The 72,089-nt window shown below is 35.5% G+C and overlaps 2 long non-coding RNA genes across 2 annotated transcripts in view; both read right to left on the reverse strand.

Annotated features, from left to right (window-relative positions):
- Positions 1-5,680: 5,680 nt before the first annotated feature.
- On the reverse strand, positions 5,681-51,587 carry LOC129050823 (uncharacterized). Its single transcript, XR_008514649.1, has 3 exons — positions 51,357-51,587; positions 22,415-22,542; positions 5,681-5,900 (listed from the first exon to the last, which is right to left on the reverse strand). It is a non-coding gene; the product is annotated as an uncharacterized LOC129050823 (long non-coding RNA).
- Positions 51,588-68,331: 16,744 nt separating this feature from the next.
- The window catches only part of LOC129050824 (uncharacterized), an 8,904-nt gene continuing 5,146 nt past the window's right edge, over positions 68,332-72,089 (reverse strand). The window contains exon 3 of the long non-coding RNA XR_008514650.1: positions 68,332-69,967. This is a non-coding gene — a long non-coding RNA (uncharacterized LOC129050824). The remainder of the gene's footprint in view (positions 69,968-72,089) is intronic.

A 72,089-nucleotide genomic window follows, 5' to 3' on the forward strand; every position in this document is an offset into this window, starting at 1 on the left:
TTTGGTACAGGCCCAAGACTTGAGTGAGGGGATGGAGAGTTGAGGTAGAAAGTACTGTATCTTTCTATGTTTTAATATCTGAGCAGTCTTTGTTGCATAAACCATCGTGCCCCTTCTCCATATTCTATCAATAGGTGCCTTTTAAAAATTCATTCTGGAATGTAGTTATGTATTTGTCAATCTTAGTTTATTGTTGTGGTGTGATTTTTATTATTTTTCCATGTCTTCGTAGACATTTTTTAAGGGACACTGTAAAAGGCTACATCAAAACCTGATGGAGATGTGAAATCTCAGTCCTCAAACCTGGTCATTTCTCAGCCCGTCATCACTTTCACAATACTCAATTCCTTTTAGAGGAAAAGAATCTATATGGTTTTAGAGATTAGGTTTCTGGCCTGGAATGCCTGCTAGTTTCCTACTTACTATGCTAAACGTCCAAAATGCTTGTTCATTCATGCATTTAAGTGAAAAAACTGCTCAGTAGCTTTAGGGTGGTGTTCTAGTCTCTCTTGTTTTCTGAAATACAAACAGTAAGTTACAGAGCTATCTTATAAACCACCCTTTGCTTGCCTTGAGGCATTTATTGAGTCAATGAATATTTTCCCGTGCCATGTGAGCACGAGGCATTTTGCTGGGCACCAAGGATACAAGACTGAGTAAAGAGGACATAGCCTCTGCCCTAATACAGACTAAAGAGTAAACAACTCAGCTAGGAAATAAATATGTTTTTCTGCTCTTGTCTGTACTAACCAACAATGGTAAGTACTCTAAAAGGAAAGAACTGTGCTCAGAATTATAGAAAGACAAGGATATGTATCCATTAGTCAAGTTCTCATGGGAAGCAAATGACACACTCAATTGGAATCAATACAAGGGAATGTAAAAGGGAATTAAGAAGACCATTTCCAAAGATGTGGGCAGGGTGGAGGAAACCACAGAGGACCATGCAGAATCCTGAAATCAGGAACAACTGCAGGCCTGGAAGGGTGAGGGAAGGAATGGTTTTCAAGACCCAGTGACAGAGAAGCCCGGGTGAAAGGGCCACCTGAAAGAACACAGCTACCCTCCAGTACATGGGAAAGCCCAGACCATAAAATCCATGCCTTCCCTTGCATCTTTCTCTCTGCTCTTCTTCTGGTGCTCATAATGGACTGGATTCATTAGGAAGCACAGGGCCAGAGTGTCTTTGCCTATCACACACTCTTGTCAGCTCCCTTTGGAATGGAGCAGGGTGTGAAAGGGTGGGGAGTGGATCTGGAAGAAGAATGGAAAGATCCAAAACATAAGGAAGTGACCTAATCTGAGGACTAAGAGAAGCTTGTAAAGTGAGAAAGTGCTTGATGAGAATGCAGAACTGATGGTGACACTGATACTCAGTGACAGCATTGCCTTGAGGAAGTCACTTATTCTTCCCCTAACCCAATGCCATATCAGAAAGTTAATAATGATAATATGTACTGTTTGGGCTTACTATGAGGATGAAAAGAAAAAAAATGATGTAAAGCCCTTTGAGTTGTACCTGGTCCATATAAAAAGCTACATGCTAAATGTTATGTGAATATTATTTTCTGTTATAATTGTTCATAGTAGTCAGAAATGTCTCTGCATTTTCCTGGACAGAAGAGTAGTAAGTCAAACTGGCACATTTGAAATTAATTGGATGAAAGAAGTAGATGCTGCTGCTAAAAGAGAAGTAAACCATATTGCATTTTTGTAAATTAGTAGTTCTGCCAATGCCTGGCCAAGAGAATTGTGAAGTTCTAAAGAGATAATTCATTATTTAAAACAGAGCAAATATAGCTACAACCTAAAAGCAGTTGCAGGTTGACCTAGAAGGAAGGATTTCTGGAAGACAGCTGAAATATTTGGGGTTTTCACTATATCCGGGCTCTTATGATGCATACTTTAATTTTCACAACACAAAAGAATCATGCAAGATGTATATTTATGTATGCATGTATCTGTATATATGCACAAAAACACACATAATATACAAGGCACAATCAACTTTTCTTGCCACTATCCTACCCCCTCAATCTTCCAGAGACTTAGGAGACCAAAAAGGGGAGGCTCTCTAGGCGGAGAAGAGTGTTAACACTTAGCTATGCATTTGGTATGGCTTGATGCTTTTTAAACTCTAAACGGTAGATGATTGGAGTTTCCTCTAAAATCACTTTTGGCTTCAAAGATGATTACTTGTATAAATTATTTTTTGATGGAAGAGGGTGGGAAGAGTGGATGGGGATAACTAATGCAGGCTTCTTTTCATACCAATTTTCTATCTCAAAGTAAAATTTAATTTAAGTTCTTGAGGCCTTCAGTGTTAATGAGTATTTATTCCTCTTTTTCTTATTAAAAAAAAGATGAGCCTTTTTAGCATGATTAAAGTTGATGACAATCTCATTTCCATAATTACAATGTATAGCTTTATAAAAATGTAACCAAAATAATGTTCTTTGTGTGTGTGGAGTGTGTGCATTTTCTTTTTCAGGAGAAAAGTGGAGAAAAGAAATGGAGATTTGTTTGAAAGGGAGAGGTTTTCATTTCCCGATATTTTCCCGTTGGAGATTAGGTGTTGGTAGATGGTTCACGTGAGTGACATTCTGTCTTCTAACCCTAAGCATCCTCATGTCCTGTGCAGAGATGATCATACCTAGGTTGCAAGGTTGTTATGAGGACCCAATAAGATAATGAGAGGAAAGAGGAATTTTAACAGGAACAGAATCAGAGTAATATTTAGTATGATATTTATAATTCTCAAAAAATGATGCAGTGGTTGAGTTCAGGTACTGAGAAAGGGCTTAGGTTTGAATCTGAACTCTGGCTCCATTAGCTCATTAGTTTCAGAGCAAGGTGCACAACCTCTGTAACCATTTATTCCTTAGTCTGTAAAATAGGGTAACAGTGGATCCTAACTCAGGATATTGCAGTGGGTCAATGTAGTAAAATGCATCAATCACAGTGCCTGACACATCATAAGGACCCAATAAATGTGTGTATTGTTATTGATAATATCGTAGTTGCTGTTATTATTGAATAAGGCAATTTAAGAGAGAAATATTTGAATCTATGTTCTTTTTGTTGTTGTTGTTCTTTCAGTCTTAATTTTCTGGAACACTAAGTTTCCACTGAGGACAGCACCTAAGTGAAGTGAAAAAGGCAGCTAGGTTAGATCTTGCCATATTATTCTTTCCAGTACCTTCAATGACTGGGTTTAAAATTGTGACATAAATGTAACAAAAAAAGTTACTAAGCATGACATCCAATATAAAATGTAGCCCATTAGAATAAGCATATGGATAAAGTATTTCCTGTGGGTAATCTGGTTTTACCATCAGCTTTGCCAATGTGTGCCACATAGTTCCTCACTAAAATAGGTCTGAATGAAACATTTGGGTCCCTCTGGCAAAGTTGTAGCTTTTGTATCTTAAATATTAGATAATCAAATTCAAAATTATCTCTAGCATCCTGTTTCAATTCCACAAACATGGTAAAATATACAGTGTAGCATCAAGTGACACAGACTGCATCTCAGCCCATACCTCTCTGATTCAAATACCTTCACATTTTCACTTGAAAATTCAGGTCTCCTGACTTCCAAGGCTGCATAGCGTAATGGATATAAGCATGAGCTTTCCAGTCATATAAATGTGGGCTTGAGTCTCTTCTTTCTCGTCTACTGGCTGTGTGACCTTGAATTAGTTATTTAACCTGATTGTCTTCATCTGTAAGGCTAGGATAATGGCTCCAATATCACAGTCTGTTGAAAGGATTAAATTCAATCATGAGTGTCAAGTCTTTTCCACATAATAAGTATCAATAAATGGTGTTTTTTATCTTTTCTAAGCCTTGGCTATGCTAAGTTCAAATATGGTGTGGTGGTGAGTGATTAAACTTCACTCAGAATTTTCCATCACTGACATTCTAAAAGTCAATTTGTTTTATATATATATATATATGTGCTGAAAGCATGTTCTATGCCAGCTTTATTATTATTATTTACCCACGTGTGAGTCAGCTTTTGAATCAAGTGGTTAATAATTTGAATGGAGTTAGTGGAATCCTGATATTGATTACTCAATGTTACATTTGTATCATTTCTGACAAATGGGAATTTTTAAGATAACCTTGGTAATTTATCTTTTAAAATTTGACATACAGTCCCTTGAGACAAATTCATTCCATTTACACAAGCCTATTGGAAGAGCTAAGCATTTGCTGTCATTTTTCTTAATGAAAAATCAAACTGCAAACCATCAAAGTTACCAGGAAAACATGATTTTATAAATGAAGGATTTTCAATTCCCTAATATCCTGAAGGTGATTTTGTAATGGCTGCATTGTTCTGGAAATCTTTGTTTTCTTGCATGTTGTATTTAATTTTTCCAATCAAAATTACCACCTCTGATCATATGAGTATATATGAAGGGCCTATGGCTGTTGATATGACATAAAAGCTTTAGTTCATTTAGTTATATAAAGTCATCATGTCATTAAACACATATTTCACATATGGAAGTCATTCTGTTGCCACAACTCTCAAAGTTAAAATTTTAGCATAAACTCGTGGAATATTGCATTTTCAAAAGCATATTATATAGCATCTTTAGTAACTTGCAAAGATTTTTTTTTCCACATACATTCACTGCCTTAGTCTATTTGGGCTGCTATAATAAAATACCATAAATTGATTAGCTTATACATGACAGAGATTTATTTCTTATAGTTCTGGAAGTGAGAAACTCCAAGATCAAGAAACTAGCAGATTCGGTATGTGGTGAGGGGTGTTTCCTGCCTCATAGAGGGTGTCTTCTAGCTGTGTCCTCACGTGATGCAAATCACAAGGCAATTTTCTAAGACGTCTTTTATAAGGACAGTAATGCCGTTCATGACCCACACTTATGATCAAATCACCTGCCTAAGGCTTCACCTTCTAAGGCCATTACACTGGGGATTAGCTTTTGAACATATAAATTTTGGGGAGACACAGCCATTCAGACCACAGCATTTACCATGTTTTTTCTCCCAAAATTTCTACAGGAAAGATAAGGCAGTTATTTCCATTTAATCAGTGGGAAAAATTGTAACTGATGCAAAGCCACATGGTTAATAAAGAGTAGAGCACAGTCTATAGCCCAAGTTTTTTGGTGTATTTTGTTCAGTGTCATTTCCACCTAAATTACAAATAACTCCTTCTGAGTTCATTCCTTTATCTTTGCATATTTGTTCAGATGTAACAGTGGATCCAATGCAAAATGAATTAACCATATAAGAAAAAAATACGATCATATCTTATAACAAGAAGTCCTAACATAAGTAAGCTAGTTAGAGGTTTGATAACCTAGTTAGAGGTTTGATGTTGACATGAAGAATCTGTCTCCATCTTCTGCCCTGCTGTGCTCTAGCAACGAATATGTTCCTCAGGCTAGTCCCCCTAATGGTCAAAAGATGGCTAGCAGAGATGTAAGGAAAAACTTGCTTCATTGAAAGGAATGGCTGAATTTGAAAGCAAATTACACAGAGAGATTATTGTAAATAGCATCAATACAATCCAGTCAACACTGAAAGCTTAAATTCAGCCATTATTGGGATGATTTAATTAAGTAAAGTTCCTTGTGCAGGCAGATTTTAAAATGACATAACCTGATTTCTGAAACCCATAAAAATCTAAGAAGCCAAAGACAATTATTTTTTCATTTATTCACATTGTAAAAACAGATGCAATAAATGGTTGGGGCCATCTGAAGATATTTTACAAGCTGTTCCATCTGCTTGCTGGCATTCCACCCAAGCAGTGTGGGTGGTTCTGAGCTCTGAGTCATCTCTGTCAAACAGTTGCATAACTTGGCAGTAGATGGAACCATTTTCTTTCCTTTCTTTCTTCCCTTATTTTTTATGTCCTGGAGTGGATAGAAGCAGGTCATTTATTTTGTTTTGTTCCACTTCTAAGACAAGGGGGAAAAAAGTTCTTTTTTTTATGTACTGTACTTGTTCAATGTTTCAGAGTGACTTGACTGGTAATTTCCTAGAAGGGTGGTTTTAGGTGTCCCTTGAGGGTGAGATAGAAGCTGTCATCTATTGCTTGCTTGCCAGCATAAATCTTTTCACTGTCTATGCCCATCTACTTATAAACATCTTCCACTTGCTCTGCCCCTGGTGTATTAGAAGTAAAATATGTGCTGAAATTCACCAACATAAAAAAATACCTAAGTTCTTATCTGATATTTACATTCTTCCTGTTTAAAAAAAAAACTTCATACATCAAATTTCACCCAGATAGTGGCTTGCAACACTATATACTATGAGGACATGAAAAACAGGCAAGAATTCAGGCTTAGGCAAAAGTAGGAGCTTATGTGAATCCTTTTTTAGGTGGTCTTACACAATAATTTTTAATTGCTTCATTCATTTCATTTTCCTCTCATCAAGACGTGAAGGAGTAAGTTAGAGAAGATTTTACTCTTTCTACATGGCATGTAGATATGCGGATGCCTAGAACATTAAGTGATGTGTCCAAGATAATAAATATTTGAATTGCAAATGGATTCTGATTTTGAATGTATCCATAAAACACTCAGTATTGGTCAGAGAAAGTATGAATGAAGAATCTCACTGGAGAGTCTAGTCTAGAATCTCACATTGTTGTGATGTATGTGCAGATCCTTTTTCCGGGCTGAAACACACATTCTCCCAACTACCTGGAGTGTTGTCAGCTGATAGCTGAAATTTTCTCTGAGAATTTGTCCTCAGACAAAAAAAAAAAAAGCCCCCTCTTCCATAGTCATGCCCTTTCCTTTGGGACATTTCTCATCCACTGATTGTTCAATATGGGGGTGAAAATGCCTAGCTTCTTAACCTCAAGTCATGACAACTTTAATGAAAGTTAATCCCAACCCAAAGCTCCCCATGGAATCAGCTGATAGCTTTGTTGTCGATGCATTGAAATTAAATTGCTCCAGACCTCTGTCTGATCACACTTCCATCGCTTTCTAATAATCTTTCTACATGCAAATCTTTTTAGAATTTGTCTCCTGGGGGATCTAGCCTAAGGCAAGTGGTGTCAACAAGAATGAAGATCTGACAAAGGATTTTGGTGTTAGACTAAATGGAGTATGCCCTATTGGCATACTATGGTGGTGCAATTTTAAAATTTTTCAGTTGTGGCAAAATGAATAAGGTATTGGTGAAAGAAAATGTGCTGGCAAGGGTAACGTCTCCAGTATATGATAAATTTTAGAGGAGGTAGTAAATTATTGGACAATGGAATTAGATGAATAACAGCTAAGTATAAAGTCAGCAGGCACTGTTAATGTCATATGGAGAAACTCTTATCTCATGCAATCAAAAGGCAGAAAATAAGTCAGGTCTGGCCGAGGACTTAATGAATGGCAGAATATTAGAACAGGTTGAATTCTTCATCTTAGAAAATAGATTTTTCCAAAATCAGACTCTTGATTTGGAAAGACTAGGATCTTCTGAAAATATGAAATGAAATATCTTGGTGGTTGTATCCAAATGTCTTGAATCTCCAAATGCCTTACTATGCTCTGGGCTTACAGAAGTGGGCCACTGTGACCTGTTAAGGAAAGTATTCCAGTCTTCCTTGACAAAAATATAGAGAACTTTGCCTGCAGGACCACAAAAAGAATACATCTTGGAATATACCTCCAATTCCATTTTGACCACCAGACCAATGAGTCAGGTCAAGTCATAATACAATTTGGCAAGGGAAGTGCTGGGCATGAAAGGAGAAAAAAGAACACACCCAAAGAGGGGTGCAGGACCTAGCCAAAATGTACCCGAGGAAAACCAGATTTTGTATAGAAGGATCTTGATGATGCTGCAATTGAGGGGGTCATAAAGTTGTGTAAGAGAAGGTTTAGTATCCCATGATACATACTTTAACATCCAGGCAAGGACTCTGAGGGCCAGTGATAGTATACCTTTAGGTTGGTTCTTGGAAACTTGGATAAAAGACTGCCTCATGCTAAATGACATAAAAATGCCAGGATTTCCATGTTAGACAATGGAAGAAGGGACCAAACGGCTCAGTGAGGTGGGCATGATAGAGTTGACATACTAGGTAAGCTAGTGGTGTCCATAAGAAGTCTGTGTGCCCTAGGAGCTTAGCAGTAAGGGATGTAATAGTGAGAGAGCATTGGCATTGTTGTGAAAGTCAAAGATGGTTGTGTTTTATAGACCAAAACCAATGGTAGGATATGTTTTTAGGGAATTGGGCTAATTGATAGCAATGCAGTGATAGGATCTTAAAATAACAGTGACAAGGTCGTAGTGTTTAACTGTCAGATAAATGGCAAGGTCAAAGTGACAGTCAGGAGGAGTTACTTGAGGAGATCAGTGGAGTTGGTTAATAGAAAATAATATTCTTAAGGGCAAGATAGATGGGCAGCTAACAAGGCTATACCTTGAATAATATAATGGAAAGAAATTATTAAAAAATGGTTGATTAAGAGGCAAAGTGCAACTATACAAATTAAAAAAGCGTTATCCCTTGACTAGTTTCTGATCCTGAGCCAGTGCTTAGGCCTAGAACCCACTGATCAGAAAAAGAGGTTGAATGTACAGGACTATGGAAATTGCATTCAGTAATAATCTTTATCCTTCCACAACAAAACCTAAAGCCCTTTTCTAGAATTATTATAAATTTGGTAAAAGAAAATGCCCAAACATTTCAAAAACTGATGGATACAGGGTCTAAAATTCTCTCTATCATGACTGCAGTGGAAGATGCATGATTCTGTACTTGTCAAAAACCATAGAATTATGTCTTACAAGGAAATGAATTTTACTGTATGCAAATAAAAACAAATCAACAAGGATATGGGGGGAAGGGTATTTCAATTGGATACTGTAAGGCTAAAGACAAACTGTACATAAACACTGCCCTATAGTTAGTAAAGTTATTTCTCTCAAGGGTATGGGCTAGCAATTTTAACTATTTTATGTATATTTAAATGTTGAACAAATAATTAAATATATTATTTATAATGAGAACCAAGTTTCTCATGTTGATAAAGAAGTTACAAATAAAGAAAAAAAATGGCTGAAATAAAGCGTATTGGATTGAAATTGAAAGTATCAGTATGAACTTATGGTTTCAGAAATATATAGAGAATAGGAGAATGATTACCAGAGTCTGGGAAGAGTGGTGGTTGGGGGAGTGCTGTGGGGGAAGGTGGAGATGGTTAATGAGTGCAAATATAGTTAGAAAAAATAAGACCTAGTATTTTATAGCACAACAGGGGATTATATTCAATAATAATTTAATTGTACATTTAAAAATAACTAACAGAGTATAATCAGCTTGTTTGTAACACAAAGGATACATGCTTGAGGGGATGGATACCTAATTTTCCATAATATGATTATTACACATTGCATGCCTGTACCAAAATATCTCATGTCCTCCATAAATACATACACCACAATGTACCCACAAAATAAAAAATAAAAAAAGAAAGAAAGAAATACAGATAAAAATGTTGATGTTGCATTTGCTGTCTGTGCAGAAACTATTTAATTTGATGTAGTCCTTCTTGTTTATTTTTGCTTTTGTTGTCATTGCTTTTGGTGTCATATCCAAAAAAATCATTGCAAAGACCAATGTTAAGGAACAAAAGCTCCCTATGTTTTCTTCTATGAGTTTTAAAGTTCCAAGTCTTACATTTAAATCTTTAGTACATTTCTAGTTAATGTTTGTCCATAGGTATAAGGTAGGTTTCAATTTCATGCATTTGCATATGTGTGTGTGTGTGTGTGTGTGTGTGTGTGTGTGTATATATATATATATATATATATATCCACTTTTGCCAACACCATTTGTTGAAGAGAACTTTCTTTTTCCGTTGTGTATTATTTGTGCCCTATCAAAAATTAGTTGACTGTGTATGCATGGATTTATTTCTGGGCTCTCTATTCTGCTTCATTCATCTATGTGTCTAATTTTATGCCAATACCATACTGTTTAGATTACCATAGCTTTGAAATATATTTGAAATCAGGAAGTGGGATGCCCCCAACTTTGTCCTTCTTTCTCAAGATTACTTTGATGATTTGGGGTTATTTCTAGTTCTATATGAATTTCAGTACTTTTTTTATTTCTGTGAAAAATGCCATTGGAATACTTATAAGGATTATGTTGAATCTTTAGATCACTTTGGATACTGTGATGGTTAATATTGACTGTCAACATGATTGGATTGAAGGATGCAGAGTACTGTTCCTGAGTGTGTCTGTGAGGGTATTGCCAAAGGAAATTAACATTTGAATCAGTGGACTGGGAGCGGCAGATGCACCCTCAATCTGGCTGGACACCATCTAATCAGCTGCCAGTGCAGCTAGAATAAAGCAGGCAGAAGAAGGTGGAAAAGAGCAGACTTGCTGGGTCTTCTGGCCTTCATCTTTCTCCTGTGCTGGATGCTTCCGGCCTTCAAACATCTTCAACTCTTAGACTCTTGAACTTACCCCAGTGGTTTGCCAGGGTCTCTCGGGCCTTTGGCCACAGACTGATGCTGCTCTGTCGGCTTCTCTATTTTTGAGGTTTTGGGACTCAGGCTGGCTTCCTTGCTTCTCAACGTAGATGACCTGTTCTGGGACTTCACCTTGTGATCATGTGAGTCAATACTCCTTAACAAAGTCCTCTTCATACATGCATCTATCCTATTAGTTCCATCCCTCTAGAGAACCCTGACTAATACAGATAGTTTGAACATTTAAAACATTATTTTTTTCAATCCATGACACATGATATTTTTCCATTTATTTGTGTCTTCTTCCATTTCTTTATAGTTTTTGCTTTATAGTTTTAGTGTACAGATCTTTTACCTCCTTTGTTAAATTTCTAATTATTTTATTGTTTTGATGATTTTTAAATGGAATTGACTTTTTATTTCTTTTTCAAGTATTTCATTGTTTATATGAAGAGGAATTACTGATATTTGTGTATTGGTTTTGTACTCTGGAACTTTGCTGAACTTATTTTTTAATTTGAATCAATTTTTATGAAGTCTTAGTGGTTTCTACATATAGAAATATGTAATCTGCAACTGGAGGTAATTTTAATTTTTTCCTTCTGGTTTATATATCTTTTATTTTTTTTCTTGTCTAATTGCTCTGGCTAGGATGAGTACACCGTTTAATAAAAGTGACAAGAACGGGCTTTCTAGTATTGTACTGAAGCATACAAGACAAACTTTCAGTTTTACTCCATTGATTATGATATGACGGCCTTCAGTGTGTTGAGATAAGTTTCTTCTCTACCTATTTTGTTGAAAGTTTTTATTTTGAATAGATGTTGAATTTTATCAAATACTGTTTCTGCAACTATTGAGATGGTCATGTAATTTGTATCTTTCATTCTGTTAATACGGTGTGTTACACTGATTAATTTGAATATGTTGAAACAATCTTGCATCCCAGGGATAAATATTACTTGGTCATGGTGCATAAGCTTTTCTGTTGTGCTGTTGAATTCAGTTTCCTCATACTTTATTGTGGATGTTTACGTTTTTTGTGGTGTCTTTGTTCAGCATTGTTATTAGGGTGATGTTGGCTTCAAAAAATGGCTTTGAAAATGTTCTCTTTTTTTCTGTTTTTTGGAAGAGTTTAACAAGAATTGCTATTCATTCTTCGAGTATTTAGTAGAATTCACCTATGAAAGTATCTGGCCTTGGGCTTCTCTTTGTTGGAAAGGTTCTGATTCCTGCTTCCTTATTGGTTTTGGTCGGCTCAGGCTTTCTGTTTCTTCTTGATTCACTCTTGGTAGTTTGCATATTTCTAAGAATGTATTCATTTTTCACAGGTTATCCAATTTGTTGGCATATAATTTGTTGTAATAATCTCATGATCTTTTTCATTTCTGAGGCATCTATTGTATTGCATCTTCTTTCATTTCTCATTTTATTTGAGTCTTTTCTCTCTTTTTTCAGTCAAGCTAAAAGGGTCCCTCAATTTTAGAGACAGGATCTTGCTGTGTTGCCCAGGCTGGGGTGCAGTGGCATGATCATAGAACGTAGTTTACTACAACTTAGAACTGCTGGGTTCAAACAATGTTCCTGCCTCAGTCTCCCAAAGCATTGTGACTACAGGCATGAACCACCATGCCTGGCCTCTATTTCCTTTCTATTCTCTATATGGTTTACTTCTGCTCTGATCTTTATTATTTACTTTTTCTTTGGACTAACTTCAGCTTTAATCTGTTCCTCTTTTTCTTTTTCTTTTCTTTTTTTTTTTTTTCTGCAGAGCCTCGCTCTGTTACCTGGGCTGGAGTGCAGTAACAGATCTAGGCTCACTGCAACGTCCGCCTCCAGGGTTCAAGTGATTCTCCTGCATCAGCCTCCAGAGTGGCTGGGACTACAGGCGTGCACCACCACGCCTGGCTAATTTTTTTTCATATTTTTAGTAGAGATGGGGTTTCACCGTGTTAGCCAGAATGGTCTCAATCTCCTGACCTTGTGATCCACCCACCTCGGCCTCCCAAAGTGCTGGAATAACAGGCGTGAGCCACCGCACCCGGCCCTGTTCCTCTTTTTCTGGTTCCTATAAGTATAAAGTTGAATTGCTCATCTGAGATTTTTCTTTTCTTTCTTTCTTTCTCTCCCTTTCTTTCTTTTTCTTTCTTTCTTTCTTTCTTTCTTTCTTTCTTTCTTTCTTTCTTTCTTTCTTTCTTTTTCTTTCTCTTTCTTTCTTTCTTTCTCTCTTTCTTTCTTTCTCTCTCTCCTTTCTTTCTTTCTTTCTTTCTTTCTTCTTCTTTCCCTCCCTTCCTTCCTTCCTTCCTTCCTTCCTTCCTTCCTTTCCTTCTTTCTTTCTTTCTTTCTTTCTTTCTTTCTTTCTTTCTTTCTTTCTTTCTTTCCTTCCCTCCTTCTTTCTTTTTGGAGTTTCGCTCTTGTTGCCCAGGCTGGAGTGCAATGACGTGATCTCGGCTCACCGCAACCTCTGCCTCCCAGGTTCAAGCGATTCTTCTGCCTCAGCCTCCCGAGTAGTTGGCATTACAGGCATGTGCCACCACGCCCAGCTAATTTTGTCTTTTTAGTAGAGACGGGGTTCCTCCATGTTGGTCAGACTGGTCTCGAACTCCCGATCTCAGATGATCCACCTGCCTCGGCCTCCCAAAGTGATGGGATTACAGGCATGAGCCACCGCACCCAGCCGATTTCTTCTTTTTTAATGTCAGTGTTCATCATTGTAAACCTTCCTCTTAATACTGGTTTTGCTGCATCTAATGTTTTTATTGTTGTGTTTTCATTTTGTCTTATTTTTAAAATTTCCTTTTGATTTATTATTTGACCCAATGGCTGTTCAAGAGTGTGTTGTTTAGTTTCCAAAAATTTGTAAATTTGATTTCTTGCTGTTATTGATTACTAATTTCATTCCATCGTGGTCAGAAAAGATACTTGGCATATTTTGACCTTCTTATATATAAGAATGTATAAAGTGAACATGGAGCATTCTCAGAATATATCACATTAGGTCTCTTGGGTGGAAATTTCTATATATGTCTACAAGTTCCATTTGGTCTAATATGTAGCTCCCAACCAATGTTTTCTTATTAGTTTTCCTACTATTATTATTTGAACATACTGTTAGCTGTTAAATCTATGAAGAACAATGGAAATAAAATATTTTATTTTGATTTAATTTATTCCTTTTCTAATGTTCTTTTTTTGTTTATATAGATCTGAGTTTCTGACCTATATTATTTTTCTTCTTTCTGAAGAATTTCTTGTCACATTTTTTGCAAGGTAGGTCTACTGGTGACAAATTCTGTCAGTGTTTGTTTGTGTGAGAAAGTCTTTATGGCTCTTTCACTTTTGAAGAATGACTTCTCTTGATAACGAATTAGAAATTTGTTACGGGGAGGGGGCGGTGTGTATCAACATTTCACTTCACTCTTTCCTTGCTTCCATGGTTTCTGAGAAGTCTCATCGAATTCTTACCTTTGCTCCTCTATAGGTAAGGTTTGCTTTTCTTCTGGCTTCTTTAATGATTTGCTCTTGGTCTTTGATTTTCTGAAGTTTGAGTATATGTCTAGGTTTAGTTTCTGTGGAGTTTGCTCTCTTTCTCTTACTATCGTTATTTTATTGTAATTTATTCTTCTTGGTATCCTCTGAACTTCTTGAATCTGTGGTTTGGTGTCTAATTGTAATGTAATTTTTCTACATTTCTTGATCATTTGTTTCTGTCTTTTACATTCTTTTTTTCTCTTTGCATTATTGTTTAAGAAATTTTTCTTGCTATTCCTTCAAGCTCCCTGATTCTTTCCTACCCTGTGTCCAGTCTATTTAGCTCAGCAAAGGTATTTTTTCTTTCTGTTACAATGATTTTGATTTCTAGTATTTCTTTTTATTCTTTTGTAGAGTTTCCATCTCTCTGTTTACATCACCCATCTTTTTTTTTGCAAGCCATACTCATTTTTTATTAGAACCCTTAGCCTATTAGTCATAGTAGTTTTAAATTACCACTGTGAAGATCTAACATCTCTGTCATATCTGGTGCTAATTCTTGCTGTGTCTCTTCCAACTGTGGGGTGTTGGGCTTTTGGTGTTTTTCTTTTTTTGGCCTTTGATTATACTTTGCAAATTTTTGTTGAAAGAAGTACATGATGTGCTGGGCAAAAAAGGAACTGAGGTAAATAGGTGTTTAGTGAGATTTTCTGTTTATATGGATAGGAGTTTGATTGTGTTTACTATTTGCTTTAGCTGCAGGTGTCAGAAGCCTAAATTTCCTCTGGTGTTCTTCACTTTCTCTCCCCTATTTTATGGGAGTCTTATGTTAATGTATATGTGTGTGGAGACATTCTATAATCCTATGATCAGGTTTCAGTCCTTTAATGAGCCTCTGTCCCTCACAAGTGCTCCTCATAATTTTTGCCCCCTTGGCTGTGACAGGAAGGCTAAAGCTTACTGGAGTTGGTTATTTCCCTTCTGGTTGTTTGGGTTCTGACAAAATCCATCAGTTAGGTTATGGTAAAATAGATTTTCCTCAAGGCAGACCTTTTTGCTGTTCTGGAAGTATTCAGAATGGCTACTTGTCCCCTCACTCTGCAGATTTTCACTGTGAGAACCTGGTAGGGCTCCTGGAAGTAAAACTTACAAAAGTAGCTGTCCTAAGACTGAGCCTCCCTGGTGTTTTTAACACTTACACTTGCCTACACTGGGCCTCCAGGAATTTGGCAATTACAATTTAGGTATTCTTACCCTAGAACTTGTTTCTATGGGGGTTTCTATTATAGGGCTTCTGCTCTTGTATGTTGGTATTCACTTTAACTACCTGTATGTACCTCCAATTTGAGGGGCAGTAGTTTCCCCTGTGACCTTCATTGTTTGCCAGATTTAGGAAGAGTTGTTGATTTTCAACTCGTTCAGCATTTTTGTTTTGTTTTGTTTTTTGGTTAGGTGAGTGATGACTTCCAAACTCTTTGCATGCCAGACTGGAAACTGGAAGTCCTCTTCAGATTTAACTGCTAAGAATAATGACGAGTTGGTGGGTGCAGCGCACCAGCATGGCACATATATACATATGTAACTTACCTGCACATTGTGCACATGTACCATAAAACCTAAAGTATAATAATAATAATAATAATAATAAAAGAAAAAAAAAAAAAAAAGAAATTTAGTATTTCCTTCAATAAAGTCTTTGGTGTTTATTTTTAAAAGAGTAGGGTGTTCTCAGCTAAACTTTTTTTTTTAACCAACTGAATAACAAAGCCAAATTTTTGTTGATTGAACAACTGGATTCCTCTTTTTGAAAAACCTGTTGCACAGTAACACTCTACCTGCTTTATCCAATTTTACTTTGTCTTTTTAAATTTTTTTTTTTAATAAAGATATGGTCTCACTCTGTCACCCAGGCTGGAGTGCAGTGGCATAATCATAGCCCACTGCAGCCTCAAACTCCTGGTTTCAAGCAATCCTCCCACCTCAGCCTCTCAAGAAGCTGGGACTGGCCGGGTACTGTGGCTCACGCCTGTAATCCCAGCATTTTGGGAGGCCAAAACAGGTGGATCACTTGAGGTCAGGAGTTAGAGACCAGCCTGGCCAACATAGTGAAACCCCATCTCTACTAAAAAATAGAAAAAATTAGCCAGGTGTGGTGGCGGGTGCCTGTGATCCCAGCTACTCGGGAGGCTGAGGCATGAGAATTCCTTGAACCCGCAAAGCAGAGGTTGCAATGAGCTGAGATTGCGCGATTGCATTCCAGCCTGGGCAACAAGAGCAAAACTCCATCAAAAAAAAGAAGAAGCTGGGACTACTCAGACACATGCCACCATAAAAATTTTATATTTATTACAAGATTTATATTTAGTTTATATTGATGTATACATTTGTGCAAGCTGCCTCAATTTCAAAAATTAAAATTATAGGTTTATACATTATATTTTGTTACTAGTTAACAGAAAGGGCTGAATTCTATGCAAGGAGAAAAACGAAGGAAAAACAGTGTATTTTTCCCTTGAGGGTCTCAGTTTTAATCTTAGGTTTGTTCATCTAACTGACATCACCCAGTTCAAATCACTTCTCCACAACTCAGTTTCTTCACCTACAAAATGAGAAATTAAAGTTGGAAAGGACCTTATAAATATTTTCTGGAATTCTCTCACCTTCATGTAAATGGATGTTTCACAAAAGACAAAGAAACAAGGAAAAATCACCAAACTTCCACTATATGTGTGATTTCTACCACACTACAACATTGCTTATGGGAAAAATTGTACCTATTAACTCTTAATTCAAGCCTATACTCAAGGAATGTAACTTTCATTACAGAAACTCAGATTATACGTTCTACCTTTTTTAAAAAAAATGGGATAACATATACAACAAATTTTTTGTGTTCTTTTATCACCTCAGATTTTCTCTGCAGTTCTAAATAGAAAATTCAATTGTATACCTTAAATTGTTGGGAATGAATGAATATAATCATTAAACTAGGATTATTAAGGATTGAACATGGGGTATGTGTGTGGAGGAAGTTGTGGAGGCAAGAAAAAATATATTTCACCCAATTAGTACCTTAAACTTTATAAATATTAGTGCATTTGATTAATACAAGTAATGTATGGAATAGCCATTCTGTGTTGTATTCAGTATGGAAATATTTGAAAGCAGCCTCTGTTTTTGTTTTTCCACGTTGTTCCTTTTCTCACCTGAGAAATTTCTGGGTCACTAAGGAAAAAGCACTTGGGTCTAATTCAATTTCTAGATAGTTAAACAATATCAGAAATGCCAAACTGTTGAACCTCAACTCAACTTAAAAACCGTGCCCTGCACACTCAGTAAGCTAACGGTCTGCTTCACTCTTTTCTCTACCAGATTGCCCCTTTGCCTTTTCATTCCTTTATAAAGCAACATTTCTTCCAGGTGAACACCCCAGCAAGGGCATGCATGGAGAGTGGCCTCATCTATTAAGGTGACACAGTTAATCACCTTTGACAATATTCATTTATGGCTGAAGTGAAGCATTTCCAGATCAGAAATGACAATTTGATATTATAGTGCTATTAACACCTACATCCACAAATGCAGAGATTTTGCCCAAGAATGCTAAAATTCACTTCAAAATAAATTATTTGACACCTAGATTGGTTAACGCCTGGTCAGATATTAACACAGACTTTTCAGGGTACATATAAATAAGAACAATGTTCTACAAAGCTTTCTTAAAGTAGTATGAAGAAAAGAAAGTAGGAACAACCAAGTAGTAAAAAGATTGGGAGTATTTGCTTCATTGTTAGTACTGAATGATATAGGTACAAAAATTAATGTTCTTGCTGCTTCCTTCATGCTTATGAGGAGGACATACAAATAGATAATTCCAGCCTAGCCACAAACAGATGCTTAGTGCGAGAATACTGCAAAGTATTGTGATGGAGGATGAAACAAGGACACAGCCTGCTAAGGAGTTCATGTAATGCTTCTTAGAGGAGGTGGACTCTGGGCTGGATAATGAAAAACAAGTAATAGCCATTCAAGTGAAGAGGTGAGAGTGGTGCATTTTAGTGTGGGGATATGCACAGAGACCAATAGAAATAGAATCAGTAGAGTAGCTGAAGTAGTTCAAGAAGTAAAAAAGAGTGAGATATGAGGCTGAAATAAAAAGTAAGAACAGGATCTTAGAAAGCTTGGTATATTGGCTAGGTGCAGTGGCTCACGCCTGTAATCCCAGCACTTTGTGAGGCTAAGGCAGGCAGATCATGAGGTCAGGAGTTCGAGACGAGCCTGGCCAACATGGTGAAACCCTGTCTCTACTACAAATACAAAAATCAGCTGAGCGTGGTGGCGGGCACCTGTAATCCCAGCTACTGGGGAGACTGAGGCAGAAGAATCGCTTGAACCCGGCAGGCGGAGGTTGCAGAGCCAAGATCGCGCCATTGCACTACTGCCTGGTGACAGAGCGAGACTCCATCTCAAAAAAAAAAAAAAAAGAAAAAAGAAGAAGAAGAAAGAAAGCTTGGTATATCACATTCAGATGCTCAGAATTTATCCTGTAAAGTATGAGGTTTATGCAGTTTGAAAGAGAAGAATGATTACTAATGAAATTCTGTATGTCCCAAGGGAGACTGCCAAACTCTGATCACTGATCTTACCTCCAAAATAATAGGATTATAAGAAAGCTTGCAGATAACTTTTGTTTTAATTCCTCCTTGCTTTTAACAGATGAAGAAACTGACACTTAGAGAAAGGTGAAAGTGATTTGTTTTAGGTCACATGGCAGAACTGTGGAAAATGTACGGTTAAAATTAAAATATCAAAAATCTCAGCATAGGATTATTCTCATGCAAATTAGATCCTTCTCCTGATCTAGTCAAATCTAATTTAGTGCTACAGTACCTTCCAACTCAATATAAGGTTATCATTTTCTAATTTAAAATAAGACAAAACTTAGGAAGTCAGCCAAACAGTTTGGAAGTTATTATTTGGAAGAATCAGCAGCATTCATGTCATAATTCACCAGTTCAGAATGTTAAATATCTAGCAAGAAGCCAAATTGGACATCAGAAGAATTCTGTTCTGTCTGCTAACTAAATAGGTTATTACAGGTAATAACCTTTTGCCTCAGTGTTTTAATCTATAAAACGGAATTAAGTCTAGACTATCAACACTATTCACCTGCATAGAGAGTGTAAGAATAACATGTGATAATAGATGTGGAACTGTATATTTAAAACTGAGTTTTTCCCTTCCTGTGTCCATGAGTTCTCATTGTTCAATTCCCACCTATGAGGGAGAACATGCGGTGTTTGGTTTTTTGTCCTTGCAATAGTTTGCTGAGAATGATGGTTTCCAGCTTCATCCATGTCCCTGCAAAGGACGTGAACTCATCATTTTTTATGGCTGCATAGTATTCCATGGTGTATATGTGCCACATTTTCTTAATCCAGTCTATCATTGTTGGACATTTGGGTTGGTTCCAAGTCTTTGCTATTGTGAATAGTGCCACAATAAACTTATGTGTGCATGTGTCTTTATGGGGAGGGGGGAGGGATAGCAAGAGGAGATATACCTAATGTTAAATGACGAGTTAATGGGAGCAGCACACCAACATGGCACATGTATACATATGTAACAAACCTGCACGTTGTACATATGTACCCTAAAACTTAAAGTATAATAAAACAAACAAACAAACAAACAAACAAAAACTGAGTTTTTCATGTCAGTGTTTCCCATATGGTGCATAACCCACTAGGACTACACAAGATGATTTTAGGTGGTAAGGGAAAAAATAAGCAAGTGATTACATTGCCTCTCAGCTCCAAATCCACTCTTCTTTGCCTTGATGTATTTGCTCAGCTTGACCAAGTAAATATTTCTCCCTTGACAGGTCGTGCAATACTGGGCTTTGTCAATAGAGGATGCGAGAGAAATGTGGGAAGGTGTAGAAAGAACAAAGAGCTTGTCATCTTGGTTCCTGTGTTTTCCTTCCTCTTGTGGCTGTCAGTGGTGTGCAGGACATTCAGTGGCATTCAATATTTAATTAGTTTCTCTTCTTTTGGGCTAGCTCCAGTTCACTGACATCTTAGTTGGTGGTTTCCTGTGCATAAGCTCTTCCCTAAGTCATGTCAAACCTTTCCCTCTTCCAGAGAGCTTCATTTGGACAGAATCTAAGCACTGGGAGCTAGGGCTCTTCAAGTTGCATTTACTTCTTGAGTGCTCTCCCTCAGCCCTGGAGGTAGCAGCTTTTCCCTATAGCTACTGTGTCCCTATTTCTTAGAAAGCTTTTTTTTTTTTAATCTTGTTTAGTAGTTAACCACTTTTACTAGTTAATACCTTTTTATATTAATTTTTCTCCTGCTGAAATTACTTGTGTGATTTCTGTCTTCTGACTGGTCTTTGAATAATGCAGATTATATATTATTTAATATTTTTTAATTATTTAATATTTTGATTACAATTTAGGATTACTATGAAATTATAATTAGACTCAAATGTATTATTTCGTGGTAGAAATATAAAATTTTCACCTCACGACAACTCACTTTTTAAATGTAAAGAAATGACTTACGTATAATATTATGTAAATAGGAGTAAAGGTAGCTCAAAAATATGGCAAATTCATAGCTGTTCTATGACTAGAGTTGAGGAAAGTCTAAACTGTTTAATAAGCAAAATACCTAAGACATTTAACAATAGTTCTTAGATTTCTAAATTATGTCCCTTATTAAACAGTTACATAGAATGTACTGTCAATTTATGTGCATAATCTTATTTTGGTCTTACGACAACACTGAAAAGTTATTTTATTCCCCATTGTATGTATAAAATGAAAATTAGATTTAGATAAATTAAGTAAATTGCCCAGATAAGGTACCTAGTAAGTGATAGATATGCACCTCAAACCCTAATCTGATGTCAACGTCTATGCATACTGTTTGTAGTGGCAAAATACTGAAAATAAGCTGCAGGTCCCAATACACTAGGGGTTGGTTAAATTGTTCACCAAAAACAATAGAATGATAATTAACAAAAATAAATGATGAGTTATTAACTGTGTATTGACCTTAAAATATAACCATGATGTATTGTGAGTTGGAAATATAAAAACAGAATAAGTTACAGTTGTATGTATTGAATGATCCTAATTTTGTGAAACAAAATGATGCATATGCATGTACGTGTGTACATATAATTATGTTTATGAAAGTCTAGGAAAAACAAGGCTGTGCATCAGATTCTTAGAGCTGGGATTTTTGAAGTGGAAGGATGGAATTTCCTTTTTATTGAAATATATGTAAGACTGTGAGTGACTTTTACTTTCTCTTTAGTTTTTTTCAGTAATTTTTGAGTGAATTTTGAAGGACATTGTGTTCTTACAACTATGCCGATTGTCTATTTTGCATAATTCTCCAGTGAAAGGAAACTTAGCAGATGCTTTCACTGAAGGCAGCAGTGGAAGATCAGAAGAAATAATTCCTTGAGTGCAGTATCATCAAAATGCCCAGAATGATGAGTGTTTCCTCTCTCAATTTCCCATGCCAAGCATATTCTGGTCTCTAAAGCTGGTTAATCTGGATGAGTGGATTTCTCACCATATAGATATTGGCTAAGCAAGTTTGACCTATGGAATTCCCTGTTAACTTCTTCTACCATGAAGCGCTCAGCTAGATTCATAGAAGTTACAGATTCTAGGCCGGTCACGGTGGCTCACGCCTGTAATCCCGGCACTTTGGGAGGCCAAGGCGGGCAGATCATGAGGTCAAGAGGTCGAGACCATCCTGGCCAACATGGTGAAACCCTGTCTCTACTAAAAATACAAAAATTAGCTGGGCATGGTGGCGCATGCCCTATAGTCCCAGCTACTCAGGAGGCTGAGGCAAGAGAATCGCTTGAACCTGGAAGGTTGAGGTTGCGAGCCGAGATCGCACCACTGCACTCCAGCCTGGAGACAGTGAGACTTCATCTTAAAAAAAAAAAAAAAAAAAAGAAAAGAAAAGAAGTTGTAGATTCTGAACATGAAGAGTGAAAAGAATGGCATGGTGTTTTAATCACCTTCCAATTACGCCATTGGTGAGGGGAGGATTCCCTCCCTAGGGTTATAGAGATGGTTAAACATAAGACACCCTACACTGGACAGATGAAATTGTTAGTGTATTGGCCGCATGTTCTCACTCATAGGTGGGAATTGAATAATGAGAACACTTGGACACAGGAAGGGGAACATCACACACAAGGGCCTGTTGTGGGGTCAGGGGAGAGGGGAGGGATAGTATTAGAAGATACACCTAATGTAAATGACGAGTTAACGGGTGCAGCACACCAACATGGCACATGTATACATATGTAACAAACCTGCACGTTGTGCACATGTACCCTAGAACTTCAAGTACCATACAAATATATATATATATATATATAAAAAAGAAATTATTAGTGTATTGGTTACATGTACTCACAGTCTGCAAGAGAAGGAGACTGGGTGCCCTGTGGGGCTACATGGATTGCACAAGGGAACAGAGTGCACAACCAGAGGATATGGGAGGCAGGCTTTGTAGTACCAAAAGGAGGAGGTGCCCTCTAGTTCCTGTAAGAAAGATGTGATTGGCTTATTTGAATAGTTCCATGAGCCAACAAAAAAACTTAAAACTTGCTACTCCAAGACTGCACTTGATCCTTTGACAGTAGAATTGTTTGGCTAAGGGACCTTATTCCCAGGAGCAAAGTGGAGAAGTGAACCTGTGGTTAGGCCATTTGAGGCCCTTTTGAGTTCATCAGCGGTCAAAGCAGTATGTAATTGTAGACCTTAATTGTAGCTTTTACATCACACGTGGACAACGGTTAAACTACAGTTTAACCCTAAAGGAGTTGGATTCAAACAGTTCACACTTAGAATGTGTGACTGAACTAAAATTCCAGTATGGTATCACCATCTTATCCATGGTTTCTCTTTTTGTGATTTCAGTTACCAATGATCAACCCAAGGTCCAAATATATTAAATGAAAATTCTGGAAGTAAATAATTCATTCATAAGTTTTAAATTCTGGGCCAGGCATGGTGGCTTGCACCTGTAATCCCAGCACTTTGGGAGGCTGAAGCAGGTGGATCACCTGAGGTCGAGAGTTTGAGACCAGCCTGATCAACATGGAGAAACCCTGTCTCTACTAACAATACAAAATTAGCCAGGCATGGTGGCCCATGCCTGTAATCCCAGCTACTCGGGAGGCTGAGGCAGGAGAATCACTTGAAGCTGGGAGGCGGAGGTTGCGTTGAGCCGAGATCATGCCATTGCACTCCAGCCTGGGCAACAAGAGCAAAACTCCATCTCAAAAAAAAAAAAAAAAAATTGTATACCACTCTGAGTAACATGATGAAATCTCGCATGGTCCTGTCCAGTCCTGCCCAAGACATAAGTCATTTCATTGTCCAGTGTGTCTACATTGTACATACTACCAACCTGTTAGTCACTTAGTAACTATCTCCATACTGCAGTGCTTATGCTGAAGTAACCCTTATTTTTACCTAACAATGGCCCCAAGGTGCAAGAGTACTAACATGGCATATTGTTATAGTTTTTCTATTTTATAATATTAGTTATTGTTGTTATCTCTTACTGTACCTAATTTATAAATTAAACTTTATCATAGGTATCTACATGGAAAAACATCATGTATATAGGATTCAGTATTCTGTGTAGCTTCAGTGATCCACAGGGGTTTGGAACTTATCCTCCGAGCATAAAGGGACTATTGTACTTTTCTAAATCCAGCAGGTTATTCTAGGAGTTGTATGGCAGTGATTGCTTTTTGTCTTAAAATGTATTTGTTGACTTTGTAGAAAAATATCACATATATCATAGAAAAAAAGCACTTTATTTATTTCCATCAGCTTCCATAAATTGCTCTCAACTTCACACCAAAAAATTAATTTCTGTCCTTGGATTAGAACTTAGGCAGTTTAAACTGGGAGATCTTTTATAAAAATAAAAAACAACAATGGCTTTTATATCATCTGGCATTTTAAATAACGAACTTAAAAATTATTTTATTACAGCACCCATAAAAACATAAACATGGTCATTATAATTAATCTACAGCTGGGCCAAGAAATGGATTGTGCAAATAAGTACATTCTATTAAAAAGCCAGACAGATAGTAACGTGGATTTAACTACCAAGGCACTGTAGGAAAAGCATATTTTCATAATAATCAGAAACACAAGTCATAAAAGTTTGTAACTAATGAAACCAACTCAGTTTGATAAACATAAATTAGATAAATAACCCAGGAAGTACTTTTTTTTTTTTTTTTTCTTGAGACGGAGTTTCGCTCTTGTTGTCCAGGCTGGAGTTCAATGGCATGATCTTGGCTCTCTGCAACCTCCGCCTCCCAGGTTCAAGCGATTCTCCTACCTCAGCTTCCTGAGTAGCCGGGATTACAGGCACTCGCCACTACGCCTGGCTAATTTTTTGTATTTTTTGTAGAGACGAGGTTTCACTATGTTGGTCAGGCTGGTCTCAAACTCCTGATCTCAGGTGATCCAACTGCCTTGGCCTCTCAGGAAGTAATTTTAAAGGACAGTGTGTAAAAATTTGTTACGAAAAATGAGACGTTAATCCTTCAGGGGCCATAAGATAGGCTTTGTGATGGACAGGTTGCTTTCTATCATCTGCTGGCTGTGTGACTGACCTCCTACAAGCTTAATCTCTCTGAGACTGTATTGACTCATCAGGAAAATGGGAATAATCAAACTTTTTCATATGTTTGCTGGAAAGAGTAAATGAGCTTCTGCATAGCAAGGGTCTGGCAGAACTCTGGGTATACAATGAATTCTCAGTGAATATCAGTGTCATTGTTCACGTGCACTAGCAATAGTTTGACCCTTAGAAAAGCAGGCAAATTATATGTGATCCAAATGGTTCCCGAGTTATTCAGATTGATTACCTATAAATTGAACTCTTCCTAAACCCTACATAGGAATCAACTGGAAAATCTATTAAAATGCAGTGCTTTTGATCCAAAATTCTTGGATTCTGAATCAGCATATGAGCCCATGACTAATAGAGCCCATGAATCTACCTTTTAAAAAACAACTTCTTCAGGTAATTCCTAGGTACACCTTAAGACACATTTGCGTTTTCATCCCAAATAAGCAGATGTTTCTCAACTGCCTCCTTCACATCACCGGGATACTTAAACATAAGCACTAGTTACACTAGCTATGTTTTAGTGAGCAAGAAGCAGAAAAGAAAAAGGCACAGAAATAATATTTGTATTACAGATACATTCGGTAAAATATGCTGTCTGGAAGGAAAAGTTGCTGAAAGGTTTCTGTAGGGATACAACAAGACTCGTATAAAATGTGTCCATAGTCCTTTTGGGGGATATCACAAGATTATTTTCTAGTCATTGCCAGGATCCTGCTTCAGAGCAATTGTCCCTCCCTAACAGCCTCCAGGAATGGACTGGCCTGATTCATTAAGGAATGGACATTTGTTCAGATTTCAATACCCCTGGGGAATATAAGAAAAAAAATTACTGAGTTTATTTTGATTGTGTAACTCCAGTGGATATAGAAACCCTACTAAATTCAGAGATCAGTGCCTTGTAAACATTGAGTCACAACTGGAATTCTGAAGAATGAATAGGAAAAAAAAAGAGCTTGAGAGCAATGCACCCCACTATAAACTACTTGTGAGTGATGCAGGAGGCTTGAAGCATCTGAGGAAGGAACGAGAAGCTGTTCAAAGGGAAGATCCCAGTAGAATGTGTGTGTGTGTGTGCACGTGTGTGTGCATGCACGTATGCTAGAGAACTGCTCCATATCACCTTGCGTCTGCCTCCTTTAAGAATGCAGCTATTACTACTACCGTAGGTGCTCATCTAATTCCCATGATGATCCTAAGGTGCAGGCATTACTGTCCCTACTATAGGAAAGGAAACTGAGATTCAGAAAGTAACCCGCCTAAAGTCACCTAACTAGAAAGTGTCAGAAATGGAATTGGGACTTGTCTGTGTTAGGACACGGCTGTATTATTTCAAACATGGCACGTTATCTTAGACGCGAAATAAGCAAGGAAATAAAAAAGCCCCAACCCCTTCCTTTCCTCATGCCCACTAAAATAAAAGTGTGGACAGTGGATAAAACAAAATGGAGCATGCTGGGGAAGTAAGGTATGCCAGCTACATAATTTAAAATCATGGCAATAATAATCTTCCTCCCTCGGTTTTTCTTTCATTCCTTCCCCAAGGTATTCAATCAGTAATCGCCATACATCAGTCACTCTGCTACAAACTGTGTAGAGAATGGTGCTTCTCTGAATTCTTGTCTCATGCTCTCCTGGATTCACCGTACTCCAGATATGCTACTTTACTTACTTTCCCTCAAATACATCATCAGCTTTTGACCACTTTCCCATGTGCTAAGGCCCTTTTGCTTTACAATTTTGTTTTTTTAGAAATGGGGTCTCAGTCTGTTGTCCAGGCTGGAGTGCAGTAGAGTGATCACAGCTCATTGCAGCCATGAACTCCTGGGCTCCAGTGATCCTCCTTCCTTGACTTCCCGAAAGCTGGGATTATAGGTATGAACCCTTGTGCCTGGCCAAGACCCTTATATATTTAGTCTTATTTTATCCTCAGACTTATCCTATGATCCTCTAATTTCTCTTAGTATCACAGAGAAAGTATTTGGTACATCAAAGATTCTTGACTTTTCTGGGGACAACCCAAGCAAATAAGGTGGAAGCAAAGGAGGGAAGCTATGCTTTCAGACTTTGTAAAACAAAATTGGGGGTAGCAGTGGTTATCTGAAATCCTGTAACTCTTAAGCAATGATGCCCTACGGCCCCTTTAGCCTTCAGCACAAATAAGCTTTGACTCCTCCAGCACGTGTTAAATTTATAATCATGGTTTATAAATATCTTCAGCCTGTAACAAATTGCTGCCACTATTTTCTGTTTCTATCCCAAGGCATTATGTGATGAGTACTTAAACACATACACAAACATACCAATATATTATTTGTAAAATAATGTATATCCCCTTTATCCCCAAAGCAATCTGCAGTTAGTAGTGGCATGTCGTGCTTTACTCCAGACGACTAAAATTATACCATACTAAACCCTCCAAATGATTTGATAAATCTGGCAGAGGCAGCACAAAAGAATGAGTATTATTGTGTCATAAATGGCCCATTAGATTGATTCCGGTAAGCAGAGAGCTTTAAAAGGCATAAATTAGGGGAATGAATTGGACTTCCCTTATGGAGTAACTCAGTGGCATTGCCAATTCAGCATGAAACAGCCCAAACATTGCTATTCTAAGGGATGATGGCCCCAGTGACAAATTAAGTGCACATCAGGGGAGAGATGCAGCGCTCCCCACTTAATGGTTTCATTTCTCTGAAGTTGCTGGAGGTGGCCAGTACAGGACAGGCAGGGCAACCTCCCAAATATCAAGTCTCACATTGCTTTGTTGTTTAATTACGTATGCATAAATGCCAAGTGGTCTATAGAACACAAGCCTCTGACTTTTAATTGGGTGTTTTCCTGTTTCACTATCCCCTGCTGTTCCCTCTCATGTCTCTAAGCTGCTCTTTTACTCCTCTATTTATAGAAGAGACATTCCCAGGCCTCACAGGGCTCTGCTCCCCTTTCCTGCAGCTAGTTGCAATTATGTGAACACACAGGTCATCTTCTTGCCACGCACTTATTTTCAAAGGAAACTCTGAAATGACTCCTTGATGGAACTTATTGGAATCCAAAATAAATCCCCTTTTACTTGGGCACGGTAAACATAAAACTTCAAGGAAAACAACAACAAAAAAAACTAACTCCAAAAAAATCAATACATCCTTATATATTAGTTTTATTAGTGACCTTGTCAGGGTAAAATAACAACTTTCGTTTTCTCTGGCACTGAACACACTATTTTATGGGCAGAACAAAATGGCCTTTATTTTCACCTTTCAGGGGCCGGAGGGCAGATGGCTGCATAGAGGAGAGGAGAAATGCACTATATACCCCTCTATCCAGGCAGTTGGCAGATCCTCCCTTGCTTCAAGGCAGTCATTGCCTCCATGGTGTTTTCAGCCCAGGGCTAAGATTAATGACTATGTTCATCTCATGTTGGATATTGCTTTCCTACCAGGTAACCTTATCTGAAAATTAACTTGAATTAGTAAATACTTACTGAGCATTTACTACATTCCAACCATGCTACTAAGCATTTCATATGCATTATCTTTATGGCAGTTATCATTTCTTCACATTTTTCTATATTTGTTTATAATCTGCCCCCTCTAACCAGATTATAGGCTCCAATGGGTCAAGGGCTTTGTCTGTTTTATTGGTATATTACCAGGTCATTGAGCAGTTTCTAGCTAGAGTAAATAAACAATAAACATTTATTAAATAAATGCATTATTTAATCAATATGAAAAGCAAAAGCTCTATGCTGTGTTCTGGTTGTTTGTGTCCTGCCCAAAATTCAGATGTTAAAATCCTAACCTTCAAGGTAATGGTATTAGGAGTTGGGGTTCTTGAGAGATAATTAGATCATGAGGGCTCCCTCATGATGGAGATTAGTGCCCTTATAAAAGAGAACACAACAAGCTAGCTAACACCTTCCATTGTGTGAGGTCTCAGAGAGAAGGTGCTATCTTATTGTGTCCCCTTATTGAAGTTAGGAAGCTCTCAAAAGTTACAATATTTCTATAATCATATGTTTCTTACAGTAACATTGTAATTGGACACCTCTTCATTTCTACTTATATTTAATACAAAAGAAAGTTCATAAACGTACATAATAAAATGTTAGGCATTTACGTAGTTAAGGAAACATGTCTTTACCAGACACTGAATCTGGTGGTGCCTTGATTTTGGACTTTCCAGATTCCAGAACTGTAAGAAATAAATGTTTGCTGTTTATAAATCACCCAGTTTATGATATTGTTATAGCAGCCTGAACAGACGAAGACACACTGCAAAGATACATAACTTCCTCCAGGCTATATAGGTAGTGAGATTCAGGATTTGAACTAATGCTGGCAAACTTCAGAATCTGTTCCCCCTTTTACATTCCAGTGATAACTAGTGTATTGGCTTTAGGCTCACGGATAAGATTGTCATGTATAATAGAGTAACAGAGAAATTCCACTACTCATATGTCTATGAATCACAATTTTGAGCAATGTGGTCTGTTACTCTAGAAAGCAAAGCATTCCACTCTAAGATTCTTCTCAGTTGTACTCACAGCTGCTATGTGTATGTGAAAACTGGTGGGGGGTGATGGAAGGAAAGAGAAGAGAGAGTGTAGGAGGAATAGGGAGATAAAAGTGAAAGTGAAGGGAGAAGCAAAAGGTGAGGGAAAAAGAGAGAAAGAGAGAAACCGGAGGGAAAAGAAGCATATTTTGGTTTTGAAGATTTATCCGTCTCCTGAGAAATCTGAACCTCTCCTCTGTGTCGTTCAGTCTCTGTAAACGGTTGAGTGGTGTAGATTGTTGTGAATCTATTAGCAGTGATTTGCAGCAGACCAATTTAGAGGTCACTTAGGCATGAAAACACTGAGCAAGAAATTGTATACCTAATGAAACAATATCAGTAATAGCATATTTAAATGAACAGTATCAGTAATAGCATATTCTGAATGTTTCATTAAGTCTGAATTGTTAAAATCAGATCACTGCTGCTTAATAGATTTTACCTTCTTTAACAATTGTTTCCATATTGGTCATATCGTGTCTCTTTATTGAAGTTAGGAAGCTCTCAGAAGTTACAATTTTTTTATAATCATATGGTTTTTATAGTAACATTGTATTGGAGCATCTTTTTTCATTTCTACTTATATTTAATACAAAAGCAAGTGTATAAAAAATCCAACATATGTTCCTGTGGCAAAAGTGTGCATAATAAAATTTTAGACATTTACATATTTAAATTAAAATACCTTTAAAATAAGGTTGCCAGTTCAATCTAGTTTCATATTCCGGAGAACATGATATGGGAAAAGTAATGCTATCAACCAATAATAGGTGCACTTTCATTTCAAGATCATCAAGTAACAATATTAGAACTTCAGAGACCATAATAAGAATACTTCCATATTCTTGGGAACATGTTTCACATTTTTATTGACTGCATTCAAGCTGTCTTTCTGGATTATTCTTAGGTTTATAGGAAAAGAAGGGGAAATATTGAGAACAGTTTTCACAAGAGTCAATCAGTGGAAAAAATCAATCACCTGGGCTGTCCAGGAAGGAAATTCTATGTACTCTTCAAAATAATTTCATAACGGCTCCATGCCTGTTTGGATAGAGCCTAATTATCTATCTTATGCTCCCTAGTACAAATGCTGACAAATGAGGCAAAAAGGTTTCAATACCTGACATTAGTCTGCAGCTGTGCCAGTTGCTTTATTTTCATTGCACTTGATCTCATTGAATGCTCACAAAATTACTGCAAGGAAGGTGTACATTTCACAGAAGGAGAAATAGCTTATCAAGGCAAAAACTGTGAAAGTGGTAGAATTAAAGCCCAGATCTCTGACTTCACAGTTTTGCTGCTCTTAATGATGTCACACTGCAAATGGCCTTCAAGCAGATTCCGTGCAGCATCCTGCTTGTCCTCTGCTTGTTGCAGAGTGGAATTTTAGATAAGCTAGGTCTGTGTTAGAATGTATCCACAGAAGCTAGGCCACTGAATTATTAAAGTGATTTTGTTAAGAAGTGCTTCATATAGAAGGCAGTTTGATGTCCTGAATGTCATGGACAACATTTTAGTAAATCACAGGTTGATTTCGTAAGGTACATTAATCAACAGAAGCCCTTTTACTTGCCAGAAAAAGCTTTTAAAACATAGCATGTTTTCTTGGACAAGAGAAAAAATATGCAAGTGTAATATTCCTATGCTGGTTGCAACTAGAGCTACAAAAGCTCAAAAGCTGAGGTTAGGAAAAGATTTTTGGCTCCACTGCCTTGTCTTCTTAGGTCTTTTTATTTCTGTTCTTTCTCCTAAAGATGTCATCATCCTCCAAAAGTTCAACTATATATTATAGTCCCCTGCCTCCTGCTGAGCTTCTGGCAATATTTCTAACGTTTGAGGGGGCTCTCTTTTCTTCTTCTTTGGGTCTCTCATATATGATACTCTACATTCAAGTTCTTCTTCCCTCCAAACCATCACTTTCCCTCCAAACCAGCTTGTTATCTGTTTTCCTACTTTATAGTAAAACCCAGACTTGAAATATTGAATCCATCTTTCATTTTACAGTGGGAATTGGTAGAAGTACTGAATTCACAGTGTAACACAGCTGACCACATGGAAGAGATTCTGCAAGCAACACAAAAGTTAGCCTTGAGTAAGTTGTACTAAAAAAGATTTATATTGGGCATTTTAGTTTTCTTTTCTTCCTCCACCCCCTGTTATTTTAGAGCTATGATTCTTTGAGATGAAACCTTAGAGATCAGAATTCTTTCTTACAGAAATTCCTTTAGGTTAGTGATCTTAATTACATTTTTTAATATAAGCAAACTAAGGCTTAGTGCTATTAGATAACTGTAAAAATGGCATGGCTAACCAGTGGTGGGATTCAAACATCTTATAATTTTTATTAATGACTTAATATGACCAATCTGCATTTTCTAAAAATATGCATAACTACTGCACATCTCTATTCAATGAAAACAATGTACTTCATAATTTGTATTTAAATGCAAATGTGCCTAGAAGTGGTAAATTTTAGTAGTATTTTGAAGATAGAGTCAGCATGACTTGCTGATATATTGGATATAGGGCATGAGAAAAAATGATGAGTGAAAAATAATTTCAATATTTTGACTTTGTCATCCTAGACAACAAACAGAAAGAGGCTCTATAAAAGAAAAGATATTTATCTGGGAATAATGCATCACAATGGCAATATGCATGTGATAGTAACCTATGTGCATAGTTAAGGGGGTAAAAGAATACAAAGATTTTTAAAGGTCAAAATGAGGAAGATTACATAATTGTTCTTGAATAATTATCCTTCAATAACAAGGGTGACACGAGTCTGAGGTTGAACAGGCAGCTGCTGGGAGGATACCCTTGCAGAAGTATTTTTGGTGAAAGATTGCAATGGTCTTTTTGCCAGGTTGTGTTTTTTGCTGTCTTTCATGACAATTTTTGTTCTCCAGCATACAAGCACAACACTCACTTCATGGCCTTTCCTGGCTCTATTTATCAGGGTTTTCTTAACATTAGTGCCTACATTTTGATTCTGACAACTTTCACAACCTCGACAACTAAGAAGGATGATTGCCATTACTGTGATTAGGAAGGCTATAGGTGGGGCAGGTTTGGGGAAAATTTCAGGAGTTCATTATACAATATGCTGAATCTTCAATGTCTCTTAGACATTCAAATGGTGATTTTGAGTAGGCAGTTGAATACATGAATCCGGAGTTTAGGAGAGAGGCCTTTGCTGGAGAAAAATGAGAGTTTTTAGATATGGAATTTTAAAGCAATAGACTAGATGAGCTCACCCAGGGAGTAAGTACAGATAAAAAAGAGAAGCTAACCAAGGATAGAGCATTGAACATTTCAACATGGAGCTGAGAACAGAAATAGGAACCATCAAAGAAGGCAGAGAAAGAGAGGCAGTGAGGGGAGAGGAATACCAAGGATATTTGGGGTTCTGCGAGCCAAGGGATAAGATTTCATCAAGGAGGAAGGAGCATCTGCGTAAAATGCCAGTGGTGAGTCAGGAGGAAACTTGGATTTTCCATTGGATTTAGTAATATGGCAGTCGTGCATATGCGTTGGAGGGTAAAGGGAGAATTGCAGGGATAGAATGGATAGAAAACCTGTAGAAAAATCTATAGTCAAACATATATAAAGTATCTATTGTTTCTTAAATAAGACTTTAAATATTTTATTTTGCTTCACTCAAGCTGCATAATTAGTTCAAACTTGAGTGAATTACAATCGACCTTGAGCAAGAACAAAAATAAAAGAGAGAGAAACAGAAACAAATATAATATATCTAAATAGCATAATCTGGCTTTGTTTAGTTTTGCTCTGGAAAAGTATTTTAATGTAAGAATATCATATTTTAGAGTACATTTTATAAAAAGTGGAATATCAACCTAATATGCCATTTTCTCTACAGTATATCAAATAAAATTATATCTGAGATTTGTGATGTTTTGATTAGATTTTTCAAGTTGCATTCAGGTCCTATTTCAGAGAGCAAATAATTTTCATTCTTTATGTTGGTTTAGGCAATACATCAGCTTTAAGTGTTCTGAGAAGTTTCAAGCAGGATCAAAGCAAAAGTTGATTATACTTTTAGCTAAAGAACTTGCTAAACCTTGAGGGCTCAGTGACATTATTACATGGAAGTGAGCATGGATTGTAAAGTGCTAATTCTAAAACAAAGACACAGCTTACCATGTTTCATAACCTTTAGGATTATTTCACAACCACAATGTAGAATATATGTTATTTGATGCGGTGGGTTATACTATCTCTTGGTGGACCAAGAATTCTGTTGAAAATCTAGCCTCATAAGATAGCCCTTCTTTGGACATGACCGGGAATTCACTTTTAACTAAGCCAAGGACAATAAGAGTTAGTGCTCCCTAAGTGTACTTGCTCATCATTATTTAGTATATTAGATTGAAATGCACAATGTGTGAATCGTAGCGTGACTATGTGCTCAAGAAGTATCCAAACAGGTCAAATATTCATCTAAAATAGTTCCATACCTATAATTACTGTGGAGTCTCATTCACTAAATACTCTTAATTTTCATTATAATGTAAATTAAGATAATTTAAATATAATACAAATATTTAGTGAGAACATAAAGTTGAAAACACAATAGAGTTTTATTGTAACTCTTGAGGGCAAGCAAAATACACCTACTTGTCCTTATATAAGTAAAAGGTATTTTATCATAAGAGTTTGATTGGTTAGGATCTTAAGACACATCTAAAAGTAGGTCTCGGGAATGAATTGAAATCAGATACTTGGACGCCAGCAGAAAAGTTTTTCTCATCTTTTTGCATATTAGTTTTATTTTTGTTTCTTGTTGGAAACTGGTATTTGCTGTTTTTCAGATTTCATGGTAGAACATGCATTACATTATATTTCCAGTTTTGTATCTTCTCTACCTAAGAGAAGAGAGAGACGAGGCTGGAATATCTTAATCCTATTGCCAAGCTCCCCAAGAAGAGATTCTGGCTCAGTATGGTACAGGTACTCACCCCCCTTGAAATCTGAGTCAGACTGTACAATATTCTTGTTTTCCTGTGTTCATTTGAATGGAACCATGAAAAAAAAATAGCATCCAGAAAATTGGGAAATTCTGGATTGACAATAAAATCATCTTCCAATAGTATATTTTAAATTAGCTCTTGATATATATCCACTGGGCATTGACGTCCTTAGCACAGTTTAGAAAGATGGTTCTGTCTCTTTCAAGGATTTTGTCATGACCCCTGATTATGCAGTTCAATCAATGAAAGTAGCTGCTTGGGTACTGATGCAAATACGAGTATATTAAACAAAGCAAAGTATTGACTATCACCAAAAACTGGATCTTACGTATTTTACCATGTGATTCATCCAATTTTCTCCACCTATTCTCAGATTACACACTTAATTTTAAAGACATAATAATAACACATGTAAAAATAATGTGATATAAAATATAATAAATTCAATTTACAACTATCACAAGTAACTTGGACTATCTTTGCAGAAATCTAGTTATCCTACAGTTTTGTCTTTTTAAGGTAAGTTTCTCTATAATGAAAGAGATTTTGTCAGAGCAAATATGGTAACTTAGTTGTATTAAATTGTAGCCAGGAAATAAAAATATGGACCTACTTACCATAGTGAAGGCCTCAGATCCATAGTTTGAAAAAGTTTAACAACAGAAAAAATATTTGTAGAATACTCTGTATAGATGACAAGTGGTTATAATAATTAAAAATATTTACTTCATTATCATTTAAGGTAATGTAATGAGCAACTTAGTTTTCATTTCTGAATTAAATTCAAAGTATAAGCTCTCAGTTTATAATTATATGGTCAACAGAAATGTGCACTACAAACAATGTTAATTGGTTATGTAGCATGTTAACTCTAGGAGAAGTTGAGAGTATAAGAACTCTTTGTAAAATATTTTTAACTTTCTATGTATGCACAGTTATCTCAAACTAAAATATTTTTAAAAAGTAAAGAAAAATACTTGTAGTAGATATGTCAAGATCGCATTTATATAAGTTTCAGGATAGGCAAATCTAATCTGTGACAATAGAAATCAAAGGAGCAATTGCCTTGGGAAGAGGGCAACAGCAGGAAAGAAGCACAGAGAACTTCCCAGGGTAATGCGTGGGTACACAGGTTAGATGAGTATATACATTTTTCAAAACCCATAAGACTATGCACTTATGATTGTCTGTGTGTATACACGCATGTACATATCATCGTATTTAAATTATAAGGCCAGCCGTGGTAGCTCATGCCTGTAATCCCAGCACTTTAGGAAGCCAAGACAGAATAATTGCTTGAGCCCAGGAGTTTGAGACCAGACTGGGCAACGTGACTAAACTTCGTCTCTGCAAAAAAATTCAAAAATTAGCCCTGTGTGGTGGTGGACACCTGTAGTGCCAGCTACTCAGGAGACTGAGGCAGGAGGATCGCTTGAATGCAGGAGGCAGAGGTTGCAGTGAGCTGAGATAGTGCCACTGTACCCCAGCCTGGGCCACAGAGTGATTGACATTAAATAAATAAATACATAAATATGTAAAATTATGTTTATACTTAAGGAATAACAAAAATATTTTGGAGTAGAAATCATAAAATGCACGAACTTATACAGATCTTGTAATTTTATTAGAAATTACAATTTTGCAACCCAGCAAAAAGTAGTTAAGCTTCTCAGTGCTTTTCTTTCACTATACCAAGTAGATTTCTGAACTAGTTAGGGTAACAAAAGCTGCTAAAAATAGCCTCAAAACACATAAAGATTCAAACACAATAGAGGCTTATTTTGGCTTTGCATACAAGTGGCACACTTCTGTGTCTCGGGGAGACCTGTTCTGTGGAGTGCTGCCTGGACCTGGCTCCTTTCATCTTATGTGTCTGCCATTCTCTAGGGCATTGTAGTTATTTAATGCTTCTGTACAAGATATGTGTAAGAACAAAACCAAACAAACAAACAAAAACGTGGAGGAGACACATTCTCTTCTTTAAAAAAGCCTTGGCTGAGAATGGCACACATCAATTCTTCTCATCTTCTATTCACAATCAAAAGTCCCATGGACACATACAGAGGTAAGAGGAGCTAGGAAATGTAATAACTGGTTCAACGATTATTTACAAATGACAACCCCATTCTGCAGAAGAGAGAGCATGAAATTTGGTGAACATGTAAAGCTCTGTAATACAATAGTTATTGCATCTGATTTTCCTCCTTAATTTTGAATTGTGTTTTCTCATGTCAATAACAATTTTATTTTTGACAGATAATCTGATTTTCCACCCTTGCCTATGTCATAATTTATTTAAAGATTCCGCTTTTTGTACATTTCTTGTATTTCCTGTTTTAATTTTTTTAAACTTTGCTATATTTTGTTATCATTAACATATTGAGAAAAATATTCTTACAAATCTATTTTTTTTCTTAAAAGTTAAAGCTAGTTAATGCAGTATTACCAGATTAAATACTGGTTTTGAAAGCTCTTGACAGATGCTGATTTTAAGAATGAATATACTTATTTTATCAGTGAATGATAGAACAAATGTACCTCACCTTCGCCAGAACTTGGTAGTACCACTGTAACAAAAGTCAGTGTGATATATAGAACATAATTATCTGTCATGAATTCATGCAAGTATCTGTAATCTTACTGAGAGGCAAGCCAATGCAGCTGTACTTCTCTTCCTTCTCTTCATTCATTTCCATCTTTCCTTCTAGGTGTTGCTTGACAATCAATGAACAAAACAAAATACGAAATTCTCTAAGTGAAATAAAGTAACTTGAATGCATTCCTCTGTGGATATATTTAATTTGCATTTATCTTTTGAGTTAAAAATTTATGTTTAAAGAAATGCATTCAGATTGGCTTTTGGTTTAAATATTGAACAAGACTTATGCTTCAAAGTTTTACCCTCTAGGTACAAGGACAATTTTGTGTCAGAAATCTGTTCATATGACCAAGGCCAAAATTTTCTTCTTTTTTCATGAACATATAACTTTTTATTCACTAAAACCCCTGAGGTTGGAAATTAGCCACTCTTCATGGCTGATTAAGGTTTACCCTAGCATAACTTTTCTTCTAGGAACCATGGATGTATTTTTGAGATTTCTCCTGCATTTATATCACAGCTATCCTGTTAGAGGTAATAAAGGAATACTCTGCACTCCACCACCTGCTCCCTTCATCCCCCAATAACATTCTTAGAAATGTATCTGTAGATATCATTTTCCATATAAACTTTACACATCTCAGCTAGCAAAAAGAATGAAAAATGGAGAATCTTAAAAAGGGCTATTATTTTTTTCTTTGAACACACCAGCTTCGTGGCACCGTAGAATTTTTGCACCTGTGGTTTGATCCCCCTTGAAAACTGTTCATCTCTGCCCATGCCCCCAGTTTAGCTTGACTCTCTCCTTCTTATCATTAAGGACTCAAAACCCATCTACATTAACTCTTTCTCCCCTTCTGTGCATTGTACTCTCTTATTCTCTTCATAAGATTTATCACTGGATGACAGTATCTAATAGCTATCTTAATAGCTTGAGCTCTAAATAACAGGAATTTGGCCAGGTGCAGTAGCTCACACCTGTAATTCCAGCACTTTGGGACGCCGAGGCAGGCAGATCATTTGAGATTGGGGTTTGAGACCACCCTGGCCAACATGGTGAAACCTGTCTCTACTAAAAATACAAAAAAATTAGCCAGGCATGGTGGTGTGTGCCTATAATCCCAGCTGCTCAGGAGGCTGAGGCACCAGAATCACTTGAAGCTGGAGGTCACAGTGAGCTGGGATTGCACTGCTACACTCCAGCCTAGGTGACAAAGTGAGACCCTATCTCAAAAACATAAATTAATTAAAATTAAAATGTAAAAAAAACAGGAATTTTTTTTTTCTATTTTGTCCACTGCTCTAATTCTAGATCCCACAACAAAGCCTAACAATAAGTAGATGCTGAGTGAATGAATGGGATTAATTAAATAAACTAATAGATGACAAACAGATCTAGGATGGATAACTTTTGGATATAGTTTGTTAAATATATCCTACCACTTGTATTTTGTTTTTCAAATGACACATCTCATTTACATATATAGTTCATTCATTAGGAAATAATCAGCAGGAATGTTGGCAGAATATTGAATACAGACTTCATGAAATTTGTGCATGGGACTCAGATTATGTATCTTCTCCTACTCTCCCAGTGCCTTCTTCCCAGCACTGCACATTCTGGAGAGGTCAGTTTGTGGGAGTATGGAAGGTTGGGGCTCTTCTTTCTTACAGGGGCAAGCTTAGACCAATGAGTCCAGGAGCTGGGAAAGAGCTGGAAGATAAATTCCTCTTTCTTACTTCTTCCCATAGACCTTTCTGAAGCACAGTGATTCTCTACACATCTGAAGTAGTCCTGATCTTGTCAATTCAGTAATGTACCACTTGTATCTGCTTTCAGCCCTTCTCAAACCCAGTAAATTTTCAACCTTGTTCCTGTTGCCCTGGGGATATAACTCAGGCACTATTATACCTGAAGCTTTCCCTCAGGCTTTGTTTTCTAGGAAATTTGGGCTAAGTATCTGGTTCTGCACTTTTCAAAACATTTGAAATAATATCTATGTTCCCAATCAATGTGACAGTGTGTTTCAATGAACAGATCAGATTGAATTCATTTCCCATTGAGTGAGAATAAAACAGAGCATGCTAAGCCAAAATTGAAGCTCAATTATCAGGTTCCTATGTCCTCAACAATGCTACCACTACTCAGGAAGAAGGCTTTAAGGAATAATAAGCTGAGATTCAAATTTGAAAAACAAATATGTTACTGTGTTGCCTATGTCTCTGAAACATGCCCTTTTCCAATAATATTTTTTATGCATTGTGTATTGATTAAGAGTACCGTTTTGAGGGGTCAAGGAGATATATGGTTTCACATATCAGCTCTTCTACTCTCTCATAGTCTTACAGATAAAAAGTCACTAAACCTTCCCCATTCTCACGTAAACCACATTTTCATTAAAAGGGCATTACTCTTTAGTTTAATTGGTATGAGGATTAAATTAAATGAGGTGAGTAAAGCATTTAGCATAGTTTCTAGCTGTATGCTAAGAAGAGGCCCATTTTGCCCAAGTAGAAAGTTTGGTTGTCCTAAAATTGTTCCTCTCACAAGATCTGAGGCTGCACCTCTGTCTCCATATCACTTAGAATGCAACCCAATTGCCTACGAATTCATTCCCAATGTGATAGAAAATAGAAAAGATGGGAATTTGGATGATATTTTACGAAGGGGTTAGAGATCAGGAGCTATTGATGTAGAAGATAAGAGAGGCACTATGTTCAAAGGAATGAGGATTTTTTTCTCTCCTGAACCTTTTATAGCATCTTGCTCATTGAGAAGCTAGTGGTGCTCAGACTGAAAAGTTGTGAAGGAATCTCCTGTATCAGCCTCTATACAATCTCCTCTTGCTTCGTCTTGTGATGGTAAAACCCTACGAACAAAACAAAATGAAAACAAACAGGAAACCCAACACACAAAGCTGTAGAGTTCTCTCGTTTTGTTATCAGCAATAACATAAACAGTTATTTGTATGAATTTGTTTGATTTTAAACTTACCATGATTCAGGGGTTAAAGTTAGATATTATGCTATAAGATTAATTGGAAATCTAAGGGACTTTCAAGGTACCAGTCCTTACCAATAAGGTAAGAAATACCTTATTTTAGAAAATAGAATGCTGTTACAGCAATTTAACACTTTTCATTGTGTATGAGGATAAAGGTCATGTTGTCCCATTTTGATCTCTCTTTTGTAGAAATAAATGATGACCACCCAAATGAAGACAGTCAAAGGCTATTCATTCAGGGCTTGCTATATAGCCAGGGAGTCAGTTGCTATCACTTGAGTTTGGCAAAGACTCAAAGTTGGCAGGGGTTTGGGAGAGCTTCATAGTGAAAAACATGGAAGGCTTCAGGTATCCTTTGATTGGAAGTTGTTGGCACAGAGAAGCTGGAGGTGGACTCACTAGACGTGAAACTTCTGATGTGAATAATTTATTTGAGTATATTTAGCTTTCTTTTATTGGTCCTGCATTGAAAGCAGAGGCAAAAATAGGAAAGCTGTGATTTAAAACTAAGTTCTAACCACTCTGGGTTGAATAAAAAGAGCTTATGGTCTGGCTTTCTGGAATGGTATTGCAGAGATTGTGAGTAAGAGTTTTTCCCATTGTCATGAATGGCTTGACCATTGCCTATTTTTATGTTCAGTCTCTTGCTTTATTCACATAAACTAGGGAGACCCGACCCTCTTCCTATGAGGGAGGAGCTTGGACCCATATTACTAATCATCTCTTACTTTCTGTCTTATGTCATTTCGTGATCTCATAATTAAAAGAAACATTGAGTAAAGCTGTTGCCTTACCTCTTTGGGAGAAGTTCTAGCCATTCTTTTTTTTAATTTTTTTCACCAATTGGCCATTTTTTACCCTCTGTATCACATAAGAAAGAGAGATGCATGTGATTGTTAACCTTGATCATACCTCACCAAATTATTATCCCTCCACTGTTTAAAGAGTTAACATTTGCTTCAATAGAAAGAAAACCTAGACATCTCTTTTTTTGTTGTTTGTGAAGGTGCAGTTTCCTTCTCTTAGGAAATTATTTTTCTTTCAAAATAGTAGCTAAGCAAGGAAATAGTAGCTGTAGTCTATGATGATGCTAGGTCATAAACATATTTTCTTTTGATGTTTATTTTCCCAACCAGTTGTATTCTTGGCCAATCTTTTCTCTTTCTCTGCAATGCCAATAATTGAGAATTGTGTCTGTTCTTTGAGGTGAAAATTGACAAAAACCAACTGTTAGCCTTCTTTATTATGGTTTACATAGGTCATCAAAGGAGATTAAAAAATGATTTTTTCCAGCTGTTCCTGCCTACATCACTAGTGTTCTTCATAGGGATTTGGGGACAAATGACAGCCACCCATAAAGTTTTACTCTGCCTTGCTTCATTCTTGTGTATACATCTCCTTAGAAGAACTCAAGAGAGGGCATATTGGCCAAATGTCGTCACAATTTCATCTCACTTCATTATTTCCCAAAGAGCAAACTAGATAACATTTTAACTCCCAATAAGAAAACTAATTTATACAGATTCAAAACAGAATGCAAGTGACCCAAGGCCAAAAACTGAGAAAAAGTTTTTGAGACATTTGTTGAAATCCAGGTTTTTTTTTTTTTTTCTGTACCTTCTCCTTTCACATATTTATTTGCTTAGTACCCAGCATATATTTGGCACTTGTCTAAGGGAAGTCAGTATAGTAGTGGCCAAAATAGATTTATTCTATATCATCCTTTGTAGAGAAGGCTGAAAAATAGACAAAATAATAATTTAACATAGTCATATGCTCTTAAAAATAAGTAAGTCTGCAGTGTGGTTTGGAAGTAAGAAAGATCTCTCAGTTTAACATTACTCTTTCTGCTTCCATCTCCTATTGCTTACATGACAGTTACTCTTATAAAGGAGTGATGTGTGAACAGGAAACTAAATACTAGAAGTCCATATCCCTGGACAAGAGCATTACAAGCAAAGGGAACAGCATGAGCAAAAACAGGATAGGGTTAAGTTTCGCATGCTGCTCGGAAAACTGGATAAAAAGTCAACGTATTTAGAATACAGTGAGTGAAGCAAAGTACTAGAAAGCCAAACGTTTAGGGTCATGGATGACTTGGTGATCTTTTCACTTTCATCATCTAGAGAAAAAAATGTAATTCAATCACGATGTGACCAACCATCAAATATTGTTTTTCTCAGGATTTCCAGCTGTGACTTAAATTCTTAAAGATCTCTTGTATTAGAAATTCACGAATCATGAAAAAAGGGACTTTGGATGTTCATACTTTAGATATCACTGTGTATGTAGTGTCCTACATTCTCTTGCTATAGTAAAACAATTTTAGCATTTTCTCTGATGGTTATTTTAGACCACAACATGTTTCTCAAACCTTCGCTGTCCCTTTTCTTTCTCACAATTAATAATCTTGCTCTTCATTAAGGAAAGTTAAGCACTGCCTTTTATTTATAACAATAAAGGACTGCCTTTTATTTATACCAATAAATCTATCAACCCATCCTAATCTTAATCCACATGATGTATATTTTTCTGTATGACAATAGATGAACAATTTTTGCATTTATTGTGGTTGTGGTGGTTGGTAGTAATTTTGTTTTCATTGTGAAAACAAGCCTTTCACTTGCTTGTGAGATTCCACCTCTTCTTGTAAAGCAAAGTAAAGCAAAAACTAGATGAAATGTGAATTTGGCAACTTGAGGAGAGTTAAATGAAGGAACTGTTTCCAGAACTTCATAGCTAGTAATAATGCACCATTATTATCTCAGCCCTAGAGCTGAGAGAGAGAAGAGAAGGAAAGCCATTAGAAAAGGAATACTTGAAAGAGTTGTAAAGTTGTCCTAGAGTATCAGGGACTGAATTTACCTTTCCATCTGAAAAACTAAAAAAAAAGTAGGATAGAATGAGTCAAATGGTTTTTAAAAGATTGAACATGAGACAGCAAAGAAGACTCTCTAGTGATGGAAAAGAAATGAGCCACACTATTGCCCTATCTTATTATATTGAGACAGTTTCCAGTGTTGGCAGGGGCAGAATTCAGGGAGAGTGGTGTCAAACTCCTTGCTGTCTCCCAGAAGAGTTGAGGAGAGGGAGCTAAGAGTCCATAAAGACCAAGATGGATAGGTGTGGATATGTGCTATGGCTTGAATGGGTCTTCCAGAATTCACATGTTGAAAACTTGGTCCCCTTGTGTGGCAGTGTTGAGAGATGGAGACTTTGAGAGGTGATTAGGTAATTAAGAAAGATTAATACCACTCTCACTGGACTAGGTTAATTCTTGTGAAAGTGAGTACTTGCTCTCATCACCTGGTTTAATTACCACAAGAGTGAACTATTGCAAAACGAGGTCACCCTTTGTGTTTTGGTCTGTTTGGCACACATTCACCTACCCTTCAGCTTTCCTACCATGTTTTGATGCAGCACAAAAGTCCTCATCAGGAAATGCCACCAGGACCTTGGACTTCGCAGCCTTCAGAACCATGAGCCAAATAAACATCTTTTCTTTATAAATTACTCAGTCTGTGTCATTCTGTTATAGTAGGAGAAAATAGATTAAGGCAATAGATTTCACAGGACAAGTTACAGAAATAGGAGAGCTATGAAGCGAGAACTCTGATGTTCTCTTTGCAGCAAGACAGTATTTATCTGTGCATGTGTGAGGAAGGAATAACCTGAAATGACTAGAGAAAATGTTACTCAGGGCTCACACAGGGTCAAGAAGAGTGCTTATTTTCACCAGCCAAAATGAAAAATCTCATAATTCATGAGGCATTAGGTCAAATTATCTACAGGTACTTCCCTTAATAGTGGGAGAGTAACTAGCCCTATCTTCACAACTGATCTGTTTCCACCTAACAAAACTTCAAAACAAAACTAACAAAAGAAAAATCATGATCTCAAACAAATCAAACTGTTTGCTAGTACTAAAATGCATCCCAGAACAAAAACTCACGAATATTTATAGGAATGTAAATTATAGGCAATTATACATAAAAATGACAATATCTGACATCCCATAAAAAATAAACAGATATGTAAAGATGGAAAAATATGACTCATAGTAATGCAAAAATATCGACAAAAACTGATCCAGAAATGACGCAGTTATTATAATAAGCATGTATGAACAGTGTAATGGTATTATCATTTCAAAACTGTATATAGAGAATGGATAATATAAAAACAAAATTTGTAAGATTAAAATATTCTACTGGAGTATATTCTAGTAAAGCAAGTTTGGTTTAACATTCAAAATACAACAAATGTAATTTATTATATTTACACAATTAAAAAAATCTTATATGATTATCTCAATATAATGCCCCAAAATGTTTATCAAAATCCAACACCACTGCTTATCAAAACCCAACACCATTGCTGACAATGACTCTCAGAAAACTAGGAATAGAATGAAACTTCCTCCAAGCTGATAACAGTCATCTAAAACAAACTTACAGTTAACATACTTAGTGGTGAAAAGTTGAACTCTTTGTCTCTTAGGTTAGAAAGAAGACATGATGCCTCTACCTACCACTTATTGTATTCAACGTTGTTTTGAATGTTCTCGCCAGTGCAATAAAGCATAAATACATAAAAAACTAAAATTATGTTTTTCTGGTAGATTACATCAGTGTTTGTATAGAAAATCTTATCAAATCTACCAAAAAAACCTTGCTACAAATAATAAGGGAATATGTAAATATCACAGGATACAAGATCAATATTAAAAAGTCTATTTTTCTATATACTAGTAAAAACTATTAGAAAATAAAATTAGGAAACAGTACTATGTAAAGTAGCATCAAAAATATGAAATAGGGCTAAATCTAACAAAAATGTATACTAAAAACTAAAAGCACTTTTGAGAAAGAAACTAAAGAATAATTTAAATAAAGGTGGAGATATATATATACACACATATATATACATATATGTGTATATATGTATGTGTATATATGTATATATGTATATACATATGTATACATATATGTGTATATACATATATATGTATATATACACATATATATATACATATATATATAATGTTCTTTAGTCTGAAGAGTTGAGGTTGTGATGATAAATTTTTCCAAACTGATTAATAGTTTCAACATAAACAAAGTCCTTGCAGGCACTATTGGAGAGCTTAAGAAGCTGACTTTAGCATTTATATGGAAGTGCAAATAATTAAAGATGGCAAACAACTTTAAAAAATAAAAGATTAAATTTGGAGAACTACCACCACCCAATTTTAATATATATAATAAAGCTAGAGTAATCAGGACAGTATGGTATTGGTATCGTGATAGACAAACAGATCAATTAAATGGATTAAATAGTCCAGGAAATGATCCACACATATATGGAAAATTGATTTTGGAAGAGTTGCAAAGTCAATTTAATAGATAAAAAATAGTCTTTTCAACAAATAGTGTCAGAGTAATTGGATATCCATATGCCAGAAATTTCAACTTTGATCTGAATCTTACAAAATTTATTTACTCCTAAAACTATAAAACTTCCAGACAAAAATACAAGAGAAAATTTTTTGAAACCTTAGGTTAGTCAAAGATTTCTTGGACACAATATCAAAAACATGCTCTGTATAAATAAAAAAATAACTTATTTTCAAAAGACACTGCCAAGCTCATTAAGATACAAGCTATAGATTAGGGGAAATATTTTTAAATTATATACTCGATTATTTAGACTTTGTCTGGACCATCGAAAGACATTTCAAAACCAAATAACATATAAAGCAAAACAAATGACCAGAAAATAAAAAATGGAAAACAGATTTGATCGGACATTTCACCATGTAAGACACAGGATGACACATAAGCACATAAAAAGATGTTCAACATCACTACCCATGAAAGAAATGCAAATAAGAATCACAAAGAGATATTACTATTCACCTATTAGAAATATTAAAATTGAAACGATATTAACCGTACCTGGTGTTATATAGTATGTGGAGGAAGTAGAACTCTCATATACTATAAAGGGAATGAAAAATAATACAAAACTTTGGCAATTTCTTAGAAATTTGAACATGCATCTACCTTATCATATAACCATCCCATTGATTATTATTTGTCTAGGGGAAATAAAAGTAAATGTCCCATACAAAAAAATATACATGAATGTTCATGGCAGCTTTATTTGTAATAGCCCAAAACTAGAAGCAACTCAAATGTCCACTAATAGATGAATGGGTTAAAATATTTAAAAACCTGAAATAGAGGCATTACCTTTAACAACTTATAAAGCTGGAGTAGTATAGTCATTATGCTCTGTGTTAGATCCTCAGAACTTCCTCATATTTTTTAACTTTTGTTTTAAGTTCAGGAATGCATGTGCAGGTTTGATATATAGGTAAATTTCATGTTGCAGCGGTTTGGTATACAGGTTATTTATTCAGCCAGGTAATAAGCATAGACTGCAACAGGTAGTTTTTTGATCCTCACCCACCTCCCACACTCCAACCTCAACTAGGCCCTGGTATCTGCTGTTCTTTTCTTTGTGTGCATATTATTTCAGTGTTTATCTCCCACTTATAAGTGATAACATGCAATATTTGGTTTTCTGTTCCTGCTTTTGTTTGCTTAGAATAATGCCCTCCAACTCCATCTATATTGCTATAAAGAACATGATTTTATTTTTTATGGCTACATAGTATTTCGTGGTATATACCATATTTCGTGGTATATACCATATTTTCTTCCAGTTTACCATTGATGGACACTTAGGTTGATTCCATGTCTTTGCTATTGTAAATAATTATGTGATTAACATACATGTGCATGTGTCTTTATGACAGATGATTTATATTCCTTTGGGTATATACCCAATAATGGCTAGATCGAATGGTATTTGTGTTTTAAGTTCTTTGAGAAATTGCCAAATTGCTTTCCACAATGGCTGAACTAATTTATATTCTCACTAACAGTGTATATGCATTCCTTTTTCTTCACAAACTTTAATAATAGCCATTGTGACTGGTGTGAGATGGTATCTCATTGTGGTTTGGATTTGCATTTCTTTAATTATTAGTGATGTTGGGCATTTTTTTGTATGCTTATTGGCTGCATGTAGGTCTTCTTTTGAAAAGTGTCTGTTCATGTCCTTTGTCCACTTTTGAATGGGCTTATTTGTTTTTTGCTTGTAAATTTGTTTAAGTTCCTTACAGATTTTGGATATTAGGCCTTTGTCAGATTCATAGTATGCAAAAATTTTCTGCCATCCTGTAGGTTGTTTGTTTACTCTGCTGACAGTTTCTTTGGCTGTGCAGAAGCTCTTTAATTATGTCCCATTTGTCAATTTTTGTTTTTGTTGCAATTGTTTTGGCTTTCTCCTTATGAAATTTTTGCCAGGTCTTATGTCCAGAATTGTAATACCTAGGTTATGTTTTACTTGTAGGTTTTTACAGTTTTTATAGTTGTAGGTTTTACATTTAAGCCTTTAATCCATCTTGAGTTGATTTTTGTGTGTGGTATAAGAAAGACTTTTGTATAAGGTGTAAAGAGAGTTTCAATCTTCAGCATATGGCTAAACAGTTATCCCTTCACCATTTATTACTGTCTCCATGCCACTGTTTCCTTCGTTGAGTGTTCTAGTCCACAGGACTCACTCAGGCAGGGGCCACAGTTGGCAGACAAGCCGTATCCTTGCTGTGTTATTCCTAGTATGCTGTACATGTGCTTGCTGGGAAACTTTCTCATCTTATAACAAAGTTTGTACTCTTTGACCAATATCTCTGCTTTCCCTACCATCCCCTATATGTGCATTATATGTGTGAATTTATTTTTAGGCTCTCTGTTCCATTAGTCTATGTGTCCATTTATATGCCAGTACCATACTGTCTTGATTACTGTATCTTTGTAATATAATTTAAAATCTGAAAGATGATTCCTTCAAATTTTTTTTTTACTTAATATTGCTTTTATTATTCAGGGTCTTTTGTGGTTCCTTATGATTTTTAAGATTTTTTTAAATTTCTGTGAAAAAAGTCATTAAATTTTTGATAGGGATTGAATTAAACCTGTAGATTGCTTTAGGTAGTATGGATATTTTTACAATAATTCTTCCATTATATAAGAATAGGATTTTTTCATGGATTTGTCTTCGTCAATTTATTTCATCGGTGTCTTATGTTTTGGTGTATAGATCTTTCACTTAATTGTTTCAATTTAATCTTAAGTCCTTTATTGCTTTTGATGCTATTGTAGATGGGACGTTTCTATAATTTATTTTTTCTCATAGTTTGTTGTCAGCATAGAGAAAGGATACTCATTTTTGAATGTTAATTTCTTTCCTTATGACTTTGCTATAATTCATTTATTCAAAGAGCTTTTTGTTTTCTCTATATAAGAGCATGTCAATTTTACTTCTGCCTTTACAATTTAGATAATAAGTAAGGAGATATTTTATTTTTTCTTGATTAATTGCTCAGACTAGAACCTTCAATAATATGTTAAATAGAAGTAGTGAGAGGGGACATCCTTGTTGGCTTTTCATCATTGAGTATGATGTTAGCTATGGATTTATCATATATGATCTTTGTTATGTTGAGGTACATTCCTTCTATATCTAATTTGTTGAGTGTTTTTATTATAAAAGGATCTTGAATATTGACAAATGTTTCTGCACATATTGAGATGATCATATGATTTTTACCTTTATTAAATTAATGTGGTATATTGTGTTTATTGATTTGCAAATGTTGTGCCATCCTTGCATTCTACGGATAAATCCCATTTGATCATGGCAAATGATCCCTTAATGTGCTGTTGAATTTAATTTGCTACCATTTTATTGAGGATATTTGTGTCTATGTTTAGAAGGAATATTAGCTATAATGTTCTTTTCTTACAGTGTCCTTATCTGACTTTGTTATCAGGGTAATACTGGCCTTGTAAAATAAATTTGAAAGTGTTCTCTCCTCTTCAATTTTTTGTAAGAATTTGAGAAAAATTTATATTATTTAAATGTTTGGTAGAATTCAGTCATGGAAGCCATCAGGCTATATTCTTTGTTTGATGAGAGATTTTTGATTATCGATTCAATCTCCTTACTTATTATTGGTAATCATTTCTTTGTGATTAAGTCCTGGTATGTGGTATGTTGTTCAATAAGCTCCTTATTTTTCTTCATTCTTGTTGTTGTTGTTGCTCCCACTGGCTAATATTAAATGACTTGTCTTTGAGTTCACTGTTTATTTTTTTCCTGATTCTGCCTATTACTATTGAAGTTCTCTATTGTACTTTTTAGTTCATTCATTGTATTATTTATCCCCAGTATTTCTGTTTGGTTCTCTTTAGGGTTGCTATTTTTTAATCAAACTTTTTATACTTGATGTATTATTTTTCTGATCTTGTTTGTCTATTTGTGTTCTCTTGCATCTCACTGAGCCTTTTAAAGGTAATTATTTTGAATTATTTGTCAGGTAATTAACAGATTTCCATTTCTTTAGGGTCAAATACTGAGGCTTTAATAGCTTGCTTTGGTGGTGTCACGTTTATCAGGTTCTTCATGATGTGTGGCCTTACATCAGTGTCTGTACTTTTGAAGGAGCAAACATCTTTTAATCCTTAAAGACTGGTTTTGGAAGGTGAAGGTTTTTTTCTTCTGTCAGGTCCCAAGGCTAATGGGATTGCCTCTGCAATCTCTGACAAGAAGAGTTAAAGGTAGGTCACATGGCTGTCACTGAGTCTGCAGTGGGGTTCAGTGTTGGTGGGCCTGTTACCAGGGACTCAGGCAACATGGATTTTTCTTGGTTCCTGGGAAGATGGGACTTCCTTCAGGATCTTAGCTAATAAAGCTGGTGCTAGGACACAGATCTATTTTGTGGTCTACAGTTAGGTCTTCAGATGATGGGCCTGTTTCCTAGAGCATACATGGATAACTCATACCTGGTCCATGACAGGATTCTCACCAAGTCATTTTGTGGGTCCTTGAGTGGGCAGGACAGGCCCTGCACCATGGCTGAGAGTTGATGGAACTGAGTTGAAAGGCTGCTTCAGGATACACAGTGAACTAAAGTCTGCAGATCTGACTCTGGGGTATTAAGTGGCTTTTGATATATTTCTCTTCGTTGATTGTTTTCAGCAATTTAATTCGCATGTAATGGCCAGACATGTTTGTGTATGTGTTTATTCTGTTTGAGTTCATTGAGCTTTGTAGATCCATGGCCTTATAATTTTTTATCAAATTTGAAACGTTTTCAGCCACAACTTTTTCAGATATTTTTGTCTCCTTAGTCTCCCTGTTCTCTCTAGGAGACCATTTATATATATTAGGCTATTGAATATAACTTGCACATCATGAAAACTCTTTTTATTCTTTCTAATCTTTTGTTTTCTCCTTCTTTTGGTTTGATTCTATTGCTGTGCTTTGAAGTTCATCGTTATTTTTGTTTTACAGTGTCTAATCTGCTATTTATCACATCTAATAGTGTCTTAATTTTAGATATTATTGTTTTACTCTATGGAAGTAGCATTTTTTTATATTATCAATTTCTCTCATGTCTTCATATTTTTAATTAAATGCTTCTTTATAGTCATAATAGCTATCTTAATATCATTTTCTCTCATTATTTCCATTATTTCTTTGTTTATTTTTATTAAATATTTTTTCTTGGTAATGCATTATTTTTTCTTGCTTTTTGGCATGTATGAATATTTTGATTAGAGATTGGGCCTTATTAATCTTCTGCTGCCGTTTGGCAGTTTACTTGGCAATTAAATTATTTTGGATAGATTTTATGACTTTGAGGCCTGTTTTAAGTTTTTGTAGTGTATATCTGGGGTAGTCTTTACTCCTGGGATAATGAACCATAATTAAAAAATAGGACTCTGCTGAAGCTTCCACCAGATGTCCTGGCTGATCACCAAGGACAATACCTTCTGGCTGGTTAGACTTTAAACAACTCCTTGCCTGGTGTGAACTTTGCCAAATTTTTATCTTACAACTTCATGATATTTTTGTCTAAGACTTGTGGAGTTTCATATTATGCATATATAAGCAAGTATTAAGTAGAGACTTAAAGAAACCCTCCTATAGATTTCTTGTTACTGCATACTTCTTTCTTTCTAGAATGTTTCCCTGCTACTTTTAGCCAGCTAAGCCTCACTGAATTCTGGTCTCCATGTACTGAATTCAGTGAGACTGCCTGGTTCTGTTTGTGTTTCCAATCTCTGCGCTACAGCCTAGATAAAGCATCCAGTCTAGAAGTCAAGGGCAAATGTAGGACTCAACTCATTTTTCCTTTCTTTCAGGGATCATATGCTCCATAGCACATTGGAAAATGTGCTACCTTCTTTCCAATGTGCAAAAACATTTGTTTTACATTTTATATATAGTTTTCTAGCTGTTTACAATGAGAGATTAAGTTCAGTCCTTGTTCCTTGTTCATGTCTAGAATTAATGGCACACATGTGTTCATGATCTTTTAATGGCTTCACTGAATCAAAACTAAAAGTAAAAACAATAACAAAACACACACACACACACACACACACACACACACACACACACAGATCTTACCTTGGCCTACAGAACTCTATATCGTCTGGCCTTAGTTACCTCTTCAATTGTATTTTCCAATATTTCCCTTCTCCCTCCATTAGCCATAACCAGAACACTGGCCTTCATTGTCTTCTAGCATAATAAAACAGCTTGAGGCTCTGGGAACATTTACTTTGTTACATCTTCTACCTGGAATACTTTTCTCTTACATATTTTCAAGACTCATTCCCTCAATTCACTAAGGTTCCTGAGGTAAAGTTATTTGGTTATAGCAACTTACTATGACCTCACTATCTAAAAGAACCACTCCTTTTTACTGGCTATCCTCTTTTCCTGCTAATATTTTCTGAATAACACTATTTACCACATAGTGATGTATTATAGCTTTATTTGTTTATATTTTTTGTCTCTACCATTAGAATGTAAGCTGTTGAAAGAACTAGAATTTGTTATATTTATTGTTGTATTCCCCATGGCATATAGTAGTCCCACACTGAATATTTCTTTAAAGAAATAATAACATTTCTTGGATATAAAGTACCAGATACTGTTCTCTCTTCAATATTTGGAGAAAGTAACTTAAAATATAAGAAGTGAATTAATAATGAATTTTTCCCAGTTTATATAGTAAAATGGAAAATAAAAATTTTTCCCAGTTTATATAATAAAATGGAAAGCTTTGAAAATTATATGTACTCAATTTTTAGTTATGTTGAGGCCATCTATTTTAATTTTTTGTGATATTTATAAATATAAACATTGATCTTCCTCCTTCTAATTATATGTGATATACTATAATAACTAATGTTGAATGATGAAGTGCTCTGTTTTGAAAGTTTTTCTAGCAGACACTGCTTATGCTATTATATACTAAACTCCATTAGGCTCCTTTTACCCTTACCTGTTTTTGAGCACATTTTTTGAAAACTACCCTTTGAGCCTGCTGTGGTTTGAATGCATTCCCTGAAAGGTCATGTGTTAGAAATTTAATCCCCAATGTAACAGTTGAGAGGCAGCATGTTTAAGAGGTGATTATGTTCTGAGGGGTTCATCTTCATAATTGAATTAATGCCATTATTGCAGGAGTCGGTTACTTACTGTGGAAGTGGATTTCTGATAAAAAGTATATATTTGTTCTGATTTTCTCTTTTGTGCTTGTGCTCTCACCATGTGATGCTTTTGGCCATGGAATGACCCTCGCCAGATGCTGGCAGCCTGTAGAACCGTGAACTAAATAAATTTCTGTTTCCGTATATTTTGCAAATATAGCAGAAAACAACCTAAGATAGAGCCTTTGCCCACACGTAGAGGTATTTAAAAAACCTTATAATTATCAAGGAATGGTCATCATGAAACTGAAACTCTCGTCTCATTTGCAGGCAAACTCTGAGATGTCACTTATATTCCAGAGCTCCCTCTGATAAATCAGGATAATGCATCTTAAAATTATTATTTTTTTCTTTTTTAGCAGACCTACTTAGTATCCAGCATCCTAAAATTCTATCCCCTTTTTGTTTTTCTTTCTTCAATGTCCACTCTCTTATCAGTTTCTCCTGGGAGAATTTCTTAGAAGAGCAGGTGCATATGAATCATTCATTATCTAGTTTGATATGTGTATTTGTCAGGATAGGTTAGGTTTACAGAGTCTTAACAAATAATCCCCACATTTTAGTGGCTTAATATATCAGGAATATTTCTTCTTAAAGTTATATATTTATCATAGATTGGTGAATATGGGGGTTTGTTTTCTACATAAAACTCTTGGACCTGGCCTAATTCAATATCAGTCAGGGGCCCAGCAAGTAACAGATTGGATATTGAAATTAGTGTAATTCAAGGAATGTTTCATAAAGAGGTAATTCACTAAGGTATTAGCAGAGTATAAAGGAACCACAAGAAATAGTGCAGCACTGACAAAGATGCTGCCATATTTCACCTGCCCTACCTAAAACATGTGGTTTCTTTGATTGCAGAGCTGGGAAAGGATTCTAAGAAATCGAGCATAAGCTTTATAGTTCCTCATACATCAAAATAATATATATCAATTTTACTCACATTTTATTGGCAGAGCGTGTCATACAGATTCACCTGACAGTAAAGGGACTGGAAACAGACATTTCCAATTCATATGGTCTTATTTCATTCAAATGTGATTTATATTGGCATACCTAGTATGCAAACGGCAATGTGAATTCTCTTTCAGAAATGTGATATTTATTGCAGAGAGTGTGCCTTTTTTCAAATGTACTTTTCAACTTTTTGAACTTTTATCAGTCTTAAAAGGTAAATGTCTTCAGCTGTCAAGTTATCATATCTCTATTTTTGATCGGTATAATTTTTTAATTTTTGATTGGTGTCATAACAGCATGGCAGATAGGATTCTGGGTAAAATTAATAATGAAACATTTTAAATCAAAGGATTTTAAAAAATAACTTTCTTTTAACATGAGCAAAGTGACAACTTGTTGACAGATGACTATTACATGCCCTCTAATCTGGTGAAATGATTTTTTTTGAAGGAAAAGAGCATATCATATCATTCCATGTTAAATTATATGCATTCAATATTTGATATTTTATTCATTCTCATGTGGCTTTGGAAAATATGAGCTATGTGTTTCTTCTTTTTTAGAAAAAGATATAAATGTAATAACAAATGTATTAGAATAGGTTATATTATGCTGTCATAACAAACAGCCCTAAAAATGTCAGTAGGTTAAAATGACACAGCTTTACTTCTTGTTCATAGTACATTAACTGCACAGGGTAGTTGATGGGCTTAGTTCTACAACACCCTCATTCGGAGACCCACTGTAAAGTAATTTCGATGTCTGGCTATACTCTCATGATTGCAAAGGCAGAAACATTAAATATGGGAAATTTTGCATTCCACTTAGAAGTCAAACACATTATTTCCATCCAGGTTACATTGGTCATTGAAAGTCATATGGCCATATTAACTTCATGAAGTAGAGAAACACAATCCTACTGTTAGATTAAATGGAGAGCCAGAAATACTTTGTAAACCATGATAAAGACTGATGTACTTAGGAATAAAATGTAGCTGAAATTTACATTAAGTAATGCTTTGTCATTTCAAATATCTGTAAAATTCATTTAGGTGCTGAAATACCTGTTTAACACATTTAAATATATATTTCTAAGAAAAAATATTTATCCATCTGGTGAATTGAGCATACAATGCCACAGAGCATATTTTATACTTTTCTTAAACATTATTTTAGCATAATAAGAATACCTAACTTTACCTTTAAAAGATTTTTAAGTGTGCAATACAGAATTATTATCTTCGGGCACAATGCAATACAACAGAACTTCAGAACTACATGTTGCATAACTGAAGCTTTCTGCAGATAGATTAGCAACTATTCATTTTCTGCTCCCGCTAGCTCTTGACAACCACAATCCTCTATTTCTATAAGCGTGGCTCTTTTAGATAACTCTCATCAGTGGAATCATGCAGTATTTATTCTTCTGTGACTAGCTTGTTTCACTTAGCACAATGTTCTCAAAGTTAATCCATGTTGTCACCTATTACAGGATTTCCTTCTTTTTTAATGCCGAAGAATATTCCATTTTATGTGTATGCCACACTTTCTTTATTTATCCATCAGTGGACACTTACTTGTTTCCCCATATTGGCCATTGCAAATACTGTTGCAATGAACATGAGAGTGCTAGTATCTCTTTGAGATCTTGATTTCAATTCTATTAGATAAATACCAAGAAGTGGGACTACTGGATCATATGGTAGTTTTATTTTTAATTCATTAAGGAACATCCATACTGTTTTCCAAAGCACCTACACCATTTTGCATTCCCATCAATGGTGTATATGGGTTCCAATTTCTTCACATCCTCACCGACACTTGTTGTCTTTATGTTATTTTTGTGTGTGTGCTAGCCATCCTAACCAATATGAAGTGATATTTCATTGCTGTTTTGATTAGCATTTCCCTGATGATTAGTAACATTGAAAATCTTTTCATATATCTGTTGGCATTTGTACAACTTTTTGAAGAAATGCCAAGTCCCATAGTTCGCTCTTCTGTATATTTTAGGATCACATTTATTTATGTCAACATTTTTGTCTCCAAACTAAATAGGCCCAAACACTAAATGAAAATGAGGTGCATGTTGTATTAGCAGTGTTTGTACCTATGAAAGAAAATTATTGTTTCTTCAAGACTAACTCAATCTGGATCATAAAGTTGGTTTTCTGCCACTGTCATTGTGGTGCTTTTGTTTTTATTGTTGTTATTATTGTTTAATATTGGTTAAAACTCAGATACGATGCTACATTCTTTTTCAAATTAACTTTTTATTTATAAAAGTTTTAGATTTATAGAAAAATTGCAAAAACAGTACAGAGAGCTCCTTTATTACCCAAACTCAGTATCTTCTAACTTACATTTGTATAGTTTGTTATAATAAATGAGACAATATTAATGCTTTATTATGAATTAAAATCCATATTTAATTAATATTTCCTTCGTGGTTTTCTGAGGCCTTTTTTGTTATAGGAGTCCACTCTGGATACCACATTGCACTTAGTCTCTATAGCATCCTCTGAATTGCAAAAGTTTCTTTGACTTTTCTTATTTTTGAAGACCTTGACAGTTTTAATAGGTAATGGTTAGGTATTTTGTAGACTGCCACTCAAATAAGATTTGATTGATGCTTTTTATCACAATTAGATGGTACTTACAGGTTTTAAGGAGGATGATCACAAGTAAAATGGCATTATCATCAAATCATATTATTATCAGATGATACCAAATCCTATCATCAAATCACAATACATAGTATCAACATGACTTATCACAGTCGATGTTGACCTTGATCACTTTGGCTGAGGTAATGCTTGTCATATTTCTTCACTATAAAGTTACACTTTTCTATTCTCTTTCCACACTCTTCTTTTTGGAAGGAAGTCATTATATACAGTTTCTACTTAGGAGTGGAAAGTTATACTTGTTTCTTTCAGGGTGAAGTATCTCCACAAAGTATTTGGATCAATATCTTTGTTTGGATCAAAGATATTTCTATTCTTTTCAATTTATTTGTTTGTTTTCAATCATTTATTGATTTATGTCAGTAAAGACCCATGGATACTTGTTTTATGTATTAGGTTATAGTTATTACTTCTTTATTTATTGTCTTGCTCAAATTTGGCCATTGGAAGCTCTTCCACTTTACTACGATGTCCCTTTAATGCAACTCCTTCATTATGGGTTTTTGTGTTTTGTTTTGTTTTTAGCATTTTGTTTATTTTCTAGCACTATAGGATGCTCCATCTACTATATTTTCTAATCTAGTTCTAGAATAAGCCATTTCTTCAAGGAGCCACATTCCTTTTATTTCAATATGGCATTAGTAACCAAGATCTGGGTACTTAGTGAGCTCATTGCTACTGGATTGCTTTTTCTAGGATTTCTTAGCCAACAGAGCAACGATAGGTGATTACACTAGCCCATACATATATGCATGCCTATATATATTTGTAATTTTAACTATACGTATCACCACTAAACTGATATATCACTGCTAAACTGATCTGTTAAACTGCATTTGTATCACTGCTGAGTCACCAACTCTAATTTATTACTACATAGATCATTCTAGCATTATCCTCTTATTTGTTACTTTCTGCTCCAACAGTAAGAAAACTCTCACCATCTGCCATCATTTAGGTAATTTCTCAGTTTCATTATATGTGTATAATGATTTCAGAATTGTTAACACATACTCATGTGGGGAACAACTTTACTGACTATAATGCCACACTTATATATAATTTCTTTTGTCTTTACCCTTACATATTACTTTCAATTCCAAAGTTGTTAGTACTTTATTTCCTCAACACCTTAAGTAAAACTGTTTCATATACTTGTAAAACAATAAGATTTTTTCATCACATCCTGCCTTCCATTTTGGGATCCCCAATCTCACTATATATATATAGTATTCACTCTTTATACGCTATAGTTCTATGGGTTTGGGGAGTTTAGTGTCATGTATTCAGTATTACATTATTGTACAGAATAGTTTCAGCACTTCAAACATTATCCTGTGCTTCTCATATTCTCCCCTCACCTTCTGATCTATGCCAGCAGCTGATCTCTTTACCATCTTTATAGTTTTACTTTTGCTAGAAGAGCATATAAGTGTCTTCATACATTATTATTAGCAATATGCATTTAAAATTCATCCAGGTCTTTGAGTGATTTGATTGCACATCCCTTTTTATAAATGAATAATATACCATTGCATGAATGTACCATAGGTTGTTAATCCATTCACATATTAAAGGGCATCTTGATTGTTTTTAGTTTTTTATAATTATCATAAAGTATCTCTAAACACTTGCATACCGGTTCTTCTGTGGACATAAATTTTAAAGAAGTTGGGTAATACCAGGGGCATGAATCCAGGATTGTATGGTAAGACAATATTTAGATTTATAAAAAACTGTCAAACTGTCTTCCAAAGTGGCTGCATCATTTGCATTCCTGCTAGCAATGAATGAGGCCTTCTTTTGTTGTTCTGCATCCTCACCAGCAATTGACATTGTCATTTTTTAAAGATTTTTCTCTTTCTAATAGTCATGTAGTAGTATCTCATTTGTTATAATCTGCATTTATCTAATAACAAAAGATGTTGAACTTCTTTTTATTTGTTTACTTGCTGTATATACATTTTCTTTAGCAAGGTATCTTCAGATATTTTGCTTATTTTTAAATTGGGTGGTTTTCTTAGTTTTAAGAGTTTTTATATATTTTGGATAGAAGATCTTTATCAGTTATGTATTCACAAGTATTTTCTCCCAGTCTGTGGCTTGTCTTTTTATAACAGTGTCACTCACACAGCAGAAAATTAAAAAATTTAAAAGTTTAAATTTTAAGATGGGCTTATAATTTTTTGTATTTATTGTGCTTTAGATGTTATATCTAAAAACTCATCACTAAACCCATGATCTTATAAATTTTCTATTTTTTCTTCTACAAATGTTATACCTACACATTAGGTTTATGATCCATTTTTAGTTAATTTTCTGGGTAAGGTGTAAGGCCTGTGTTTTCTAGGTTCTTTTTTTTTTAATTTGGACATTCTATTGTTGTAGAATCATTTCTTGAAAAGTTTAGCCTTTCTCAATTAAGTTTCCTTTGTGTCCTTGAGAAAAATAAGTTGACTATGTTTATATAGATGTACTTATGAGATTTTTACTCTGTTTCATTTATTTATTCTTTTGCCAATGCCATGCTGTTTTGATTACTATAGCTTCATAGTAAGTTTTGAAATATAGTAGTGTGACTATTCCATCTTTTCTATTCTTTAGTATTATGTTGGCTACACTGGGTCTTTTTCTTTCCATGTAACCTTCAGAATCTCTAAATAGCATGCCGGGACTGTGCTTGAAATTTTGTTGAATCTAGAGATCAAGTAGGGAAAAATTGACATCAACAATATTAAGGGGCTTGTTATGAATAACAAAAGATAACCCCTATCACTCAGAAAATTCCAAGATTTTAGGAGCTTTGTGCCAGAAATATGGGATAAAGACAAAATATATTTAAAAGTTATCCTGCACTTAGTATTCCCAATTCTTCCCTCTTATTCATTGTGACATTAATGCTGTTCATTTCACTTATTCACATGCAATATTTTGCTACTATTATTGCCATTATGGTTTGAATGTATGTGTCCCTCCAAAACGCATATGTTGGAATTTAATACCCAAGATAATAGTATTGAGGTGATGCCCTTGAGAGGTGATTAAGCCCTGAGGGCTCTGCTCTCATATATGGAATTGGTGTCCTTATAAAAGGGCATTAGGAAAAGAGTTCATCTCTTTCTTGCCATTCTATCTCATCTGCCATTTGAGGACACAGCAAAATGGTGCTATCTTGGAAGCAGAGAGTGAACTCTTAGCAGACACAGAATCTGCTGGCTGCTTGATCCTGGACATTTCAGCTTTCAGAACTGTTTAAGAGATACATTTCTGTTCTTTATAAATTATAAGACCAGTCTAAGGTGGCATGTGGTCAGAGGTGGGGAAAGGGGGATATTCTCCATTTGAGGACACAGCAAAATGATGCTATCTTGGAAGCAGAGAGTGAGCTCTTAGCAGACACAGAATCTGCTGGCACCTTGATCCTGGACATTTCAGCTTTCAGAACCGTTTAAGAGATACATTTCTGTTCTTTATAAATTATGAAACCAGTCTAAGGTGGCATGTGGTCAGAGGTGGGGAAAGGGGGATATTCTACAATCTTACAATAAAATCTCAGGGTTTCATTGGGGCTATATCTTGGGTCTATGACCTTTGCAAGTATTCAGTGTCATAGCATTCTCTCCTCACCATGCCATCCCTTTCTTGTATGCAGGATTCCCAGTCTGTCTCCTTGAAGTTCTGAGTCCTGTTGACCACGTTGTTTCTTTTTCTTCACCATAGCTGAGACAAAAAGGCAAGACAGGGATAAAGTGGGACAAACTTCCTTTTGCTAAGTGAGATAAGGCTCTGGGAAAATATTTAATCCTTGGACATTTGGCATTTGTTATAAGGAAGACTTGGTGTGTGTGTCACATGACTGGTCTTTCCTCGTCTTGCCAGAGCCCTGTGATTATCTTCCTCAGATCTTCACTGTGAGAACCTAGTGGAGTTTCTTGGGATAAATTCTATAAAAGTGTATCCCTCCAAGACTGCAGCCACCAGGAGCTCCTCACTCACTCTACTCCACGGTCAGCCTCTAGCAATTTGTCAAAATTACCATGGAAATGTTTCTACCAGTTTGTGCCTTCAGTGGCTTCTGCTCCACATAAACAAATCTCAGCTATGTCTTTCTGGATGTACTTGTCTTCCCAGAAATTGGGGTGGTATTTTTTCCTGCAATGTCACACCTTTGATAGGTCCAAGAAACGTCATTGATTATAAGTTTGTCCAACTTTGTCTTGTAGGTTTGTGAGTGTTGACTTCCAAAATCTTCAGATGTTGGAGCTGAAAATTCTATGTTCATTTTTAGCTATTTGAGCAAAGTATGAGAAATTAAGCAAGGACTATTATTTGTTGAGGTATCTCTAAGTGCTTTTGAGTTTGTATGTTTCTAGATGGTACATGTGTTTGGATTATACCTAAGGCTTTGGTTTTCAATTATTCATAAATATAAAAGTATATATTTTAACGATAATAAAATTAGAATACATTATTAAATCAGGAAAAAAGCAGGAAAAGTTTTATAATACATATTTATTTCCAAATTTCTCCTTATTTTCTCCCTAAACCAAAACAGGATATGTATTACCATTTCCTAGAATGTTGCATTGTGAAATTAGTTTCAGTAGAATGGTTTTTATATTAGATACACACCTCAATTTACATGCCATGTTCTGACATAACTCTTTATAATTCCTTGGTGAAGTTTGAAAGACAACTCATCTTTCCAAAATATAAATGTCTGTTATTCTTGGAAGGACAATAAACTTTCCATCCTTTTTTTTATTCCAACACATCATATCACAAAGTGAAATAGTATCTAAAAATATGAGATTTTTCAAATGAAACTTTGTGTTACTGATAGCTTATTCTTACCCTCATCATTCTGTCATTCAAGGTTAATATTAGAGACCTCACAAAATGTTGTTTAATGTTTATTACTTTAACAAAACATGGAGTTCTAACAAAGCCCTATATCGATATATCTGCCTTAAATTAGATTTTTTAGGGAAATATACATATATATAATTTTTATTAGTGGAAACCTTGAGCCAATTTATATTTGCATATACCTTCAAAATAAACTTGGTACCTTTATTGTTAATATATTAAATATATTATTAAACTTTATGAAGTCTATTAGTCATTCTGTTTGCATTTCATACTATTTAAAGAGCATACAGAAATAAAACCCCAAATAGAATAGTGAATAATTTGTAGGTGTATTTAATTTAGAGTTATTCAGAACTTACTGGCTGCACAATCTTATGATTGTCCAAATCCTCAAAAATATTGACTAACTGTTCTGTTTATAAAATAAAATGCATCTTTAAAATCAAATGCAAGCTCTGTGATTTCTTTGTTCTGTGCCACCCAATTGTTTGGTATTTTGATTTGCTGCTATTTGAGTCACTTGTTTAATCAAAAAATCCATGTTGTCTACCAGAACCTGGAGTTCCCAGGAATCTACAGTCTTAATGGTGACATAAAAATTACTAACAGTTTTTACCAAGAAAGATTGCCTTATGAAAATTTGTTAAAGAGTCATTGAACTCGACTTGCATTTATCTCAATTGATCGATTGCACTTACACCAGCAATTTTCATATTTGTTACAATATACACAGAAAAGAAAAATAGCTGAGGGTATAAATTAGTTCATATTTGCTCTAACTACAGACATGAAAGGGAGTACATTAAAGCTAATCATCCTTCCATTACCTTGTCATTGCCACATTTTTACTGATACACGATGTGAAATGAAAAACGCAGAGAGCTTTAGGAGCATGGTGATGATGGAGTGGATGAGTGATCAGCTTCTCTCTCCTGCTTGCTTCAGTATCCTGTCATTTGGGCTGTGTAAATCCAGTACTGAACCACAGGATTTTGGTTTCTTTATGAGAGATAACAAAGCCTGGGCTTTGAGAACTAGTGAAGAATAGACAAAGCCTTAATATTTTTGAAGATTGTATTAATCTTATAAAGACCGGAAATATATCATTCTAATTTTACAAATACATTAGCTATTATAATGATGATAAATTTGTCTCAAAAATTAAAAAAAAGACAACATCTAGTAAAGATTATTAACATAATCTAATTTCATGAAAAACATTTGTATTAGCGTTCAAACTTCTCAAAGATATTTAATGTTCTTAGGAACAATAGAGCTATATGGAGACTGAGGAAGTAAGTGGTGCAAGGGGTTAGGCTTATTTGACACTTTGGCTTAATAAATCATCTTTCCATTTTATTTTTATCACTTTAATCATCTTTTGAAAGAAGGGTATCCAAACACTAACCTGCAAAATACTGTTTATGTGGTAAGTTCTGAGTATCCCAAATGAGCCATTCTCTACTGAATGAGATCTGTTTTGTTTCTTTTTTCCCCTATTGACAGCAGAATCCCTAGCTCATTTCCCGCCAAGTAATCTATATCATCTGGGAAGAGTTTTCTACATATGAGTCTTTAGTACAAATCTCCATGGATTTTAACCTATCTAGACGGTAACTTGTTATAAAATAGTTCTTTTAAATTAATTGATATAATAATTTTACTACCACTAAGGCGTCCTTGTGATAACACTTTGGTGAGAGGCACACACACTTCACCTAGGTAAGGCTAAATTACTAATACCAACTTACCTAGTTAAGAATACAAAGATCCCTGCCCTGACTACTTTTTAAATATTATGACACCTCTATATCCATCCTGAACCCACCACCGTGGCATTTTAGTCCCAATTATCTACTTGGTTTCCCTCCCTTATTCTTACCTCCCTATAGATTAATATGTAATATGTAATTGGCTCATGTGATTTATTTTCTATCTTCCAACCAAAGAGAGAATTTATTTTTCTTTTACTTTTCTTTTTTCATTTTTTTTAACTGCTGCATCCAAACTGCCTTGATTAGTGCTGGGTACAACAAATATAAATATTTTTCAAATCAATGAATGAAGAATACATGGATACTTATAAACATCTGAAAAGTATGTTTCTTTTCTGGTGGCTCACGCCTGTAATCCCAGCACTTTGGGAGGCTGAGGCAGGTGGATCACGAGGTCAGGAGATCGAGACCATCCTGGCTAACACGGTGAAACCCCATCTCTACTAAAAATACAAACAAACAAACAAAAAAATTAGCTGGGTGTGGTGGCGGGCACCTGTAGTCCCAGCTACTTGGGAGGCTGAGAACGGAGAATGGTGTGAACCCGGGAGGCAGAGCTTGCAGTGAGCCAAGATCGTGCCACTGCACTCCAGCCTGGGAGACAAAGCGAGACTCCGTCTCAAAAAAAAAAAAAAAAAAAAAAGAATACTAAGACTCTTCAGAATGGAGTTGTCCCCAAATGACAGGCATAAATGTAGCTTATCTCAACATGGCACCCTTTATCCTGGGATTCCAGGGGTAGCATCAGCAAGTACTAAAATTGTTCTTGGAAAGATATGTTTTCTCTAGACCTGACAGAGCTGAATACTTAACGTTCTGCTGCATTTTAACCATGAAGTTTACAATGCCATTTCAGAAGAACTTACGCTAGTAATCTATGCCCTTACTTTTCAGATGTTTATAAATATCCATGTATTCTTCATTCATTGATTTGAAAAATATTTATATTTGTTGTACCCAGCACTAATCAAGGCAGTTTGGATGCAGCAGTTAAAAAAAATAAAAAAAGAAAAGTAAAAGAAAAATAAATTCTCTCTTTGGTTGGAAGATAGAAAATAAATCACATAAGCAAATTACATATTACATATTAATCTATAGGGAGGTAAGAATAAGGGAGGGAAACCAAGTAGATAATTGGGACTAAAATGCCAAGGTGGTGGGTTCAGGATGGATATAGAGGTGTCATAATATTTAAAAAGTAGTCAGGGCAGGGATCTTTGAAAAGATGAATTTAAGCAAGGAGAGGAAGGGATATGCTGTTTAATTATAAAGGGTAAACTGTCCCAGGCAGTTAGGAACAACAAATGCAATGGATCTGAGAAGACATAGTGCTGAGGATGTTCAAGGAACAACCCTACAGCAGCCAGGGGTTGGGTGTAAGATGAGATTTATAACAGATGATCAAGTAGAAAACCATCAACCAGACCTTAACATGGCATTGCAAGCAGAACAACTTTCATTTGGAGTAAAATGGTGAGATGTTGGAGGATTCTAACTGGTACAGCTACACAATTGGATGGTTTTTTGTTTGTTCGTTTTGAGACGGAGTCTTTTCCTGTCACCCAGGCTGGAGTGTTGTGGTATGATCTCAGCTCACTACTACCTCCGCCTCCCGGGTTCAAGCGATTCTCCTGCCTCCTGAGTAGCTGGGACTACAGGCGTGTGCCACCATGCCCAGCTAATTTTTGTATTTTCAGTAGAGACGGGATTTCACCTTATTGGTCAGGCTGGTCTTGAACTCCTGACATTATGATCCGCCCTCCTTGGCCTCCCAAAGTGCTGGGATTACAGGTGTGAGTCACCGTGCTCTGCTGATCCAATGATATTTTTAATGGAACACTTTGGTTGCTGTTTTGAGAATGGAATGTTGGGGAAGAAGAAGAAACTGACAGAGCAGTTAGAAGCCGTTGCTTTAATTGAGGTGAGAGATGATGGTGGCTCTGGCAATGGAGATTGTGGTTGAAATCGTGAGGATTAGAATCCAGACACATTTTAAAGATGTAGACACCAATATTTGCTGTTGAATTCCATTGTGAAATCTAATGCAGACCCTATAAGAAGATATCTTTATTCAGGGGCAGAAAGCTGAGGCAGTGACTGTGTGTGTCTCATTAAGTCTTCAGAAGAAGTTTTTTTGCAGTCTGAAAAGCCTGTTTCTCTATAATTAAGAATGAAAAAAATCAGTGTCATCTGACACACAAAAAATTTAAGATAGATATAAAAATAAATACAAAGAAAAAGCAACCATACAATTATATTCTAACAAGGCAACATTCTTGTATGCGGGCTTCGCACCATAAACCTACTCTCTATTAGATTCAGCAAGTCCTAGAAGTTTAGGTCAAACTCTGAAATTTTTGATGTATTCAAAAGGGGTGAAAGGTTTATTGAAAGGAAAATGACTTTCTCAATATAGTATTTAATTTTATATTTTGCTATGCTATTATCTGAAATCATTTTATGTACCACTTGCCGAATGAGTTTGCACATTTTTGTAAATAGTGGTTCACAGCACCAGGGTGTGAGCGTATGTAGCCACAAATCAATTCACGCGTCCCACATTATTATCCTGCGTAGAATTTGTGAATGATTCACATTAGGATTTCCTTCAATGCCTCTTCTGGCCTTCTTATCAGTCTAGTTGACCTTTGTTTCATCATTCATCATACTATATTTGTGATCCCCTCATGGGTCTCTAAACACTTCTATTTACCCCTATGTTCTAACCATTTACAGTGAGACATTACTTATTTAAAAAATTATTGTTACTCAGCAGAAATCTTGATTATTTATGATAAAACATTGTAATGTTATAAGGTTTACAGAGTTTTAGTAACTAGTAGTCAAATGTAGAGTTATGTTTTGTCAGGACAAAAAGCATATTTTCCTAACATATTTTTTACAAACTAAACTTCAAGAATGGGATCAATCATGATTTTCCTCATTTGAATTTACATATTTCCAGTTCCAAAGACAAATCATGCATGGATTTAGTGATAATTGACTGACAAGGTTTTCAGGGTTTTTTTTTAAATCAAAAATTACTGGACACATTTGACAAAAAGTTTATGAAACAACATATGGATGTATATGGGAAACTTATTGACACTAACCTAACACTTAGTAAATTTTACATTAGGTAATTCAATTTTTATCATGTAACCATATCTTTGTGATCAAGAAAACTGTGGGTATTATTATTGACATCACTTCTTGCTATCTAAGATCACTCTCATGTTCATTATTTGATATAATCCATGATACTTAAATGTGTTTTTACTCCGACATTTTAACCCAGAAATTAAGACACATGACTGAACAGATTAAAAAATAATGACTGTAAATATTTCAGAGAAAATAACAGAATTTTTCAAATGTTTGTATTTTTCCAAACTACAAAATCCCTGGGGAGAAATGGTGTGCATTTCTCACTATTGTAGGCTTAATGCTTAGCACAGTGCCTGGCACCTAGTAAAGCCCAAATTAAAATATATTCTCTGCAGTGAAGAATGGTTTATTGATTGAGTGACTGAATAAATGAATAATAGTTGGTATATTTTACATAAAAGAATTTAAAGGAATACCTGTTTTCCTCTGAATACATCCACACATTTGTATTTCTTTGGGGGAAAAATAAACACACATCCTGTTCGTGGTGAACTGAATTTGCAAAAAAGACTGAAATTTATTTTAATTAACCAGAAAATAATGGACAAAAAATGATTTCTCTGGCCATGTGAAACTCCTTGCCTCTGTCACTTCTTCAGAGGTAAATGTATTTGTTCCAGTGGCCTATTTCTGTATATGAAACCATCACAAAACAATAACCATTTTATTGCATGCTGTGATTTTGTGGGTTAGAAATTCAGTCAGGGCTTGGTTGAGTGATTCTTCTGTCTATATGGTGCTGTCAGATGTTGGTCAATGGTTTTAAGATGGCAAATGACCAAAGGGCCTGGGACAGCTTCATTCAAATGTTCAGGGCTCATCAGAGTTGGTGCATCTCTCCAATCAGGATTATCTTGGAGTCAGTGGACTTGCCATGTGGTGACTCAGGGCTTCAGGGATGAGTTTTCCAGCAAACAAGGAAGAAGCTACATGGTCTTTAATGAAGCAACCTCAGAAGTCACATTGTATCATTTCTGCCATATTTTAATGTTTAAAGCAGTCATCAGCCTGTCCAAATCCCAAGAGATGGGGCTTGCCACACTTCTCATGGGGAATAGTGTCAAAGAATTTGAAGTCATGTTGTGAAACTAGTAGTTTATCTCTGATAATATATAGACTTTCTGCAATGTGCTTAGCACATAATGTAATTCTGTCAAAATGTGATATGGTTGTAAAAGTAAAATAACACTTTATTTTTTGATTCAAAGTAGTCAACTTTTGGGTGAAACTGTCAATGGTCTTTTATGTTAAAGCTATGGAATCTGGAGTTGCATGGTTCTGAGTTGTTCCCAAAGTTCTTGAATTCTAGATGGAAAGATAAAGCCAACCTATATAAAAGGAAGTCATGAGAAGCTATATTGTGTGTTGAGCTGCTGTGATTGGAGCTGTGAACCAGACGTATCCTTAAACACCTCAGACGTTGTTGCAGGAATTAGTTAAGAAAGCTTCTCTGCTCATATTTTTTTAAGGTTGGAAGCTTTACCTATTTATGGATTTGGGTAGCTCTGCCTAGAAACATTTATATGGTTTCTGTATTTTGGCCTTAAGGCATGAGAATAACATACTTTGAATCAGTATCCCTACCAACACTACAGAGAAAACTACTAATATAATAACTTTATAAACCAAAACATTGTGAAGGAGAAATGAGGGGAAAAAAAGGGCTAAATTTGAAATGTTGGACAACATCAGTGGATCTAGATGAGAACACTTTTTTAAAAAAGAGAGTCTCACTCTGTTGCCCAGGTTGAAGTGCAGTAGTGTGATCATAGCTCACGGCAGCCTTGAAAACTTCTGGGCTCAAGCCATCCTCCCACCTCAGCCACCCAACAACCTGGGGCTGACTGAAAACACTTTTTAATATTTGTAGTCTTAGGGTAATAACTTGGCTTAAAAGGGAAGAATAAAATTATTAATTCTCTCATATGTATATTTATGGAGAGTTTAGTTTAATTCAGCGTGGCCACTGGAATCAGAGATGCACATAGACTAATGTTCAAATACTGGGTCCAGTTATTTTCACAGCATCCTCGGGCAAGTTACATGACCTATCTGACTTTCGTTGATCTCACCAGTAGAATGGAGATGATAACAGTATAAAAATGATTGCATTGTTGGTTAATGAAACGGGACGCACTGAGAAAGAGAAAAGCAGTCTCTAACATAAGAAGCTATACTGGTACTATCACCTACAAGTTGTCTCAGCACTCACTGCTAGGACTTGCTCTTCTAGTGTTGAAAATAAATGATTTCATAGAATATCAACGTCAGACAAGAACACTGTGGTCATGATGGATCAAGATGAAAACAAGACCCTCCATAATCAAGTCTAAAAACTGACAAAATATGAATATTATCCAAGCCACAAAATACCAAACAACTCCATCTCCCAGCTAGTGTGACTGACTGCTGCTGTTTTTTTTTTTCTTCTTCCCAATTACAGCTTTAGCCTCCCTCTATTTGACCTTCCCTACACACAGGAGTTGATGAAATGCTTAAGCATAGAACCATCCCCACTCTCTGACATTCCTAACCAAGAGCAAGGCCGTTCTTTTTTGGATCTGCTACAACCCAACCAAAGCACAAATCCTATCATAAATCCCTCTTAACAGGCTATTACTGAGATATTCCATGGCTCCTCGTGGTGTGGGAAACCACACACCATGTCTTTTGCTGTGAGTAATAAATACAACTTGTTGAACCGTAGACATTTACTTGGTGGTTTTAGCTGGAGGTCCTTGACAGCATGACTGTTATAAAGCTGTTAATAAAGTAAGTATAAATAAATGTTAGCTGCTATTATTGTTAACATTAGCATTAGTATAATTAATATTATATTTTCCTTATTTTTTCTTTTTTTCTGTCCATGAGAATATATTAGTCACAGATTATATACCAGAACCAGCACTGGCAGGCAATAAATTTTTAGGATGTGATGTTTGAACACACACAAGACAGAACTTATTAGGACAGAAAATGTGAGGAATGGGGTGGAGGGGGAGGTTATTGGGTGTGGAATAAGCACAAAATGTGTGGTGGGGAAAACAGAAGTCTGTCCTAGATATTTTTTTGCGGGAAAATGTTCAGCTGAAAGATTTCATCTAATATATTAAGAACACTAATTGTCAATGAATTACAAATAACTACATAGACAAAATGATAGTCTCTGATGCTTTTTCCAGAAACAAAGTTAGTTCAAATTAAAAATGTATGGTAATTTATGTTTGGGGAATTTGAAGGCAGTTCAAAGTCAATGGCAATTTATCCTACTACATGATCAGTATCATTGATTATGTAATCAGCCTATTAGCAAATGCATTCAAAATTTTCCAATATTCATGCAGCTTTAGAGCTTAAATAAAAGGCATATTTAAATTACGTTGAGAAGAATGTTATATTCTTAATTGGGACATTGCAATGAATATTCTAGTTTGCATAGTTGGATAATTTTCAAATAGTGTGCCTAGGTTAAGAAATCTAAAACCTGTAAAACACTAAACCAGTACACCTTTAATGAAGAGTAAATTATTTTTAAATGCTTGCTTTTTTAAAAAAGGTATATTTTATTTTGTATTTTTTATATTTTTAGTAGAGACAGGGTTTCACCATCTTGGCCAGGCTGGTCTTGAACTCCTGACCATGTGATCCACCTGCCTTGGCCTCCAAAAGTGCTGGAATTACAGGCATGAGCCATCGTGCCTGGCCAAAATGAAGTATATTTTAATAATAGTATAAGAGTATCACAAGGATGCAGTTTAAGTATGTATAATTTTAAAAGCTCCCCATTTGAGTCATACCTTGATCACCTTGAAATAGTCTAACATTGGAACTGTGGAAAAAACACTGGATTGGACTCAAACCTACCTGGATTGTTTAATCATGGTCTTTTACTTACATTTGTGGTAACTTCAGCAATTTTGTTAAGCACAGCATCTTAGATTCCTTAACTGAAACATCATGATTTTAATTTTTCACTAAGGTATGTGATGATCATGAAAATTGAGAAAAAGAATGCCGTATCTTCAGGACTTGGTATTAATAAATGAGTAGTTATATTCCTGTAACAAAAAAAAAGCATGTGAAATTCCAAAATTAAGCATCAGCTGCTTTGTCAGTGTAAATCCACATCCTCACCTCATTTCAGCATCAGTAATAATCTTGAGCTAAGAGACTAACACTTAACAGGGTTCTAAGTAAGAGTCGGTCTTGGAAGCCCAGAGATGCAGGATCAGAACATCTCATTACAAAGCTGTAAAGTACTTTCAATAAGACAGTAAGTTCCTTGGTGAAAGGGAGTGAATCTCTGCATTATCAGTATTTAGTTTAATGCAATGCTTATTGTAGACAATCAATTCATGATTTTTTGAAACACACAATCACCAACTTTAGGGCCCTTATGAATCGTCTACTCTAACCACATTGTATCAGAGTAATTCTCTTGATCTGTTCCATTGGAAGAGTCTCTTCTTTTCTTGACTTCACTTTCCTATTGTTCATCTTTCACCAAAATCCTGAGGAAAGCTTCTAATTTATTGATGGGTAGCATAAAAGGGTTATAGGATATAGCATTACCTACTGCCTTGGGTTCATGGATCAATAATTTGCATGGAGCCCAATAAAATACACCACCAATCCATAAATTTCAATCCATCCAAAAGATGCTAGGCAGCCTTTTCCAAAGGGGGTAGTTGGTGGTGAGTTTCTTGAGGACCCGTTTTCTCAGTAGCTACTTCCTTGTTTAAAAAATGATCTTTCAAAAAAGACCTTTGAAACTTCTTTATCAAGGATCCTGAGCAAAATGGCAAAATTGCTCCCTTGTCCCATGCAACAAACACAAGTTCTCTAACACCATTCAGCTCTGCAAGCCAATGTTGAACATGAATTTATTTTTGTTTCCTCCCCCAGACTAATTTTATTCTTGTGAAACATCTGCTTAGTTTTTAATCTCCTGGACTAACAGGTCATTAATCATTTCTTTATGGACCAAATGATTCACATCAGTGTAAATAACTCCTGTAATATTGTTCTCTCAATTGAGTGACTCTTCAACAAAACGATAATGAGTAGGATGTGTAACTTCTGCTAATCTTGTTTATTATTTGTGGGCCATGCCAATGGTTTCAATTTATTAAGATTTCTGGCAGGAAAGCAGAACTCACAGCCGTCCAATTTCAGATAAGCTAACATTCTTAAGATTCTTGGTAGACATTTTTAAATATAATCCTCGAAGCTACATAATTTTCGCATTCCACTAGCAGCTCCTAAGGTCTTTATATTTCTAATCTGCTTTTGGAAATTATAGGTAAACCATGACATTTGGCTACTATCCTGTTGGAACCAAAGGTTGTGTGGGCTCTGGCCAACCCTCTCAGATTTAAGGAAGAGTCCCCAAGGAAAAGAAGTAGGTTTTATATTTCAAGGTATGCATATCCACAAAATGCAGTACCATTTTTTTATCCAAAGTTATTCTCTCACACCCTTTCATTCTTTCATAATTTTTTTCTTTTGAGGACAAAAATTGATTTGAATTTTAATTTTTTAAAAATAAAATAGATTGATCATAGTGACAATGGAGAAAAAATAAAACAATCATGTGTATTCTGATATTTCTAATAGGGAAAACTTGGAAAATGAGTCCACTGATGAATAATCCAGAATTATTAATACAGAATTCTTAATTGTTAATAACCCATTAAAAGGGTAATGTCACAATCAAAATGTTTCTATATAGATTTATAAAACTCACAGGACAATCTTGATATTTAAATATTCTTATTAAATGTAGTATTTAATAAGAATATAATATAAATTATAATATAAATTCTTATTAATATTCTTAAGTATTCTTGTATTCTCTTAGATGTTTAGCATAAGAAAAAGTGTTGCTAAGAAGGCATTTTATTCATAATTCTATTAGACAATGATGTTCACTTTTCCACTGGCCAGACAGAAAATCCATCAAACAACAATAAAAAAAGCAGGGAGCATTAACGATGCACTTAAGAATAAAAGAATTACCAATATGTTTAAGATGTGTCTCTGCCCTCAAACAGTGCACATTTTATAACACCAGCTGGTTTCTAAACATAGACAGGGAGCCGTGGCTCACACTTCTAATCCCAGCATTTTGGGAAGCTGAGGTGGGAGAATCACTTGAGCCCAGGAGTTTGAGACCAGCCT

The sequence above is a fragment of the Pongo abelii genome, chromosome 18 (assembly GCF_028885655.2).
Source record: "Pongo abelii isolate AG06213 chromosome 18, NHGRI_mPonAbe1-v2.0_pri, whole genome shotgun sequence".
Lineage (NCBI taxonomy): Eukaryota > Metazoa > Chordata > Mammalia > Primates > Hominidae > Pongo > Pongo abelii.